Source organism: Gymnoscopelus braueri (assembly GCF_963280865.1).
Source record: "Gymnoscopelus braueri genome assembly, chromosome: 4".
Taxonomy (NCBI): Eukaryota; Metazoa; Chordata; class Actinopteri; order Myctophiformes; family Myctophidae; genus Gymnoscopelus; species Gymnoscopelus braueri.
The window spans coordinates 23,732,543-23,790,999 of record NC_137605.1 but is presented as its reverse complement, the minus strand read 5'-3'; the positions used below and the strand labels follow the sequence as shown (position 1 = coordinate 23,790,999).

General features: G+C 42.2%; 2 protein-coding genes across 2 annotated transcripts; both read left to right on the top strand.

The window, feature by feature from the left end:
* The first annotated feature begins 13,132 nt into the window (after positions 1 to 13,132).
* LOC308084268 (CTP synthase 1) lies at positions 13,133 to 37,086 on the top strand. The gene is made up of 18 exons (XM_080426831.1): positions 13,133 to 13,281; positions 15,956 to 16,136; positions 17,140 to 17,310; positions 17,873 to 17,973; positions 19,677 to 19,793; positions 21,486 to 21,569; positions 22,470 to 22,550; positions 24,236 to 24,387; positions 25,218 to 25,350; positions 26,550 to 26,638; positions 27,680 to 27,774; positions 28,914 to 28,976; positions 29,616 to 29,659; positions 30,555 to 30,651; positions 33,419 to 33,474; positions 34,083 to 34,179; positions 34,773 to 34,917; positions 36,589 to 37,086. The coding sequence occupies exons 2-18, from the start codon at positions 15,971 to 15,973 to the stop codon at positions 36,671 to 36,673; spliced, it is 1,776 nt and encodes a 591-aa protein (XP_080282957.1). The 5' UTR covers positions 13,133 to 13,281; positions 15,956 to 15,970; the 3' UTR covers positions 36,674 to 37,086.
* A 5,111-nt stretch (positions 37,087 to 42,197) lies between these two features.
* rab42b (RAB42, member RAS oncogene family) lies at positions 42,198 to 46,686 on the top strand. Its single transcript, XM_080426657.1, has 2 exons — positions 42,198 to 43,093; positions 45,702 to 46,686. The coding sequence occupies exons 1-2, from the start codon at positions 42,876 to 42,878 to the stop codon at positions 46,147 to 46,149; spliced, it is 666 nt and encodes a 221-aa protein (XP_080282783.1). The 5' UTR covers positions 42,198 to 42,875; the 3' UTR covers positions 46,150 to 46,686.
* The last annotated feature ends 11,771 nt before the right edge of the window (positions 46,687 to 58,457 follow it).

Genomic DNA, 58,457 nt, shown 5'->3' with positions numbered 1-58,457 from the left:
TGCACACAGAAATCACCAAGGTTCTTTGAGGAACCATTCATTTATTCATATCTAGGGTTCGAGCCGCTTCGGAGGCCTTTCACACCTATACGACCTTCACACCTACTCCGACTCATCATGACAACATGCTTTGTCTGGGGGTTTTTTGAGTCTGATGTCATGACGACATGTTTTGTTTGGGTCTGACTCTGATGTCATGCTGTCACAGTCAGCATATTTGGGCGTAGCCGCTGTGGGAACTCTATGTATGGTTGGTTATGTATGTCTGAGTCATAGTGAACTCTATATGGTTATGTCATGAGTCATAGTGACGGTAGTCTGCCCTAGCGAGTCTGATACCATGTCTAGAGGGGCGGGTTCAAAATCGCTGGAGAAGAATTCCACTGGATCCTATTGGTTCACCGATCTGTCCGTCAGCCCCCGCCCCGCCCCGCGCCCCTCCTCCTCCCCCAATGTGCAGCATTGAGAGCCCGGACGTCACAACATTTGGAGCGACGCCCACTGCACTCTGGTTGGTTGGGGAAATGAAACACTTCCTATTCCAGGAACAGGCTGGTCCAGGCTCTTATTTTTTAGGCAAAACTAAAAAATAAAAGTCTGGAGATCGAGGCTAGAGTCATAGTGACAGGGTCCGCCGGCTGGCCTGCCCCGCCCGCCACGCCAAACCTATTAGCCAATTTTAATATTATATTATATTATATAATACTTCATCAACCGGTGTCTCCCAGCCAGGGTTCTATCCTTGGTCCGCTCCTTTTCCCCCCCTCTGTATCAAATCTCTTTGTCGAAAATAGCCGACCTGTCGCGACACGTCACAAAAAGCTTGTAGATCTGCTATTTCCGGGCGAATGTTAACCTATTAAGACCTGGACAAAATTGGGATGCTAGCATTTAAGTGGTTAACCCGTTAAGACCTGGAACAAAAAAGCATTATTTTACACTTTGGCTATTCAAAAATAGCAGATATACAAGCTCATAGCGCGGCACCGAGTGCCACGCTACGAGCTTGTAGATCTGCTATTTTTGAGAAATCGTGAAAATGTGTGCAAATCTTTGAATATATATATTGTTTTAAAGCGAACATTTTTAACTCAAATCTTTGCTTCTGGAACAAAATATTTTGAGATAGGGGTCGGCGGCCAAATACATATCATTTTGGGGGTCCTTGACATGAAAAGGTTTGAGCACCACTGATATAGAATCATACGTTTTCTTTTTTTTTTTCAGAATACTGTTGGGATTTAGGAGACATTTTGTAGAATCGGCCTCAGGTCTGGGTTAAAGGTACCTCAAAAGAACCATCCAGAAAGGTTCTCTAGAACCATAATGAGGACAACCATTCAGTAAATAAAATGGTTCCTTAGTACAGTATAGGTGATGGCCCTTTGTGGAGCCTTTTATACAGAACCAATGTTTTTCTGCGTGTGGATTGTTTCTTTTCAAGTTCAGCCCCACCTCAGTGCTCGCACTGACTTGATGCCTTGGCTGGTGAACAGCAGGCGAGGGGTGATGCTACACCACATGGGGTCCTGATAAAGAATGTGTGAGAGAAAGGCCTCTGCCACAGGGAACGGTGCACTGTATTTGCTAATCGATAGGCTTTTTTTGGGGGCTCTGACATGTTCCGCTCTATGGACACAACAATTGACATAACTGTGCCGGAAACAATGAGAACCCAGACACGTGGCATAACTGTGCTGTTAAGGAGGGCATGTGAGAACACCTCTCCCACTGGCTATGCGGGCAGTTTATGTTAATTTATTCCCCAACAATGGTAACGGTATTCATGTCTAAACGGGGCTATATATAGCTCGCTCGACCATACAGGCCCGCTCTCTCGCTCACTATAAACCTAAGGTTGCTCGAGCTTCGACCATAGTAGTCTCTCTCTCTCTCTCTCTTTCTCTCTCTCAATGTCATGACACTCTCGGCGTTCTGCATTTGCACATAATAGGTTCCACCATATCAAAGCCAGGAATAAACACTGTGAAGCTACTATACCTGTCATTTTGCCAGCACCAAAATGCCAGGAGTAAAAAGATGGGTGCAGGTTCACACATGGCGTAAAAATTTGAATATACCAGGAATTTGGCAGCAATTCCAGTAAAGTGTGAACTAGGGTTCAATCCCTTGTGGAATGTCCCTCTATGGTTCTTTGGAATCCTTTCGGTCTGCTATGGACAGGAAGCCTTGTTACCAAATAAGAGACTAGGGCTGCAAATATCAATTATTCTAAGCGAATAGAATCATCGTATTCTATCGATTAGTTTTCCAATTCCCCCAAAAGATGTATATTTTTGTAAAACTGATTATCGATTATTTTCTATAATCAATTAGCTCGATTAACTGTTGCACCCCTCTCTTAGAGACTGAGATGCACACAAGAGAGGAAGGGGGCCAAACCAAACCACATTGGTTGTGCCTGGGTCATGCTGCATGCATTCCTCCATACATGTGATCCAAAGTGATATGTCCTCGCCGTCAAGTCTCCCATTGTCCTTGATGCTTCTTCTCGTGAGCACTTCTCACAGAAGGAGTGTGGGGGGGCTCAGATACAGAGAGGGCAGACAGATCCTCCATTGATAAGGCCACTAAAATAGAACACTCCCCTTTGTGTACTACTGTAGCTCCTTTGTGGGCATAATGCTCTGGAAAGCGCACATGAGGTGCAGGGACGGGGACAGAAGCAAAACACAGTAAAATCCTCGAGTGTTAATTTAACTCTCTGAGATTGTACATTTTGGAACCAATTGACCCTTAAGCCATTTTTGGTTCCATCCAAAACGATGGAAGCTATTAGAGGAATAACTATAGCGCGTGGAAATCGAGAACATTCCACGCGGTCACAAAATACAATCAAGCGGCGGCTGACATGGAACGGTGCTGATGCTAATATGACTAGCGTATCGCTATCGCGGGAAAACCTTGTAACTTCGCGTGACAGCGTTCCGTTTTCTTTTTACATAAACGTTCCAACTTCCCCCATGGCGATCGCCGATCTATGACACTTATCATGCTTTTACAAATTTTGTATGTACGTCACTGTACACGTTTACTATAGGTTTATGATCACGAGAGCCTATAACACCCATTCAACTTGGTATCTCTACCACATTTCTGTGAGGTGGCCAGTAGGGATTCCTCCTGAAAATTTGACTTTTACCGTGAGATATGAGATTGTCCACGGACGACGGCAACATTCTGAAAATGGCTTTTTACAAAACGGGCCCGCCGTCACTGGGTAATTCTCAGTGGTGGAAAGTAACTAAGTACATTTACTCAAGTACTGTACTTAAGTACAATTTTGAGGTATTTGTACTTTACTTGAGTATTTCCAATTTCCAATACTTTTACTTCTACTCCACTACATCTCAGAGGCAAATATTGTACTTTTACTCCTCTACAATTATTTGAAAACTTTAGTTACTAGTTACTTTTCAGATATAAATTATGATATAATGAAACATACATTAACCACTTTAGCCCTATTTTATACCTAGGCTATTTGAAAATAGCAGATCTACAAGCTCACAACGCGTCGCATCGCGACGCGTTGTGAGCTTGTAGATCGGCTATTTTCAAATATTTAGTACTTTTACTTTTGGTACTTTAAGTACATTTTGATGCCAATACTTTTGTACTTTTACTCAAGTACATTTTTAATTTTGGATTTTTACTTGTAACAGAGTATTTTTATATTGCAGTATTGGTACTTTTACTTAAGTACAGAATTTGAGTACTTTTTCCACCACTGGTCCTATACGATACGTTCATGAGCCATTTAGAATGCGATGGCCTCTGAAGCACTCGGCGGCCATGGTCTCACCTCCTCTACCCCTTTGCTCGCTCGCTCGCTCGCTAGTCAAAGACGCCACAACGAACGGCACGGCATGGCGGAAGCTAAATTGAAACAAGGCCTTCTATGCGCGAAGAGGCTGAAATGATTGAATAACACAATTAAGTGATAAAGGGACGCTTGTTCACCGCGGCGCGGCATCTGACTGGGGAACAGCATGTGGTTGAAAAGGAGTGCTAATATACATGGGTCACACGGCATCAGAGTACTGTGTTCTCTCTCTCTCTCTGTACTACCAGTGGAACAATCGGTTATTGAACTGTACATTCCCCACCACGTCCAGGGTGTTTGTGTGTAGGGTGACCATATTTTCAAAAACCCAAACCGGGGCCCTTAATCACTTGAGACCTGAGGCCGATTCTACAGATGTCTTCTAAATCCCAACAGTATTCTGAAAAATGTTTCTATATCAGTGGTGCTCAAACTTTTTCATGTCAGGGTCCCCCAAAATGATATGTATTTGGCCGCCGACCCCCATCTCAAAATATTTTGTTCCAGGGACCCCCCAGAAGCAAAGATTTGAGTTACAAATGTTCACTTTAAAACAATATCTATTCAAAGATTTGCACACATTTTCACGATTTAAAAAAAATAGCAGATCTACAAGCTTGTAGCGCGGCACTCGGTGCCGCGCTATGAGCTTGTATATCTGCTATTTTTGAATAGCCCAAAGTGTGAAATAATGCTTTTTTAGCTCAAATCTAAAAATGACACAGATGCGTTCCTTCCTGTGGTCTATAATGGGTTAATCACTTGAAACCATGCTAAAAATAGCCGATCTAAAAGCTCCCGATGCAAGATCGGCGTATGTTTGTGTGCCGAATGGGACACCAAATTATTTTGCCATGCTAAGTCGGGGAAAAAAGCAAATTGCTAGAGGTTTGTTTTGACTACAGAAAATGTCAGATTTTAATCCATTACTTAATGGAGGCCACTTCATCTTTATTGAATGGAAACGCCTCGTGAGTTAAAGAGCCCACTTAGGCCATGTGCTTGCAAGAAAGGTGCCGTCTCAAGAGTTATTATTAGTCATTCGTATTTGAAACCGTCACGGTGCTTTTTTTGGTGATTAAAACAAACACATGCTAAATCATGCGCTAATATGAGCGCTAATACCCTGGTTCTCAATGTGGGGATCCCCAGGGGGTCCGAGAGGGGGGTTCCAGGGGGTCCCCCCGGCTAAATAATTGATAGTTAGGAACCAAATTGACCCTTATAACTCTTGAGAGTTAAGTGACACACTTAAGGATTTTACAGTGTAGTTTCCCAGTAGGTGGTCCGTAGCGTAACGCATATCAATCACATCCTTGAAATGAATGAGGTTGAGAGCCAGTGTATTAGTCATCCATATTTGGAACCTTCATTTAGCTTTTTGGCGATTAATGCAAAACACTAAAACACTAAATCATGTGCTAACGTGCAAGCCAATAATTACCAAGCACCGCACAAATGCACGTGGCTCACATTAACAGTCTTGTCAATAATCAAATCAATCAATATGATTGATTATGAATGACACGATTTCAATTTTAGTCGATTATAAACAAATCTATTCAATTTTTCATGTCAATTCGTTGATATTTAAGAAATTTGAGGAAAAAAAAGTTTTCAAAAACCCTGCTTCTTGATTATTCAATTAACCAACACGGGCCAGATTAAGTCGGTTATTGGTTCTAAATATCGGTTTCGATACATATTCGGTTTATTTCCTACCCCCCTACCCCCATCTCCTAAGTCAAAAGGTCACAACCCCTGAAATTCTTGGGCTTGTTTGCACATTACACACCCGATTTAAGAGTGGAGTACATGGGTTTGATGAATGAGGCCCCATGATCTTCCTCTCAATCCCTCTATTGAGCAAGCATGTCCTCCTGAAGCGGGGGGTGGGGGGGGGGGGGGTGCATGCGTTTTAAATTAATCAATCCACCCCCCCCCCACCCCCTCCTCCTAAGCAGACGGGGGGTGGGTGGTTGTCTGCGGCAGTGAAGAAGGAACACACACGCACACGCACACACACACACACACACACACACACACACACACACACACACACACACACACACACACACACACACACAGAGAGAAAAACAACAGTGTCATCTGTTTGCACGAAGGTGGCCAGGACCCAGCCCACTAGCTGTGTCCCTGCCTGGCGAGGAAGAGAGGAGAGAGGGAGGAGAAAAAAAAGGAGGGGGGGAGGACGACGACGACGAGGAGGAAAGGGAGGAAAAGACAGTGCAACAGTGCAACTGTTAATCAAACTAATTGATTAGAACGAATAATCAATCAAAAAAAACTAAATTTTCTTTTTTTCCTTTTAAAGAAATTATAAATTAAATAGCGAAAAAATTGCCAATCTACAAGCTCACAGCGTGTCTTGATTGTATAAAAAAAATCCATTAGAATGCTTTCGCGTCAATTCGTTCACCAAAACACGGTTCTCGATTAATCGAAAAACCAAAAGAACGAATAATCGCTTAGAAAGGAATCGATAGTTGCAGGCCTAGAAAAGATGGTTACAAAAACATGCAGTAATCCTGGTCTCTATACTGCCTCCCCCTGGTCAGCCGGGGCGCCTGATGGAGGGGAAAGGAACTGGTTGGAATAACGTGTTCCTTCCACGCGCTACGTCCTACCAGGGAAACTCCCCCCTGTCAGGTGATTAAGAAGCGGCTTGCTAGCTCTCATGCATTGAAGGAGGCATGAGCTCGGCTCTAGGCTCTCCCTATAGGCTGGCAGAGGGAGTGTAGCGCCCAGGATTACATAGGCAATTGGCACTGGCTGAAAAAATGGGTTACAAAATCGTGGGATAAAAAAGGAAAAAAAAGTGTTATTATTAGTTTAACTCCAAGAGGATAAAAAAACGGGTCCATTTTACATACTCCTGCATTCTACTGAGCAGAAAGATGGGAGAAGTATAGGAGGAGCTGTGAAGCCCAGTTGTGTATATATATACTTCCTCATGCAGCGACAATAGCAGATCTACAAGCTCAACAACAGCTCACAGGTTGTATATAGGTCTGCTGCTATTTTCGGCAGGAAAAAGGTAAGACGGCGGACGGAGGAGGAGAAGGACAGCAGGCCTCAAGCCAGGAGGCTGAGTTATAGAATAACAGCCGAGGAGCATGGGATACGCTGGCCTCTCCGTATGTGTACAAAGGCACCTCACAGATGACAGTGCAGTGGCATACCGGGCGGCGGGCCAGAGATTCAGCCCCCATGGGGATAGTCCTCCTCCCTTTTCACTCTATCCAAGTGACTCTCTCTCCCTCTCTCTCGCTCTCTCGCAAATCTCTGCTGTGACTCTGTGTACGTTTAAAAAGACCTGGCTTTTCTTTCCATTTTATATTTCTCTTGCTCTCCACTTCCTTCCGTCTTAGTATTTTGTCCCCCTTGTAGAGGAAAAAAAAAGGCTTTTCCCCAACAACGACGCAAACGTTTACGTAATGTCAGGCCAGTTCCCAGTCAAACCAGTACACATTGATTTTACACCCATATCATTCTAAAACTACTGCATCATCCTCCCCTCCGGTGCCCTACTACTCAGCTGGTATTCACACGTTACGTTTTTTTCTCTAATCGAATCAGATCTGCTCCAAGTAAGTGGGAGTGAGAGCTAGCACTCAGCACTCGCACAAAACAGACTACGCCCTCCAACTGACATTTGTTTTCCCACTAAATTGTGGCTTAGGCAGGGAGAGGACAGCGTGGTAAAAGAAACACACACACGCACACACGCACATGCACACGCACACGCACACGCACACGCACACGCACACACACACACACACACACACACACACACAGAGCGAGAGAGACAAACACACCCCCACATGCATGCATGCACATGCACAGAAAGAGCACAAACAGAGTATTAACTATAAGACAATGACGACAAACTCAAAATTGTGGTGGTCTCTCCCCATAGGTGTGTGTGGGGCTTTCTCAGAGACTCTATTGTTTGTGTCTCCTATAGTTCACAAGCCCCACCTGACCCTGGCCTGCAGTCACTGTGTGTCATTGTGGGTGTCATGGCGTTTATGAGCATGTGGATGTGTTATTCTGAGCCTGTGTTTATGTGTGGACATTTTCACCTCAAGTGATGTGCATCATTTCTGCACCAACTGAGGGTCACGACCCAAACATGGCCGCTGGTACGGTATGGGTTTCTGTAGTTTTGTTTAAAGCAGGCTCTGGAGTGCCTTGAAAAAACTCAGTTTGCCTGACAAAGGCCTAGTTTTGGGTCGAAACATGTTGCATGTTAGTCCTGAGTACAAAGTACAAACTTTGTACTAAAAAAAATGTACTTTGTACTAAAAAAATCTATCGCCGTTTTTTTTGTGTGCTCAATTTCTAAGCTTTTCGTCAATAAATCCAGCAAACACAAAAAGGCAAAGAAAAAGGTCGTGCAGCCCTGCTTTAAAATATCATAGTTGCAAGTGATGTTAATTCAGAGAGTACTGCGACAGTACAGTGTTGAATTATCATTACCAAAGCATACCTAACCTTTGGCAGGCGCTGCCACTGTTTATCCAGTCCAACAAGCGCATGGGCCGCCATAACAACACTAATTGCCCAAGAGTTCACTTTTCCCCTAAAGTGGTTAAGTATTGCATTGTGCCACAAAAGCCATCTGGGTTCCTCTCTTACATCAATCTATATCTCTTACACATTGCAAAAGTCCAAAGAGGAGAATGTAAGACACACACACACTCACTCACACATTCATAAATAATGTAAAGGAGACCGGTAGTGTTTCCTTGTCTGTCTGTGAAGCTTGCAGCCACTTCAGTCAGTGGTATGAATTGGGAATGAAGCCACAGTGACATAACCACTTATATACTTCATTGTAAGTCAAGATTTCCATTATATGCGGAAAATATCTTATCTACAAGCTCACACACAACCAGTGGTGGAAAAAGTACTCAAATGTTTTACTTAAGTAAAAGTATCAATACTCCAATGTAGAAGTACTCTATTACAAGTAAAAGTCCGGAATTCAAAATTTACTTGAGTAAAAGGACAAACGTTTTGGTATCAAAATGTACTTAAAGTACCAAAAGTAAAAGTACTAAAATGTTTGAACATAGCAGATCTACAAGCTCACAACGCGCCGCGATGCGACGCGTTGTGAGCTTGTAGATCGGCTATTTCCTAGGTATAAAATAGGGCTAAAGTGGTTAATGTATGTTTTGTAATATAATAATTTATATCTGCAAAGTAACTAGTAATTTAAGTTTTCAAATAATTTAAGTGGAGTAAAAGTACAATATTTGCCTCTGAGATGTAGACTACAGTAGTGGAGTAAAAATAAAAGTATAGACAATTGGAAACTCCAGTAAAGTAAAAGTACCTCAAAATTGTACTTAAGTACAGTACTTGAGTAAATGTACTTAGTTACTTTACACCACTGCTCACAACGCATTGTGACATGACGTGTTGTGAACATCTCCAACTGCTATTTTCACAGAATGTTCTATATTTTGCCTAATGTTCTTCTATTTTTCTTGCAAACTCTTTCCTATTATGACATTCCCAGAATAGGGACGTGAGGGTTTTAACGCTGTGGTTAAACGTAGGTCTGGGAGAGATGAATGTGGTCGGTGACCTCCCACCCCGAGCCTGTTTACTTCAAGCTCTCTTGAATGGGGTGGAGTACGGTAATAGTCATTTTTAGCCGTGACTGTCTATGCAGCTACTAGTTGGGGCGGCCATATAGCAAGCTGAGTGGGTATAGAGGCCGTCTGGTAATCAGAAGGTCACCGGCTCGCCTCCCGGCCCGCCCATGTCTATACGTATCCCTGAGCAAGACACTTAAGCCCTCATAGCCATCAGCTGGGCGAAGCTGAAAATGAAACTTCCTCCGCGGGATTAGCAAAGGTCTCCCCTCCCTGGTAAGCCACGCGGCCTATGGTTCTGTCAGCGCAAAATCCTCAAGTGCAAACCGAGAGCTGGTTGCAGCTTATCACAAGTACTTGTGTGGTTTATATACAGTATAAATCCTCCCACTGAGTTCATGAATATATAGTTATTCCTTAACATAAACACAAATCGTGATATTGGACCCAAAACATTACATTATCACGCATTCATCCAACCTCAGCCGATAATTTGTTTATCACATACCCATAGCCTCATTTATCCCCTAAGACAATAAGAAAATGGATTAACACTTTAATTGAATACATAGATTAACATTACTGTCAACAAGGAACTGACCCAGTGAATTAAATAGTGGTCCCGCTGAGATTTCCCAATAGTGTGAGGAGGGAGTTGGCTAAAAACACAAGCTGAGTTACAAAACCATCCACAGCAACCCACGTGCAGAGGCAGAGTTTTGTCAATGTTTGACAAGGTTAGTTCCTTCAGACAAGAGGCTGATAGCGGTAACAGTTCAACGCCTTAATTTAGCTCGCACTGATTGGCCAGCTGCTGTATTATCCCTTGGGCTGATATGCCAGCTGACACATCAGTGCAAGCTTATATCACCCTCTCTGTCCTTTTATCACCCCCTCACCCAGTGCGAGCAAAGAACTGGGTATGTGATAAATATGTATTATCAGTGCTGACATAAATTTGACCATTTCAAACTAAATGCTAATAAATGACTGCAGGTGGGCAGTGAAATATGATGTTGCATATGATTTCATACTCATCTTACCTGCAGCAAAAATGTTCCAACATGTTTAAAGTGGATAAATCAGGTCAGGTCCATTTCCCCTGTGAACAGAGAGAAAGACTTTTAGCATGAGTTATTTTGGGCAAAGTTCCATTCAGTTATTCAGCCCTCCCCAGGCCGGTTAACCTTACTTGCTCTGTGTGGAAGGTCAAAAAACAGCCCAGGCAATCATTAATATGCAATGATAATGAGTGAACACAGCTGACTTTAAAAGCCTCGCTGTAACGACACACTACAGTGTAGTGTGTAGTGACTACACTGTACCTGCACCCCCCCTCTGGGCACTGTCCTGACAGTATGATGTTTGTTGGAGAAAATGGGAGCATAGGTGGCAAATACGTTACCTTCCCCTATGAGTGAACTCGGAGAGGCGTGGAATTACCTTTGAATTTGCCCTCTGCGTTATTTTAAGAGCGCAAGGAAGAGATGGGGCGAAAGGAGAGCCACTCTTCATGCGCGGGGTTAATGTGTGTCTCTTGCTCACTTGTCAGATGTAATTGAAGGGAACAGCTTATGAAAATGAGGTGGCAGGGATGAGGCCTTTAATTAGATCAAGATCGTGGACAGCAAAGAATTAGAATCCCCACTCTCATTACCCACTGCGAAAAAAAACTAGAGCAGCCCAAGACGGTGGATGTGTGGAGGGGAACTTTAATATCTCCGAGACAGTGTAATAATAAATGGCTTTTTTTAAGGGAACATTCCTCGATTTTGCCAGCGAGCGACCTGCCTTGAATAACAAACTGCAAATCTGTAAGGTCACCCGAGCTTATGCTGAAATTAATGTCTTCTGTTGGAGTTTAATGGCACCTCAAAGTCAGTAAGTCACCATATCCCCCATACAAACGGCTTATTAGCTTCTATCGTGTTACTGTTGTTGTCATAATTTGTATGTAATCTCATGAATGTCAATTGCTCAAGCCACCCTTCAGTGCTGGTGTGACACAACGTGGACACCATGCGCCATCTAGTGGTGATGAATGCACAAAGTCTGGGGTTGTTGGAGAAGGCAGTGGGTGGGAAAAGTACTAAAATGTTTTACTTTAAGTAAAAGTATCAATACTGCAATGTAGAAATGCTCTGTTACAAGTAAAAGTCCGGAATTCAAAATGTACGTTAGTTAAAGTACAAAAGTATTGGTAGGTATCAAAATGTACTTAAAAGCATAAAGTACTCATTATGCAGAATGTTCCATTTCACAAGTTTTCAAATGAGTAAAATGGATACAAATCTTTTGAAAATAGCCGATCTACAAGCTCACAATGCAACGCATCGCGGCGAATTGTGAGCTTGTAGATCGTCTATTTTCAAATGACCGAAATGTAGGGTTAATGTATGTTTTGTAATAATACAGTAACTAGTAACTAAAGTTTTCAAATAATTGTAGTGGAGAAAGGTACAATATTTGTCTCTAAGATGTTGTGGAGTAGAAGTAAAAGTACTGAAAACTGGAAATACTCCAGTAAAGTAAAACATACCTCAAAATTGTACTTAAGCACAGTACTTGAGTAAATGTACTTAGCTACTTTCCACCTCTGATGAATGCACAAAGTCTGGTTTGTTGGGAGTTTATATAAAAGGTTGGCAAATAATCGGATAGGGCGAATAATAATTAGGCGATCTAGAAATATAAATTATTTTTTATTGCGTTAATAACCTCTTGGCAACTGTGGAATAATGGCACACAGGTGTTCACTTTAACCATCTCTCTAGACAAAGGAAAGGACAGGTCAAGACAGTATATCACTGATCAAATTAATGAGTCAATTAATGAAGATGTTTCAAAGCCCTTCCCACTTCTTGCACTGACCTTGACATTGTCCGTTCAAGTCCATCACACGTGATGTCATTCATATTAACATATTCAAGCCTCTCTCTGGTAGGAGCCAGTGTTGCCATGTCTGCTCATTATAAGCGACTTTGGGCTTGTTTTTCAGTTAGTTGCGTTTTGCGTTTTTTTGTGGCTTGTTTCTAAAAGTGCAGTTGCTTATTTTGGGCTTGCTTCCTAAATGTTGTTTAAAAACCAGTGGTTCTTAAACATTTTCATGTCAAGGACCCCCAAATTAATATGTATTTGTCCACAGACCCCCCCCGGCCCCCCCCCCCATCTGAAAATACTTTGTGCAAGGGAAGGGACCCCACACAAGATTTGTGTTGTGAAAATGTTTCAAATATATTCCTAATGTTTTCAAAATGTCTTCCAAGGTTTTTAAAGCAGATCTACAAGCTCACACAACGGTGTGAGCTTGTGGATATTATTTTATTTTCAAATAGCCAATGTAACATTGTTTAAAGGGCGAAGAGGGCTCACTTCTTTTGGGATTGTTTTCATAGACATAGTTGCTTATTTCTCTCGAAAAAAATCTGGCAACAGTGATTCGGGCCTCTCTGGTGGAGCACGCTCTGCGACGTCAGAGCGCCGAACGACGTCACTCAAGCTCAGTCGCGAGCGTTGTGCGGCGCAGCATTTGCTCAGCAGATCCACAAACCATCCGGCTGGACTCCGAGCGTCAATCGGTGACGCGAGGCCGTGTGTGAAGATCTGGTAAAAAAGTGAAGGCGATCGAGTAACGTTTTCGGTACCAAAACAAGTGCAGGATCAGTGCATGCTACACGTGTATCCGTAACAGCGTGTTGTTGTGCTCCAAAGTGATCATCAGAGATCCATAACATTTGATCAGAGATCCATAACATTTGAGTTAATTCATCTGATCACCCGATCTGAAGTTTGTACTTTAAATATCCGGTGAGTTGGTGTTTATTACAGCAAGACACACACACGCACATACACATTAGCGCGGGTGTTAGCACAACCGCGCCAGACTCTGGCTTAGAAACTAATACGGTTCAGCCGCTGCTATTATTTGATATTATAGATAATCGCATGTTCGTGCTGGCATGATGATTGCCCTGTTTTAGGAATGTTATTATAGCTGAATAATAAGAAAGCTGCAGCCTGGCAGAAGGAAGCCAACACACAAAGCTAAAGCAACACAGTGGTGGAAACGTGGGGAATGGAATGCTAGGCTGCTTACCAGTGGTGGAAAGTAACTAAGTACATTTACTCAAGTACTGTACTTAAGTACAATTTTGAGGTATTTGTACTTTACTTGAGTATTTCCAATACTTTTACTTCTACTCCACTACATCTCAGAGGCAAATATTGTACTTTTACTCCTCTACAATTATTTGAAAACTTTAGTTACTTTTCAGATATAAACTATGATATAATGAAACATACATTAACCACTTTAGCCCTATTTTATACATAGGCTATTTGAAAATAGCAGATGCGACGCGTTGTGAGCTTGTAGATCGGCTATTTTCAAATATTTAGTACTTTTACTTTTGGTACTTTAAGTACATTTTGATGCCAATACTTTTGTACTTTTACTCAAGTACATTTTTAATTTTGGATTTTTACTTGTAACAGAGTATTTTTATATTGCAGTATTGGTACTTTTACTTAAGTACAGAATTTGAGTACTTTTTCCACCACTGCTGCTTACCTTGTCATGTGTTGCTGCTGCGTGAGGCTGGTGTAACGTTACAGTTGGTGTCAATATTGCACAAGGTGACACGCGGTTTATACTACACGAGCCAAGTGGAACTCTTGCCTTTAAATAGATCTACTTTAGTTTGCACCTTTTTGCACCTTTTTGTTCTTGTATTTACGTTTTATGCTCTTGTTTCCCTGCGGAAACCGTCGTTAGCAAGTAACTCTGCTGCTCCTTTTTTGTTTAATTCCCGCCATCGCATATCCGCCACGAAAGATTGCACGAGATGTCTATTCAATAGACTATTGCCTAATAGGCTGTTATGTAAATGAGCTATTAGTAATAGCTCATTTACATGTCGAAGGACCCCAAATTGATATTACAGGCCATAGACCTCCACATATTTTGTGCCTGGAGGAGGGTGCCACTATTAGAGATTTTTATTGTTATATTAAATTGAGTATTTCACTGGTTTTATACTGATGGGGAGATGATATCCCTAGAATGGCAGTGATAATATATTGCATACATTTCATTTAGTAAGTAGGCTGGCTTAGCCCCTTTCGGAACCCTGTATACGTTTTTGTATTTGGGAAGGACTAGGTTATATTCAGCCTATATGTAATAATCCATGTAGGCTACAGGGGTCAGCAACCTTTTTTGACATGAAGTGCCATGTTTGTATTTTCTTGATTATCAGTGTGCCATATCAACAATATGTTTGATTATGACACCACATACAAATACAATATTTCCAACAGATTTTGATTGTCCATATACTGTACATAATCTTTTTTTTTTTTTTTTTGTTGAAATTATCATGACATTATAATGATCATTAGACTCTGAGCATTAACCCCACACCTATCTACCAGACTCCCTCCCCAGTCAGAGTTCAGAGTGTGTATGAATGGAGAATAATGTGCAGGATCAGGATCTAATTTGCATAAGGATTTTTATATTAAAAAGTAATCCTCTCTCTCACACTTATGCCAGTGTGCCAGAGGTTACCCTCCCCTGTGCCATCATGATGGCACCCGTGCCTAAGGTTGCCTACCCCTGGACTACAGTACCCATACACACACAGCCATAGATCACCCCTATGCAGAGGGGAGACATGGCGGTGGAACTAAAAGTTGTGGCGCTGCGCGTGAACTCGCACAATAATTTATTGCTGCGACTTGGAGTCAGATACTGTTCTCTAGTTTCATATCCATTTGAAAGTTCTGGCAGAAAACGTGTGTTTAGTCAAACACCTCCACTTTTCCACGAGCTTCACACGGAGCACAGCCACATTCTCCTACCCAACGGGACCCGAAATGTTGGACTGAACATACAGTATGAAAACTTTGGGGAGTACATTATGGTGTGTGGGGGGCACACCATATTAATCACACCCGTGTGCCCCATACGTATGTGCTATTAAATAATACATGACATAATACATTGAAATGTATGCAATATCACAGCCATTCTAGGGCTAGGGAGATCAGCTGACAAGAGGAGAGAGTGAAACTTTTATTCTCAAATCATTCTTATACATCCTCTCATTGGGATAACTATTAGTTGGGTGAAATTACACTGCTCCTCATTTTATGGATCCCACTGTGAGAATCACTGAGAGGCCTGTAGCTATATAATCATAATCATTAGGATGAATGCTAGACTTACTCAAGCATTCACTTTATAAAGTTCCCTTGACTAAAACAGTTTTAACACATTTTGGCTGGGACTGCTTTTCGAGGTTTGAACGGGACAATGTAATTTAAGCCTATCATTATCATGCCAACGTATAGCAGGCAGCACAACCTGTCAAGGGATAGCGGTAATCAAACCGGTAGAGTTGCATACCATCTGTCTGGTAGATGCATGCATTAAGAAACCACTGAATTCAATGGCCTCTCTTCTCTGTTCTCTGCACAGCGTTCACATGCCAGTATGAAGTACATCCTGGTGACTGGCGGTGTCATATCGGGCATTGGCAAGGGCATCATCGCCAGCAGCGTGGGGACCATCCTCAAGTCCTGTGGCCTTCATGTTACAGCCATCAAAATCGACCCTTACATTAACATTGACGCTGGTACCTTCTCGCCTTACGAACACGGTGAGTGATGTGGAGAATGAATCCATTGAAGTGTTATTGCTATGAGGCCAATTATTGATGGGTTTGATTTAGGCTTGGCAGATGTCGTGATTGGAAGTAATTATTCATGATTACATTCCAAGTATTTTCACCAAAAGGCGGCGCTTGCCTTTTTTCCAGCATATGGCTGCAAATGAAATTATATAACCAACCATGATGTAATCTTGTACTATTTTGTAATATTGCCATGTGGCATGGTTGATGAAGAGTGTTGCTCTTTTTGTAATGTATGTATTGGACGTCTGACAGTCTATGGCACGCAATGCATTCCCCCTTGTGCACAATAAAGTCATCATCATCATCATGTTCAGACTACAGTTTGTGTATCTAGTTGGCATGGTCTAAATCTTTTACAGACTTATAATGTACCACTCTTAAAAATACATTTATTTTCACATATTTACAGTAGGCCTAACTTTGTCTAGATGATTATTTTCAGTTACTATTGTCATTGGCTGCCAAAGACGCATATCTGCGTTCTAATTAATTTCTCGCCTGGCTGCCAAAGACGCAGATCTGCGTCTTTTTGTTCTTTTCTTGTTTTTTGACCCAAAGACCAAGGAGATATGATTTATCGAAGATTTAAACTCCTATCCACTTCCTTGTTAACTTAAAACTTAAAAATTCTGTATCTCGGCTCCTGAGTACTTTTTTTTTCAATGAAAAATCTCTGGCAGGCAACAGCTAAAAATCTGAAATAATTGGCAGCCAATGTGTTAATAAAGACTGAGGACAGCAAGTTTTGAGACACAGTACTACATTTTATATTATATTTTATATTAAGTAGGTTTGAATCTGCAGCCCATCTGCTCTGTAATATTTTAAAGAGCAACTTAGCCAAGAATAGTTGGTAATTGCCCATAACAAAGATATTTTAGAGGATTGTCTAGATTGTTGGTATGATTTTCACTGAGTCATATTGTCATGTTATAAACCCCAAAGCTCCATTGCATTGTGTGTGCAGGGGAAGTATTTGTATTAGACGATGGAGGGGAGGTGGATCTGGACCTGGGTAACTACGAGCGCTTCCTGGACATCCGGCTGACGAGAGACAACAACCTGACCACCGGAAAGATCTACCAGTCTGTTATCACCAAGGAGAGGAGGGGAGACTACCTGGGCAAGACCGTCCAGGGTGAGAAATTCAATTCAATTTCTTCTTCTTTTTTTGGGGTGGGTGGGGGGCACTGCTGTATAATGAATCAATGGGTCAGGAGTAAATATCCCCCTTTTTTATGTTTCCTTTATATTTAAAAAAAATAATAAATAAAATACAAAAATTTGTTCTAGCCCATTTAGACCTGGAACGCATCTGTGTCACTTTAGGTTTCTTTGGCTATTCAAAAATAGCAGATCTACAAGCTCATAGCGTGGCACCGAGTGCCGCGCTACGAGCTTGTAGATCTGCTATTTTTGAAAAATCGTTAAAAAAAAAGATTATATATTTTTTTCAAAAATCTGTTAGGATTTAGAAAACATTTTAAGAATCAGACTCGGGCCTTAATGGGCTAGTACACTGAAGCCCCTCCAAATGATCCAGAGTGCACCAGCTTGCCTGCTCTTCAACCTGCCGACATGTTCACCTCTTCCCCCTTTTGTGTTCCCTTTACTGTAACAATTGTACTGTGTAAGGGAATTCCAGCAAGGCATGTCATACCAACTTGTTGACTAAATTTTTGTCATACCTTGTCTTCCAGTGGTGCCTCACATCACAGATGCAATCCAGGAGTGGGTGATGAAACAGGCCAGGGTCTCAGTAGATGAAGACGGGGTGGAGCCACAAGTCTGCGTCATAGAGGTAATAAAAAATAGAACTAGTTATTCAACTACAGTCGTCGTTGTTGCTATGCATCTATGTCTCTCTTGCCCCCACTTTCTTTCTCTCTGTCTCTCTCTCTCTTTAAACCCAACCAGTCAAGGCAGATCGCCGCCCACCTAGAGCCAGGCTCCGTTCAAGGTTTCCTTCCGATTTTAGATGCAACCCGGAACTTATTTTAATTATTAAAACATCATTGTAACCATTCTATATGGTAGGGAATGTTGATACAGTCCCAGTCCCTTCTCTTCCATTGAGAAATGTAGACCCTGGTGTTGGGTAGGACCGCTAGTAGGCCTACTGCATGAAACCTCGTAGTGTGCAATATCGTCCCTAACCAAGTGGGGATGCCTTATTGGCAGAGTGGTAGAAATTTGATCTCATGTGGGTGGTTCTGCATTTCTAGGATAAAGACACGCTGGGGCGCTCTTCTTCCTAGTTTTGAGTGTCACATTTCAGTGCTCTTGGCTCCCAGGTTTTTCCGTCGTAGCGCTCTGGGCGCCTCGAGCAGAAAATAGTTAGGGAAAGCAGCGCCTCTCATCAATGTCACTTTTCCCATGCAGGGGGTTGGACAGACATGCCCCAAACATTGAGCAGAGGTGTCTTGCTCAGTACATGTGTGGCGCTCTGGACACGAGCCAAACAAAGCTCTCTCCGCTGTGCAATAAAGGCTTTCTGTAGACACAGCGCCCTTAAAAGGGGAGTTTTTTTTCCTTGCCGCTGTTGCCAAGCGCTTGCTAATGGGGGAATTGTTGGGTAAGAGTGTGGTCTTAACCTGCTCTATGTGTAAAGTCTCATGGAGCATCTTGTAATTGAGTGTTTTGTTAACCTATTAAGGCCTGAGTCCGATTCTTAAAATGTTTTCTAAATCCTAACAGTTTTTTGGAAAAAAATAAAAAACGATTTTTTTTCACGATTAAAAAACAAAATAGCAGATCTACAAGCTCGTAGCGCGGCACTCGGTGCCGTGCTATGAGCTTGTATATCTGCTATAGCCAAAGAAATCTAAAATGACACGGATGCCTTCCCGGTCTTAATGGGTTAACCTATGTTGTACTATTTTGATGTCTGTATGGTTTTCTCCGACATATTTACACTTAATCGTGTGTATGCGTTACATCATATTTTAGTGTTCGTTAATGTGTAAAGTAAATAAAGTAAGTAACTTGTGATTTGGCACTACATAAAAAAAAAAATTGGCTTGACTTGAGGGATGTTATATACAGTAAGTGACTCTAATAGAAGGGTTATTATAGCCGTCACAGATTTGGGGGAAAGCTGATTCAGAGACCACACAAGGGGAAGTACAGGGAAGAATACTCTTGTGGAATTTGATCCTACTGGAAAAGGTCATTTCTGAGATGGCCCACTTTACTGTACATCTGTGCAGCCTAGTAGTATTTCCAGTACAAGCACAACCTGAGAGGATATTACGTATTATAAGCTGTGTTAGTGAACGCAGCCTGTGTTATCCTGCCTTAAAACCATGCATTGTTGTGGGTTAATTTGATCTGAAGACGGTGACAGCAGGCAGTAGCCCACACCTTCAGACATGTTTCAGAACTTTCTGTATGTTCTGACGGTACAGGTCAGCGTACAGGTCAGCGTTATGTAAGAGGTTTGAGCAGCAGTGGTGTATTTGCAAGCTCCGACTTGTCTGAGCTGGTGTTTTTATATATCAACAGCTGGGCGGCACGGTGGGGGACATAGAGAGCATGCCCTTCATAGAGGCCTTCAGACAGTTCCAGTTCAAAGTGAAGAGAGAGAACTTCTGCAACCTCCACGTCAGTCTCGTACCACAGGTATGTATGTGTGAAGTGAACAACCAATATCCACTTAGACCCTGTCTACTCCTTGTCCGGAGTCCCCCAGGCGTCTATGCTTTGTCCCCTCCTTTTTCCCCCTCTACGTCAAGTCTCTTTGCCAAAAAATCTACAAGCTCAAAACCCATTGTGCTGTGTGAGCTTGTTGTAGACAAGTGTTGATTTTGACAGCACATTTTGATTTAGTTGTAGTCATAGTCTTTTAAATTAAATTCCATGTAGTTTTTGTCATATTTTAGTCACCTGAAATGTTTTAGTTTTTGTCTAGTTTTAGTTGACTAAATATCATAAGATTATAGTCGACATCTACAATCTACAGTTGATTTATTCGACTAAAATGTGTTTTGGCGGTGCCTTGATGGCGTCATAATGGCTGATTCTACTTGGTTGCATGCTGAAAATAGCCGATATACAAGCTCACAACGCGTCGCAGAGCTTGTAGATCTGCTATTTTTAGAGCGCAACACCCACGCTCAACCAAACATAAAATGAATTACAGTCTTTTAGTTCTACTGGATCTCTTCTCCACTCGTCCCTCACTGACATTTTAGTCTAGTTTTTATTTGTTGATGAAACTATCACTATATTTCGTCTTAGTTTTAGTCATCATAGCTTAGTTTTTATTTAGTTTTCATCAGTGAAAAAAGGTAGTCGACGAACATTTTTCGTCATAGTTTTAGTCGACGAAATCAACACTGGTTGTAGATCTACTTTTTGGGGCGTATGTTCACCTATGTTGCGTGAATATCATCGGAGTCGGACAACTTCTTATTATGCAATTAAAATCATTTATTTTCTATAAGTTTAACAATACTAATAAAAAGGGGGAAATGAACAATGTGTTGGCATTTCAAATCAGATTAATGAAGGCAGGTGTTTCTGTCTGCCTAATAAGCACAGATAGCCTGGTCTTCTGGCACAGATGGGCTCAATCCCACTAATTAGGGATGACACTGGGATGACAATGGTCACTATCCTATTGTCCATGAAGTGTCCTAGAGTGATAAACATTACATTTCATTTTCCACACTATATCTTCAACAACCTATCTTTGCCAAATGTTCTCCTTTTAAGTCAACCGCACTAGGCTGGGTTAGTGAAAGGATGTGTATTTATGACACGGGTGTGACACAGTATAATAACCATATAGCATGGATATGAAGTCTGCATTTGTACGTTTTATATCACTCTGCAGCTAAGAGAAAATCATTACCCTGCCCCACCGAGGTGTAATATAATGACAATAATAAACCATGGCCTGTTGTGAGTTATTGCTTAAATAATTGTTTCTCGTTTCTAATTCCCATTCCTTCAATAGGCCTTAGGCTACTTGTTGTCAGGGTCCTTGTTACAGGAATATGTTCTTTATTGACATACCTATCAAATAAAAGGGATAAGAAAAATATTGATGCCGTTTTTATGTGTTTTTGGCTGATATAAAATGAATAAAATGCAGTGTGGTGTTTTTTTTTATACACAATAAACTACACTAGTAAAAGGTAAAATATGTTTTTAATTGACATGCCTGGATAAATAGACATGAAATAAAATAGCCCAAAAAATATTGGTGTCGTTTTTAACTACCTTTTGGAATGGGTGATATAAAACCCTAGAGTATTGTTGTTGCTCATAAACAATAAAAAAACATTTTTCTCTTGTGCGTGTCCTCAGCCCAGCACCACAGGAGAACAGAAAACCAAACCCACACAGAACAGTGTGCGAGAGCTCAGAGGACTGGGCCTCTCTCCAGACCTGGTGAGTCCAGATCCTTTACACAATCCCTCCTAGATTCAGGGGTCTTCTACGTTTTTCAGGCCAAGAACCCCTTAGATGAGAGAGAGAGATGAAGCAGGGACCCCCTACCCCCCCCCCACTACATATTGTATAAAGTTGTGTTGCAGATTAACTTTTTCATTGTGTTTTCATAGATAGTCTCATAGGCTTGTTTGACAGCACTATCATCAGTGTTGGATTATAATGTGTATTTTCAGAAATTTAAAGGGATATTTCACCTTCAAAAACATTTTGGGTCATTTTATCGTCTACTCAGGCTTATGTGAGCCCCCTAGACAGTTTTTAAGTTGCTTGATTCAGTATTTAGATATTTGATATTCATTTTATCAGACACGCCCCCTTCCTATACAAATCCATTGTAACTTCAAACTCAATTTTTAACATGTTAGATTCATCAAAAACACCCGTCCTTGTTTCTGGCGACTCATCCTGCCCTCCTAATACGTGAGGGGGCCGTGTTTATTAGATTACTTTTTTCATTTATTTTATTTAATTATTTTATTGTATTACATTTTTTTATCATTTTCCCAAAAAAATATTCAAAATAAATGAAAAAAGTAATTGAAAAAACACAGTCTCCTCACGTATTAGAAGGACAATATCATAAAATGACCCAAAATAAATTTGAAAGTGAAATATCCCTTTAACCACTTAAACCGTCAATACTTAGTAAACCTGACCTTTCACTCTGTACTTAGTATGCTCTTTTTACCCTCTACACCAAACTACTTTAGCCCAAAATAGCCGATCTACAAGCTCACAACGCTATTTTTGTTGAAGACCCCCTGTTGAAGACCCCTGCCCTAGATCATGGATTTGTTCATTACCTGATCCTGACCATTCATTCATCTATTTTGTCAGATCATGTGCCGCTGTTCCACACCACTGGAAACGGCTGTCAAAGAGAAGATTTCCATGTTTTGCCATGTGGAGCCATCACAGGTAGAGTGTTAACACTTTACCTGCCAATCACGAGTATAACCGTTGATGAAAAATACACCCGTTTACTGCCACGTTTTTTCCATCCACGAGTAAAACCGTTTTTTTAGTCTTTTTTTTTTTCAATTTATCCACACAGAACCAGAGATATCACGATCCAAAGATTTCTAGCTCCATTCACTCCTTGGTTAACTTATTACTTTAAAATCCTGTATCTCGGCTCCTGTGTAAAAAAAATTTAAACACTGGCACTGGGGGAAGTAAAATAAAAAAAACCCTCTGGCAGGGAATGTGTTAAGAATTATCCTGAAATAAAAAGTTCATTTTGAGCTTAGTTAATCCTTAAAAGAGTGGTTCACCCAAAAAATTACTTATTTTCTATCAATTACACACCCCATGAAGCATTTGAATTCATGGAGATTTCTTTGTTTTTGTTGCATTCCTACGCCAATAATTTGAACGGCGGTCTCTCCGGCACCTACCTCTTTTGAGTCTCCTATACCAGAGACATTAGCATCTTTCCGCCGTTTCCGCCGTTCCATCAAATTATTTTCTTAGGAATGCGACAAAAACAAAAGAATCTTAATGAAATCAATGCTTCATGGGGTGTGTAATTGATAGGAAAATAAGCAATTGTTTGGGTGAACTTCTCCTTTTTAAAGTTAGTTTTCCACTGCACAAATGTCTTTAGCATCGGTGAATTAAGCTTGACTAAAGAGATGAGAGTTGTTTTTCTTTCCCCCCCTTGATGAACAGTATGACAACAGCTACATTATTGCATTATTGGCTACATCGTCTGCTGCTGAATTGCTACTAGAATACCTAGACATAAAAGGAAGCAAATCATTAGTGGAAAAAACATGTCTTGTTCAAGGACGTTTCAACAACAATGGTGGCTGTTCTTGGACAAGCACTGTTTTTTAAGCTACAGAGCATGTCTATAATCCCAAGGCCACACTGCTGATTAAACCACGATGACTTTGTCAGCTAAAGACAAAAGAGGCAGTTATTAACCTGCCTCTCAATCTCCAGGCCAGCATGCTGCCCTAATAAGAGTCAGACTAAAGGATCTTGCCCACTGAAGTCTGTACTCTGTATTTATGTATGCGTTTATTTAATCCGTAAATCATTATGCACAACCACCTTGCACACTGACTCTGATGCATATATTGTTTGTTTTAATTGCGGAAGATTTCACAGAACTAAACACTAAATAGTCATCAAGCAGTGAGGGTGATTGTGTGATCCTCTCACTTGTTGAACACAAAAATAAAAAAGGAAAAATAATTGGATCCATTCTGAGATCGCTATGAACAAGGAGAGTTTCACCTGCTGATCATGTTTACTTTTGGCCCAGTTTGATGGTTTTCTATTCCTGCTGGCACATTAAAAAGAAGACCCCTGTGTTCCTAAACTGCGGCTGACAGTAGACAGACACACACACGGAAAAGTGCGTGCCTTTCTTCAATCCACAGGCTGTTAGTCTACAGCCTCAAAACACTGCAACATACAGACAAGAAGATGTGAAAAAAGTAGAAAATCAAACCTGGTCTTTGAAAAATAATGACAGACAAAAAAATTCAAAGGCAGTGTGTAAACGTGATTGACACAACATGAGGTCGAATATATATCGATTTTTTTTACTGACGAAAAATTAGTGATTTATGTCTGTCCTTTGTCTCTCCCAGGTGATCTGCGTTCATGACGTGTCCTCCATCTACAAAGTGCCTCTGCTGCTGGAGGACCAGGGTGTGGTGGGATACTTCTGTAAGCGTCTGGACCTGCCTGTGGAGATGAGAGCCCGCAAGATGCTCACCAAATGGAAGGAGATGTCCGACAGGTGAGACAGGCATTCTACAGTCCAACCACAGACTTTTTTTGGCGAATTGACGTTTATTGTTGATTGCCGTGAGAAGAACATGAAGGTCTTAACAAACGGATCTCAAAGTTGAATGGTCTACAACGCTAACGGTGCTTTTGTTGGACAAGCAAGCAGTGGCTGTTGCTGGGTTCAAACAACTTTTCGGCTACAGAGCGGTCTCGGGTCAATGAATCATAATGGATCTCAAATTTCAATTCAGTGCAACTAAATGGCCGGTTACCCACATCCACAGTGAGGCAAATTAAGAAAACAACAAAATAAGTCTGTTTAATAAATAGCTTATTGGGAATGGTATTTGACATTTCTTTGTCGTAGAGCCGATGTATTGGTCTGGTCAATATATCGGCCATTCTTTTACCTTTTTGATGACACGTTTTTTTTTTAAATAGCAGATCTAAAAGCACATAGTGACACATCGTGAGCTTGTTGATCGGTTGTTTGTGAATAGGGCATAAGTGGTTGAATAAATTAAAGTTCAGTTGGTGTACTGTATTTACTTTTCATAATATTGAAGTTTAATATACAGTATTGTATTTAATTAAATTAAATGTAATCTATGAAAACGTTGTTTATTGTGTATTTGTTTGCTCACAAGCTAGATGTTCTCAAATAGAAACTTGAATCAAATCAAAGCTTTTCAAATCGATTTGAAAATAGATATTTGTAAATTGGTGGTGAAGGACTCTCCAAAATTGAGACTTATAAATCTAGCATCGGTCGGGTTCTAGTTTGTTGTGTACGTAAGTAGCTGTGAGGTCCAGACTCAGTCATCCTTCTCCCTTCCTCAGATCCGACCGCCTCCTGGAGCAGGTGTCCATAGCCTTGGTGGGAAAATACACCAAGTTCTCAGACTCCTACGCCTCGGTCATCAAGGCCCTTGAACACTCTGCCCTCGCCATAAACCACAAACTACAGATCAAGGTAATCTTCATGGTGACCTTCAACGCTCTCGCAGCTCTCTCAGGTTTGATGCTAATATACTGATTGTGAGAGAGAGAGGCTATTATTTAATGTCTTTCTTGTCTGCCCATTTGTCCCAGTGCTGCTCACAAAGCACCATATTCTAGCTATGACTGATGCATTCCACATAAAAGTTTATTGTAATTTTTCTGTTTTAATTATTATTATTATTTTGTCGTGTTTCTCTGGCGATGCTGAACACTCACTGCCCTCATATAGTGATGTGTGAGTGCATGCACTCTATATAGCATGTTGCTGTCTCGTGTCAAACGATTTCAGGTCTCCCTTGTGAAAGAGAACTTGTACCTCAGTGGGACTTCCTAGAGATAAATAAAGGTTAAATAAAAGTAATTTTTTTAAAAGAAGAATCCAATATCGGAGACGAAAAAACAGCAGTTCATAATTGATTTAGGATATAGAGGATATAATGTGTAAACTTGTTTTGTCATCCAAGTACTTTTCAACGGAATATAAATTCCTAACATTCTGTGATATTATTTTGTAAGAGTAGGTGACTTCACTTATTTCAAAAGTTGGCCATCTCATTTTTGGAATGAAATAATTAGCTCTAGTGTTAACACGCTCCCTTCCCAATTTCATTAAGCACTACTTGGACAAATACAAATGTAAAGAAAAGATCGAGATAATAACAAAGACAAGATATTAAGCCTCATCGTCGCCAAGACAGATCCTATGAAAACATGGTCACAACAGAGAAGAAGGGCCTTGTATTGTTATTAACCCTTTAAAACCGGGAGAAGCATCTGTGTCATTTTTAGATTTGAGCTAAAAAGCATTGTTTTACACTTTGGCTATTCAAAAATAGCAGATATACAAGCTCATAGCGCGGCACCGAGTGCCGCGCTATGAGCTTGTAGATCTGCTATTTTTGAAAAATCAAGAAAATGTGTGCAAATCTTTGGACATATATTTTTTTTAATCGAACATTTTTAACTAAAATCTTTGCTTCTGGGGGGGTCCCTGGAACAAAATATTTTGAGATGGGGGGTCCGCGGCCAAATGCATACATGAAAAAGTTTGAGAGCCACTGTCTTAGCAACATAAGTTTTTTTTCTTTTTAAACTGATAGGATTTAGAAGACATTTGTAGAATCGGAACCTCAGGCCTTAATGGGTTAACTCTGTTTGTACTCCTCACAGTACATAGATTCAGCAGACCTGGAGGCCACCACACTGCAGGACGAGCCCGTCAAGTACCACGAGGCCTGGCAGAAACTCTGCAGCGCTGAGTAAATACACAGCTCAGCAAAACACAAAGCAATTCTGCATTTGTACCCGAGAGTGTGCCATTTAGGCATCACTGACACTTTGTTGCAAAGCTTAAAGGGATAGTTCACCCAAATGGAGAGTTGAATTCATGGATATTTTTTTGTTTTTTGTCACATTCCTAAGCCAATTATTTGATGACCAGCGGGACCGGTAGGTAGCGGTTCCGGACGGTAGGAGACACAAAGGAGACTCTTTGTCTCTCTTACCGGAACCGCTGCCGGTCATGAAATTATTGGCTTAGGAATGCGACGAAAACAAAAAAATATCCATGAATTCAACTCTCCATGGGGTGACTAATCGATAGAAAAAAATTCATTTTGGGGGTGAACTATCCCTTTTAACACATTGGGTGCCAGCATTTTTTCATAACAACTTACGTTGGGTGCCAGCATTCTCCCCATTGACTGCGCTTTGCTGTTTAAAGCTCTAGACTCCACGAGGAGCAAATCCATGTAAAAAAAAACATCCATTCATGTAGCGCGATGACCCTGGCTACAGCCTGGAACGATAACATTTCACTCGCGAGTTACAATGGGGGGGGATCGCGCATCGCGCATGACCGGTTTTCCCCACCGGAAACAGATTCGGAGATATAGGTGTTTTAAAGAAGGAAATAGACAGGAAGTGGATGGGAGCCATGTTTTTGTTTTTCCGGTGATCTATCTGGCCTATCCTTCTCAAGATCACAATGGGTACTCCCAGAGCTGCTCTAGCCCCGCCCGTGTGGAGAAAAACGAAAAAAACAAAAAGACATATTTCACGGTCTGGACCGTGTTCGGCACCGGACCGCTACTCTGCGCAAACACGGTTCAGACCGTGTTTGGCACCCGATGTGTTAAGGTTCATACAAGGACAGTTTTTTCAGAAGGTGTCTAATTGCACTTTTGACCAAAACACACGTCAGGTCAGGCACTTGTTGTCACTGTTACTTTTTCCACAATTGAGATGTTCTCCCTCAGTGGATGACCTCGTGAATCTCCTCTATCCCTCTCTCTCCACAGTGGCGTGTTGGTACCAGGAGGTTTTGGTGTCAGAGGAACCGAAGGCAAGATCCAGGCCATCAGCTGGGCGAGGAAACAGAAGAAGCCATTCCTGGGTACCTACTCATTTCTATTAACTTATATTACCCTACATATCTCTGCTGTCCGGCAGAAACCTGCTAACTCCAAAATGTTCATGCTTCAGGAAATGAAAAAAAAGTGGAGTTAGGAGGTTTTGTTCATCATTGATAAGAACCGCTGAATGGACCTCCCAAGCTCACAATGAGGTTGGAGGTCAAAAGGGGGTGGAGCCTGGAGTCAGCAAAACCAGCTAACTCCGGTGGAGTTAAAGGGATACTTCACTTTCACATAAAATAAACATTAAAAATATATATATAAAAAAAATGAAAGAAGTTATGGCAAAATAAAGGCCCCCTCACACATTAGTAGGACACTCTAATGCGTGAGGGGGCCATGAATTTTCCATAACTTTTTTCATTTATTTTTAATATATTTTTTAAATGTTTCCCCGGCCCTAAAGTGAAGTATCCCTTTAAATGGTTTAGCAGAAAGTTTGAGGATCCAATGGAGTTAGCTGGTTTTGTCAGAAGCGCTTTTTAATGCTTTTCATTGGTTCAATATTTCTTTTTTTACCAACACACAGACGTAAAGGGTGTTCAATAGCCCTGATTCATGGAAAAAAGCGTCAAAATTGAGTTTTTTTTTAATTCAAATTTTTATCCCACATTTTTGTAACCCCATTTTTTTACACCCAGTGCCAATTGTCTATGTAATCCTGGGCACTACCTTCCCTCTGCCAACCTAGGGAGGCCAGGGCCGAGCTCATGCCTCCTTCAATGCATGAGAGCCAACTGACCTTCTTATCACCCGACAGTCAAAATGGAGTTAGCTGGTTTCTGCCGGACAGCGACGATATTCTGTAAATAAGGAACCTCTGTCCTTCACTCAGTCACTCACTCAGTGGGTTGAGCAATGAGTTCTTTCTCCTGATTGGATAGCAATGACTGCTACCAGAATATAGAGCTTTTGTGTGTAACTTTATTTTAACACACACACAAAAAAAAAGAAAAAATATCACTTACACCACCTTTAAGCAATACATACACAAAGGGTTTTCACAAGTATGCTGCACACGGGGGACCTTGTTCAATGATTGTTCAATCCCCTTGCAGCATGTTTCAACCTTGTACTGTATCGTGTAATATAACCATGTTGAACTTGTTCTTCTGTGCAGGGGTATGTTTGGGCATGCAGCTGGCAGTCTGCGAGTTTGCCCGAAATGTTCTTGGCTGGCAAGGTGAGTTAATCGCTTTACGCACCCTTATAGCTTATTTGAGCCGCTATAACAAGCTTTTCTTGTGTCTTTAACCCATTAAGACCTGGGACGCATCTGTGTCACTTTTTGATTTGAGCTAAAAAAAGCATTATTTTACACTTTTCGCTATTAAAAAATAGCAGATATACAAGCTCATAGCACGGTACTGTGCCGCGCTACAAGCTTGTAGATCTGCTATTTATGAAAAATCGTGAACATGCGTGCACATCTTTGAATATATATTCTTTTAAAGCGAACATTTTTAACTCAAATCTTTGCTTCTGGGGGGGGTCCCTGGAACAAAATATTTTGAGATGGGGGGGTCCGCGGTTAAATACGCATCATTTTGAGGGTCCTTGACATGAAGAAGTTTGAGAACCACTGATATAGAAACATGCGTTTTTCGGAATACTGTTGGGATTTAGAAGACGCTTCTAGAATCGTCGTCAGGTCTTAATGGGTTAATTTAGTTGTGTACCTTGTTTTATTGATGATGCACAGAAGCAAAGTGATGCATAGACTCTAATGTAATATAAAGAACATGAAATTACAAATTGCTCCAAATTGTTGTGCGCAGGAAATAAAAAAAAACATTGTTTATTAAAATGTTTTCCGTTTCAGATGCCAACTCAACAGAATTTGATCCAGATTCCAAACACCCAGTGGTAGGTAAACCGTTCATATTACAGCATGTACATCTATACATAACTGTGACAACTGTGATAACTATTTGGATTAATTGAATAATCGATTAAGCACTTAAGCATTATTATATACTTTTCCTCACAAAGGTGTTGTGTAAAAATAGTGAAAATAGCATACCTACAAGCCAGTGTTGATTTTGACAGCACATTTTGTTTCCGTTTTAGTCATAGTCTTTTGAATACAATTTTGTTTAGTTTAAGTCATATTTTAGTCATCTGAAATGTTTTTTACCTTTAGTCTTGTTTTAGTTGACTAAATATCATAAGATTTTAGTTGACTAAATCCACAGTTGATTTAGTCGACTAAAATGTATTTTTGGCGGACCGTGATGCCATCGAAAAGCCAGATTTTCACTTGGTTGCGTGCCGAAAATAGCAGATATACAAGCTCACAAAGTGTCGCGCTCCGACGCGTTGTGAGCTTGTAGATCAGCTATTTTCGGTCTGTGACACCTGCGCGCAACCATGATGACTTGTCTTAGTTCTACTGGATCTCTTCTCCACTAGTCCCTCCCAAACATTTTAGTCTAGTTTTTATTTGTTGACAAAATTGTCAGTATATTTAGTTGTAGTTTTCAGTATGTAGTCACCATAGCTTCATTTTTATTTAGTTTTTGTTTCGTTTTCGTAAGTGAAAAAAGGTAGTCGACATTTTTTGTCATAGTTTTTAGTCGACGAAATCAACACTGCTACAAGCTCACAAAATAATGTTTTTGACATTTTGGGGAGTCTTTTCTCCTGTAATGACATACCCAAAGTATAGATCGATTATTTGAACTTATCAGTTTTCGGTTATTTTTCTATAATCAATTAAATCGATTACTTCTGTTAACTGTTGCAACCCTAATCTCAACAGGTGATTGATATGCCTGAGCACAACCCGGGCCAGATGGGCGGGACTATGAGGTTGGGGAAGAGGCGGACCATCTTCAAGTCCACCAACAGTGTGCTAAGTGAGTGATGTTCTGAAAATACACTTTTTGAATCATCACAGTTCTCCAAATCCCCAATTCAGTAGGCTGTGTGCATAACTGAAGTCCCAGATCTCCTGAAGGTGGCATAGTCGTTTCCAGTTCCAGCAGATTTAAGTCGGAAACAGCTGACACCTTCATATGTGTTTCCGGTTTAACACATTAACACATCGACCGCCAGAGGTTAATCTCATAATGTACTCACCAGTGCCAAGGTGTTTTTGTTGTTTTTTTGTTTTTTTCATGTCGCCATAGATCTTGTTAAAATCCTTAAGATTGAGCCGTACACGGTCTGTTTACATCCGCGACATCCCACTGTATCTCCCAGTGAAAACCACGTGTCAAACGGGGTATCCATGTTGTAGTTAGAGCGGATTACGTTAAACAGTGAAATGCGAGGAGAAAAAACTACAGGAAGAGAATTGAGTTTCAGTTTCGTCTGTAGAACGAGGGCGGACGTGATCGTCAAAACCGGATCCCAAATAATTCCGTTTCCGGTCATCAAACCGGAAACGGAAGTGGATAAGACCGTGAAAGCGCGAAAAGACCGTGGACCGTAGGGCTACGGTCTCGGTGCTTAACAGTTGGATTTAACGGACCGTAGGACTACGTTCTTGGCGGTTAATGTGTTAAGACCAGGAACGCATCTGTGTCATTTTAGATTTCTTTGGCTATTCAAAAATAGCAGATATACAAGCTCATAGTGCGGCACTCAGTGCCGCGCTATAAGCTTGTAGATCTGTTATTTTTGAAAATGTTTTTAAAAAATTCTATTTTTGAAAATCTTTGAATATATATATATTTAAAGCGAGCATTTGCAACTCAAATCTTTGCTTCTGGGGGTCCCTGGAACCAAATATTCTGAGATGGGGGTCCGCGGCCAAATGCATATCATTTTGGGGGTCCTTGACATGAAAAAGTTTGAACACCACTAATATAGCAACATACGTTTAAACACTTTTTCAAAAAACTGTTCGGATTTAGAAGACATTTTGTAGAATCGGCCTCGAGTCTATGGGTTATCAAGAAAGGGTTAAGATTACAATGTTATAATACATTCTGATGATCACATCATAGCTTACTCCACACCCCAGTTATAGACAAAGACATTATAAAACCTCTATGACGGATGCATTGTGGACTGGGCATGCCTCAAACTCGAAGCATCAGTGTGATTTGAGTGGGAGAAGAAGTCTGATGCTCTGACCTTCTGAAAACACTCTCTACACACTCCATTAAAGATCTGCCCACTCTGCTCACATGCTCGGCTGCCTTACCGACAATTGGACAGTGTGTCGGTGTCACACATACACCAACTGATGATAAGTAAACGCGCACATGGATAATTCTCACTGTCGGTGGAAACCGTGTATGTCCAAAGCAATTTTCTTTGCCATTTCCTGAATAGCAATACTTTTCAGGAAATGGCAAAAAATAACCTGTGTTCCAAAGGATCCCATTTAGTTATTGCTTAGTCACAAGCTCTTGTTAATATTTCTTATTGGTTAAATATTACCCCAGACCACTTGGTCATGTCATTATAGGCACATTTATTTATTTATGTTTATTCCCAGAATACTTCTACAGAGCTTTTCATTTTTTTAGCATATAAAGATTATGGAGATACTGTACAAGGTTCCTGCCCCGACAGTAATGATTTCCAAGCAATGGTATGCACCCCCATGCCATTTATGGTACCATAAAAACATCGGTTATGATTTTGTGTATTATTTATACGTATGCCGAGGCATGTGGCCCATAGGGCAGAAGCCTATCTCTAGTTTCTGTAGCGCGAGGCGGCTTTATGTACAAGTACATCCCCTGGACATGACGCTAGTATCTCCAACCCCTGACCTCCCAGTCTCAGGGCGGATACTCTAACCACAAGGCCACTGAGCTGGTATATATACTGTACGTGTAACATGTATAATATATAATGTTAAAGCATGATTAAATATATGATCAATTCTGGGCTATTCATTATTCATACCGTGGTGGGCTAGTGCCTAAAATCCTTACATTCCACCATCAGCTGAAAGTGCAGTGTGCCTTCCACACTTCCTCTGTGTGCTCAAACACGTTCTGCATGCACACACACACACACACTACCCCAACACAATATAATGTAACTTAATCCATTAAGACCGGGAACGCATCTGTGTGTCATTTTAAGATTTCTTTGGGCTATTCAAAAATAGCAGATATACAAGCTCATAGCGCGGCACCGAGTGCTATGAGCTTGTAGATCCGCTATTTTGGGGGGGAAAAGTCGTGAAAGCGATTTTTTTTTTACTGAAATCTTTGCTTCTTGGGGATTCTACAAATGTCCTCTAAATCAGTTAAAAAAGAACAGTTAAAAAACAGTTAAAAAAAAAATCTATCAGTGGTTCTCAAACATTTTTCATGTCAAGGACCCCCAAAATGATATAAATATTTTGTTCCAGGGACCCCCAGAAGCAAAGATTTGAGTTAAAAATGTATATATACGATTTTTCAAAAATAGCAGATCTGCAAGCTCGTAGCGCGGCACTTGGTGCCGTGCTATGAGCTTGTAGATCTGCTGTTTTTGAATAGCCAAATAAATCTTAAAATGACACGGACGTGTTCTCGGTCTTAATGGGTTAAAGAGCAATACATCTCAACTGACTGTTAACACCGTCCAGGGTCCACTTAGCTAAGCTTGCCTAGTGTGACTTGTACTATTACATCTGCTGTATGGTATTAAATCGCTAATATCTCATGATTGCAGGAAAGCTGTACGGAGATGCAGAATACGTCGACGAGAGACACAGACACAGGTTTGAGGTAAGATCCAGGACAGTGGTTTCCAGTCTTTTCTTCTTGGAAGTCATATTTTTAAGAATTCCAAACTAATGTCTTATGGATAAATATCCAGCTCAGGAAATATGTTTAAAGTCATTACAGTGGCCCATTACTGCGTAGCCTCTCGATCATTCTTCCTTGAAAGCTTTTGTGTTGACTAATTATTTTAATCATGTTTTTATGACTATATGCTATAACATTTGATCACTGTGACAGGCTCCATAGTAGGACACACAACAGCCAAGGTTCTTAGAACAAAGTTCTCCAGTTTTCTCAAGCTGCTGTTAAGTATAATAATAAAGTGGATATCGTACGTGTAAATAAAGAGATACAAGTCTGAGCAGATAAAATAACTGCCTGTCATGAGATAATCTCTTTCTCAATGTGTGTGTGTGTGCAGTATCGCCGATTTAGGCGCATGTGACACAGCAACAAAACTTGATCAAGCCAGAAGTTCATGAGATTTTCAGCTGGCTTTCTAGAATAAACCCCAGAGGAATTTTGGGCCACATCTTAAACTCACCTTAAGGGTGCCTGCCCACTCTATGCGAAAAATTGAATGAAAGAAATGTATATGCTTCCTTTTTTAGGTGAACCCTGAGCTGAAGCACCACTTTGAGGAGAGAGGTCTTCACTTTGTGGGCCAGGATGAAGAGGGGGAGAGGATGGAGGTCATTGAGCTGGATGGTGAGTCTATCTGGGCCAAACTATTCAAACATCCACACACACAGTACTAGCTAACACCATAACATGTGTCAACCATTGTTCTCAAGTTTGTTTGTTTTCCTTCCTTTTTTATGTATTATTATTATTATTAATAGTAGTAGTAGTATATGTACTATTTTGTTAATGTCTTATTTTGTTAAACGTTTTCATGTTTCAAGGACCCCATTTGGCCGCCGACCCCCGTCTCAAAATATTTTGTTCTATGGACCCCCCAAGAAGCAAAGATTTGAGTTAAAAATGTTCGCTTTAAAAGAATATAAATATATTAATTTGCACACATTTTCTCGATTTTTCAAAAAAAGCAGATCTACAAGCTCGTAGCGCGGCACTCGGTGCCGCGCTATGAGCTTGTATATCTGCTGTTTTTGAATAGCCAAACTGTAAAATAATGCTTTTTTTAGCTCCAAATCAAAAAATTACACGGATGCGTTCCAGGTCTCAATGGGTTAAACAATTAGCTTAACAATGCATTTGCTGATTTATACATTTCATGAATAATTTGTTCAGTAGCTTCTCCTAAAACTGTGTCTGTGCCGGCATGTTCTTTCTTTCAGACCATGGTTATTTCGTGGGGGTGCAGTACCATCCAGAATTTACCTCTAGGCCCATCAAGCCCTCTCCACCATACTTTGGTCTTCTGCTGGCCGCGGCGGGAAAACTCCAGAACTACCTTCTTAAAGGCTGTCGCCTCTCCCCACGGTAAGCATGTAAAAAACCCCAATGAATGTGATTTAGAGATGTAAATTACGTGTGTTTGAGGTGCAATGTACTCAAAGCAATATTGGTCGCTTTGTTTTGTCTGTTCAAGGAGAGCATATATCACACAATTGAGGCTAACTGTTGTGGTTGAACTAGGGGCTGCTATCAATTATTATCTTAGCAATTATTCTGTCGATGACTATTTTGATCAGTCAAACAAGAAATGATGACGCAGTCATATTAATATCGGGTTGCTCTCTCCAGCGTCCCCGCACGGAACCAAATGGACCCGTGGTCCTGTACCCTTTCACTCGCGGAGTAAGAAATCGCTGTTGGAGGCGGCGCTGTGTGTATGAGGAGTCAAGCCAATAGTTTGTTTGGTGGCGACGACGACCACAAATTTTTTTTAATGGTTTGTTTGGTGGCGACGACGACCACACTTTTTTTTCTTTTAACACATCGACCGCCAGAGGTTAATCTCATAATGTACTCACCAGTGCCAAGGTGTTTTTGTTGTTTTTTTGTTTTTTTCATGTCGCCATAGATCTTGTTAAAATCCTTAAGATTGAGCTCTACACGGTCTGTTTACATCCGCGAGATCTCCCTGTATCTCCCAGTGAAGATCGCGTGTCAAACGGGGCATCCATGTTTGAGTTAGAGCGGATTACGTTAAACAGTGAAATGCGAGGAGAAAAAACTACAGGAAGAGAATTGAGTTTCAGTTTCGTCTGTAGAATGGGAGCGGGCGTGATCGTCAAAACCGGATCCCAAATAATTCTATTTCCTGTCATCAAACCGGAAACGGAAGTGGATCCAAAAAATTCCGAAAGTGCACCCGGACCGCGCATGCGCGAAAAGACCGCAGCCCGTAGGGCTACGGTCTCGGCGCTTAACAGTTGGATTTAACGGACCGTAGGACTACGTTCTTGGCGGTTAATGTGTTAATAGTTTGTTTGGTGGCGACGACCACACTTTTTTTTTGTTCTGGGCTATGATCCCATAGTATGGGAGGACGCCCGTCTCCCCATTTGCTTAAAGGACAGCCAGTCTCCCCATTGGCTTAAAGGACAGCCAGTCTCCCCATTGGCTTAACTGATTCACTGCCAATCACGTAGATCTACGCGAACCTATTTAAAGCCGCCACGTGCCAATCCCGTAGATCTACGTTTTTTTTTTTAATATATATTTCTTTTTTCCAATTTGACCCAAAGACCAAGGAGATATGATTTTTCGAAGATCTAGACTCCTATCCACTTCCTTGTTAACTTAAAACTTAAAAATTCTGTATCTCGGCTCCTGAGTACTTTTTTTTTCAATGAAAAACTCAGGCACTGGCTAAAAAAATATGAAAATATGAAAAAGTGTTGAGAAAGTGTTTACTAGTTGATCAGTCTCTTCCTAGACCAGGCTGCAAGCAACCTGGTAATAATCCTGAAGTAAATTTATTTTATGAATAGATGTGGAATGATTGTTATAATCAGTTAAATGTATTAGTTTGATTAACCCCTTAAGCCATCACCTCATCATACCACGGTGTCGCAAAAAAACCAAACAGAAATAGCCAATCTACAAGCTCACCCTGTGTTGTACATCCATCCCTAAAACAACTTGTGTTACATTGTGGTGGATGTATTCATTCATGCATATTATTGTCTTTTATTTCCATTACAGGGACACTTATAGTGACCGCAGTGGCAGCAGTTCTCCCGAGTCTGAGCTCGCAGAGCTGAAGTTCCCTTCTGTGTCCCAGGACTAAAGGCTTCATTCATGCTTCCTCATATACGGACCCTTTTGACAAAAACAAAATGACATCTTATCTTTTCAGCTGAAAAAAAGATTTGCATCATTTTTCGTTGTGTGAAAGAAAGGGTCTCATGACGAAAGTATTGAGTAAATGATTAGCCTTCAAATCCGTGTTGGACACACTACTACTGGTTTGGTCTGTGCCTGTTACCTCCTGACCAGTGGACTCTGTTGTCAACAGAACAATCAGTCATCTTAGCTGACAATCCTATCACTGGACAAAGGTTACGAAGACACCATAGTCTGCCGTAATCGCAGTGAGGCAAATGTTGTGGCGAAAGCAAAATGGAGTGAAAATGTGTTTTTAGGTACTGATCACAACGACTTGTAAAAAGAAAAATCACATGAAATTCCCCTGAAATATGATTCTCCTGCTGTATATTTGACCTTGAGCGTCAGCTTGGATGTAGCTAATTTGTTGGCTAAAACGCTGGTGCTGTTTTAGACTTGCAGAATACACGAGGTCGGATAATGGCATGGTTTCCATGGGTTTAGGCTTAACGTGGCCAGTCTATGACGACGTCAGTACAAACAGACAGACCCTCTTCTAGATGGCTCGCCTCCCATGCAGCCACACCCGCAAAAAAAATACCAATGCGACTATGTATTTGTATGAGAATGTTACATGAGTTGGGCTTGTTAAATATCCTAAATATTAAGCTTAATTTATACTGGATTGCATGGCGTTTTTCTGCAGTGGTTCTCTATTCTGGTTCTCAGGTACCCAGACTTTAACTGAGTGCCTTGGTTGAACCACTGCTATAGCAGAGAAAACCCTGTTGGTAATTTTTGGATGAAACATTGGTGCACTGAAGAATCGAGTCTCAGCGGTAAAAGGGTTATGATCTCATGATTTTTCTTGTGCATCGTCTTTTATCATTAAGACTGTGATGCATGGGCACGATTATGAGCCAATGGAGAAGGGCCAGTGTTGTCTGCAGCAGGAACTAGGACAAACAATATGAAATAACAGGGCTCACAAGTAGATAATGCGGAGGTAGAAGTCATATAATATTTATGCATTTTCTTTTCTTATTGACGCTGATGATGATGATGGCCACTGGAGAATTTGTTCAGACCATATACATTACCTCACCATTTTCCTATGTATGGTGAACACACCGTTTCAGTTATGTTTATTTATCAATTTGAGATGCTCTGTTCTTTTGTGTAACATTTTATGATGTTTTATGTCTAAATCAATGTAGTGTTCTTGTTAGGCTTATTGTCATCTTCACAAAGATCACACCGGTGTTCTGCAATCAAAGACTTTAACCGCTTTTAACCCCTGGCATCCCTATTTTTTTGGCATGTCATTATAGGCTAAAATTCTCAAAAATAGCCTAGGCTATATGCTTAACCCTTTAAGACCGGGAACGCATCTCTTGTGTCATTTTAAGATTTCTTTGGCTGTTCAAAAATAGCAGAGAAACAAGCTCATAGCGCGGCACCGAGTGCCGCGCTATGAACTTGTAGATCTGCAATTTTTTTAAAAATAGTGAACATTTTTGCAAATCTTTGAATATTTATTTTTTAAAGTGAACATTTTTAACTCTGTTACAACTTCTGGGGATCCCCGGAACAACATATTTTGAGATGGGGGGTCCACGGCCTAATACATTAAAAAAAAAACTGATTTGAGTTACAAATGTTCGCTTTAAAAAATATATATATTCAAAGATTTGTATATATTTTTTAAATAGTAGATCTACAAGCTCATAGCGCGGCACTCGGTGCCGCGCTGTGAGCTTGTAGATCTGCTATTTTTTTTTAATAGCCCAAAGAAATCTAAAAATGACAAGAGATGCGTTCCAGGTCTTAATGGGTTAAAAATGTATTCTCCATTGTACACCAGTGAACATCGCCGCGCAAACGGAAGTACAGATCATGCTTAAATGGGTTAAAATACTACAGCCTCTTTATGGATGTGTTTTCAAACTGCACTGCATGGTGTGTACAGCATACGGAAATCTTTATTTTAATTATGAGAATAAATAAATTGATTGAGAGAACAAAACAATTAATTGGTCTGCAGGTTTATTCCAATACACAGGTTTTCACATGAAAATGGACGTTCCAGCCCATAGGCTACGTTGTTTGATTGTTGCACGGTAAATGGCCAGCCTTTTAGCCTGGATCAGTTGGCAAGCTCATTCTGGATCAAACCATACAATTTGAGACATCTGGCCCTTTAGTCATCCTTCTCTATATACATAATTCATGAAATGATGCATATATAGAAGAAGGATGATTAAAGGGCCTGATGTCTCGCTGTACTTGTATCTCTGAAGCCTACATTACAAATAACATGTTGGACTGGTTTTGTATCAGGGGGAAAGCTGCATGTATGGTAGAGGAAGCTAGATAGAGGCTTCATTCATGCAATTGATGTGTCAGTCCATCACCTTTTGGCCCTGAAACATCCTATTTGGGGTCCACACTGACATGCCTATATCAGTGACCCCCCCCCACCACCTCCCCCCTGCAGTGTTATTTTAAAGGATCTACACCATGAATTTTAAAAAATAATAATATTTAATATATTTTTTATGTCCCTCAAACGTTTTTCAAAAGGTTTGAGCCTAAATCAAGCCTCAGATATACTCATTCCAACTAACTTCTCTCTGGCTTATAAAGCACTTTCACCTGCAATACCACATTGTCCTGTTTGGCACGGGGTGCTATTGAGCCAGTTTGTATGCATGTTATCTCCTGGTTCTGTGTGGAACCAGGGGTTGGAACTGAAAAACGGGAGGGATTGTACCCTGACGTGACGTCACGTCAGGGTACAAATCAGTTTGGCCTGTTTTGAGACCAATTTACAGAAAACCCCAGATTTGCTGTGAAAGCCTGAGTGTTCAAACTGGGGTATTTTTGGGGATAGAAGAGAGGTAGGGGAGACCAGAAACACACAAAAAATAAGAAAAAGTTAAAATTCATGGTGTAGACCCTTTAATCAATTAACTAACTCATTTCCTGCCAGAATTATTTCAGATTTTTTGCAGTAGACTGCCAGAGATTTTTCAATGAAAAAACAAAAGTACTCAGGAGCCGAGCTACAGAATTTTTAAGTTTTAAGTTAACAAGGAAGTGGATGGGAGTCTAAATCTTCGAAAAATCATATCTCCTTGGTCTTTTTTTTTTAGAACGCAGATCTGCGTTTTTGGCAGCCAGGCGAGGGATTAAATAGAACGCAGATCTGCGTTTTTGGCAGCCAAAGACCTGGAACGCATCTGTGTCACTTTTTCATTTGAGCTAAAAAGCATTATTTTACACTTTGGCTATTCAAAAATAGCAGATATACAAGCTCATAGAGGCACCGAGTGCCGCGCTATGAGCTTGTAGATCTGCTATTTTTGAAAAATCGTGAAAATGTGTGCAAATCTTTGAATATATATTCTTTTAAAGCAAACATTTTTAACTCAAATCTTCGCTTCTGGGGGTCCCTGGAACAACATATTTTGAGATAGGGATCCGCGGCCAAATTCATATCATTTTGGGGGGTCCTTGACATGAGAAAGTTTGAAAACCACTGATATAGAAACATATGTTTTTTCAGAAAACCGTTTAGGATTTAGAAGGCATTTTGCAGAATCGGAACCTCGGGCCTCAATGGGTTAACTCCGTGTCCATTTGTACACTTTCAGAGTTAATAGACCCTTTGGTTCCTAACTATCCATCAGTCATATATGCTGGAGACGCCTGGAACCCCCTCAACGATGACGGTAAGTCAGGATCGGAGTGATCTTTTGACTCGTTAATGTAAAGTGAAATACAAAACTCCAGAGTATGAAAAACAATCCATGCAAATAATATGCAATGCTGAATACAATACATTAGCTGTTAGCGTGTAACAGTAGAACAGAAGCTCAAGTGTCCTATGAACAAATGCAGCCAAAAGCTGTCTCTCTGATAGAGCAGCACTGTCAGCAAAACGGGGGTCCTGCACCGAAAATAATAGCAGATCTACAAGCTCTTCAGTCTGTGATACCGCACGCAACAAAGTATATCGACTCAGTCAATATTTCATTTCAAGATTTCTTCCCCACACTATGCCTATTAGTTCAACATTTTTCTTACATTTTCTCATGAAATATTACTTGAGCAGTGGACTAGTTTATCCTACATGAAACACGGGTCAATAGGTAAACTAAATCAATGGGTATTGCAGAAATTGTACGGCTTCTTCTTGTCGGCTCCTATTTTAGGTGTGCAGCTAACCAAAACACATTGGGTGGTTCTGCTTTTTTATCAGTGAGTGAGACACCGGTGAGTCATTGAACGCTGGTAAACGACTCCGAGATATGCTGCACTATTCTCGTCCATGCACTGGCAAAAAAATGAAATGACTTTTCAGTAATATTATGATCTTAAACAAACAACATCCAAGGCCATTTTCCGAACATAAACAGACCATGACATTGAAGTACATTTGAAGTCCTAACTAAAAATAACCAGATCCGCATACAGAACATGGAATTTATATCCTGTGCCTTGTATACACGGCGCCTACTGTTTCCCAGGGGACTTAGAGCTTGTATTGTTCTTGTTGTGAACTTCCCTTTTTTGAATAGCTACAGTTCAGTCAGCCATGGAGGCCCGCAGGGCCATAAAACCTATTGCTGTTGTTCAGTGGCGTAAAGTAACTAAGTACATTTTTACTCAAGTACTGTACTTAAGTACACTTTTGATGATTTTTTTACTTTACTGGAGTATTTCCCATTTTATGTACTTTTTCTTCTACTCCACTACATCTCAGAGGCAAATATGGTACTTTTACTCCACTACAATTATTTGAAAACTTTAGTTACTAGCTATTTTACTTTAGCCCTATTTTATACCTAGGCTATTTGAAAATAGCCGATCTACAAGCTCACAACGTTGTGAGCTTGTAGATCTGCTATTTTCAAACATTATAGTACTTTTACTTTTGGTACTTTAAGTACATTTGTATACCAATACTTTTGTACTTTTACTCAAGTAAATTTTGATTTCCGGACTTTTACTTGTAACAGAGCTCTTCTACATTGCAGCATTGATACTTTTACTTAAGTAAAACATTTGAGTACTTTTTCCACCACTTGCTGTTGTTGCTGGAGTTGAATGACTCACTGGTATATCATGTATGGAAAACTGAACACTGACACTGATATGCTCCACATTGTCAGCTCAGCTACGTAAGTGCTCACACTCTCCGGTACACTGTATATTATGCTCGGTTAACAATGAACGCTGGTGCGGCACAGCAGTGACAACAGGAAATGGCAGGGCTCTGCCTAAATACGGTGATGAATACATTCACTTCCCCATTATTTCTCCCACATACAGCATAGCCCTCCCTTTCCAACTGACAACCCTCCCTCCCTCCCTGCTCCTTCTCTCTCATGCCCCTCCTTTTGTCAAGTATAAACACGCACCAGAGGCAAACCTTTGGAAGTCCCCACCCCTGTGTTGCGTACACATTCCCTCACCGATACAATCGTGCACACGCGTTATAGCCTTACAGTAGCCTTACAGTAGCAGTGAAGACCAGCATTGCTTGGATGAAGACAGCAAAAAAAGACAGTGTCATATTGATCTCTCTGCACTTGGCAATAACTTTCCCCTGTTGAGGATCTCACACTAACTCCAAGAGACAGATATTTGGAGGCTGCAGGTGTTCAGCTGTGTGTGTGTGTGAGAGGGTGTTGGCAGACTTGCAGGGCACGGCACTGCTCTGTATAGCGTGTGAGATTTATGAGGAGTGGCGGACAACTGGCTCTTTCTCAACCCTGGGAGTGTCTGGGATATAGGGAACCATCTTGGCCTCCGACTGGCTGTGTGCTTTCTCTGGCTGTGTGCTCTCTCCCTCCCTGGGAAAGGACTGTCACACACTCGCTGACTCTCTCCTTTCTGTCCAACTGTTCACTGAAACCTCATTCTTCACTCCTTAGACCCTTTTGTCCTCAATTTCCCTTTTTTTCTTCACAGTAGCTATACCTTATCCCCTTCCCCTCTTCTCCCGGGGGGTTTCCTCTCCTGGGTTTTTTCCGTTTGATCCTTCAACTGCTTTTTCTTCTAACTTCGACTCTCTCTCATCTCCACGACTCCCCCTCCCTCCACCCTCCCTTTTCCTCGTCCCTCTGTCCCTGCCTGCCTGCTACTGGCCTCCAGCCATGGACCTGTCCCTGTGGCAGTACCAGTTCAGGATCATCATGCTGGGGGACTCCACTGTGGGGAAGTCGTCCCTGCTGAAGCGCTACACGGAGGACCAGTTCTTGGAGTGCATCAACCAGACGGTGGGCGTGGACTTCTACGTCCACTTCCTGGAGGTGGAGCCGGGGGTCCGGGTCAAGCTGCAGTTCTGGGACACGGCCGGCCAGGAGAGGTTCAGGTGAGGATAAGGCAGGGGTGATGCAACTTTGATGATGGAGAGAGGCACTATATTTCCACACTCACTCAGTATTTTAACTTTTTTCGGCATTCTATGTCACACAAAAATAGCAAAAATAGCAGATCTACAAGCTCAAAACGCGTCGCAGTGCGGCGCGTTTTGAGCTTGTAGATCTGCTATTTTTGCTATTTTTGAATTGGAATCCAGATCCTTTTTTTTGGTGCTATTTTTGAATTTCTGTTTATTCATTTTAATTTCAAATGCATTTAGATGCACTTGTTAACTTAATGAACTTAAATACAAATACATTGGACATAAAAAAAGACGATATAATTTTAATACTAGTCATTAAGCTACTAATACATGTTTGCATGTTTGGAATTGTAACAGCTAAAATCAATAATATATTAGTATTCCCATATTAACCTGCCCCATTAAATGAAGGTGGGGGCCGCATGTGGCCCCCGGGCCTCCAGTTTCCCATGTATGCGATAAGGTGACGGCGATGTCTGGTTATTAGAGACCAGGTAATAGCCGATTTGTCTATCAACAGCCAGATCTAGGGGCGGCAGTGATTCAGGAGGTAGAGCGGTCGCCTGGGAATCGGAAGGCCCCCGCGTTCAATCCCCAGCTCCTTATAGCTTTATGTGATAGTGTTCTTGAGCAAGACACTGAACCCCTAAGTGCTCATCGCTCGGTGGCTGCCCACTGCTCTTAGCCACTTGAACCGTAGCATCTCTATTCTGGGGCAAACATTTGTCGAAAATAGCAGATCTACAAGCTCGTATAGACCGGCGATTGGGAAACAGGGACCACCACCCTGACTAAGAATCAACCTGGGGACCACTGTCGTGTTGGGTGGGGATATGTGGGCTAAGATTAGTTAAAGGTGGGTTGAGAACCAACCACTGATATATTCCTCTTACTTTATCCAACCTTCCATATTAAACTCATTCGTTAACTGATACTATACTGATTTGTAACATTTATGAGTGAGCAAACACATGCCATTAAATGGCCACATTTCCCTTCACTTTCACTTTCCCTTCTTGAGATTCTAACTCCCTTCTCTGTGGAATTTCTTGACCTCAGACTTCCCAGTAACTGACTTCATTGACTCGTCATCTTAGGTCACCAGGTCATATTAGTGCACTGCTTCTCAAGTAGTGGTCCATGGCCCACTAATGGTCCATGGCATGATTACAGGTGGTTCATGTCTGTCTTTTCTTGGCTATAGTGGTGGTCAGGGACAGAGTCTCGTGTAATTTTCTGGCTCCAACGTTGCCCTGTACATAAATACTGTTATATAATAATACTGATATTCTTCAGGTATGCCAGTGTGGCAATACCACTCTCACAGAAATACATAATTACAAAAGGTAAATTACATTTAGCTTTTACTGTCTGAAAACTCATCCAGAACTTCACAAGGGCCTGTGATTCATACTACTGTGGACAATGAGCTGATCCTTCTTCTGTAGTAAAGCTTGAAGTGCTTTTGGAATTGAACACAAGCCTCCTCAAATGACCACTGATAATGTGTTTAATTCCACTGTCCTCGTATATCACACAAATACCAAATTACTAAGTTTCTCCAAAATAAAACAAAATAAAATGATGAACAAAGAAAGATTACTGAATGGATGACCAGGGACCACATAAAATACCTTCACAGACCACCAGTTGAAAACCTCTGGTGTAGAGGGAAAAAAAGAGAGGGCCTAGTATATAGTAGTATATAGATAGTATATAGGTTTTAAGTAAGCTAGAATGCTTTGTACATGGCATGGTATGGAGACAGTTGCCTCCTGTACTGAGGTCATTAAGTCATCCTACCGAATGGAAATGAACGTCCAGTATTTTCAAGAACAAGGACGAGCAGATGTTTTCATTTGGCTGCTTTGTTATCCATTAGGGTTCGATGCATCACAATCTGGGAACCCACTAAATGTATTGTAACATTTGCTAGTGTGATCTTCTCTCGCTGACTCATAAACACAGGCACACAACTTGTGGATGGTTAGACAAATGTAACATTTTCAAACGTTCTGTGTTTCTACAATACATACATTAAAATGTGGAATGAAACAAAAAACGGAGGGCCACTCCAGGTGAAGAATCAAACCAGTTAACCCATTAAGACCGGGAACGCATATGTGTGTCATTTTTAGTTTTCTTTGGTTATTCAAAAATAGCAGATATACAAGCTCATGAGCTTGTAGATCTGCTATTTTTGAAAAATCGTGAATATTCGTGGCAAAATCTTGGATTGTATATTTTTTAAAGCGAACGTTTGTAAAAAATATTTAGTTCCAGGAACCCCCAGAAGCAAAGATTTTAGTTACAAATGTCAGCCAATTTAAAAAAAAATATTTGCACAACTTTTCATGATTTTTCAAACATAGCAGATCTACAAGCTCATAAACTCCCACTGGCAGGTTCATTAGTGTAACCATACTGTACGTTATACATGTGAGAAATTCTAATGCTCCAAATCTCTCTTTTCTTGTGGTCTCTCTCTCTCTCTCTCTCTCTCTCTCTCTCTCTCTCTCTCTCTCTCTCTCTCTCTCTCTCTCTCTCTCTCTCTCTCTCTCTCCTTCTCTTATAGGTCAGTGACCCGTTCTTACTACCGCAACTCAGTGGGGGGTCTGCTGGTGTTTGACCTGTCCAGCCGAGCCTCCTTCGATCACATCAAGGAGTGGCACGCGGAGGTGAGCGAGCGCGTCCAGCCGCACGCCGTGCTGTTCGTTCTGGTGGGGCACAAGAGCGACCAGGACGCCCAGGGGCTGAGGGAGGTGAGCAGGGCGGAGGCGGAGAAGTTAGCCGGCCAGCTGGGCATGCCCTACGTGGAGGCCTCGTCCAAGACCGGCCACGGCGTGAAAGAGGCCTTCGAGCTCATCACCCGGCGGGTCTACCAGGGTCTGCTGAGCGGCGAGGTGGAACTGAGGGAGGGGTGGGATGGGATCAAGTGTTCTGGACCCCGAACACTGCAGCTACAGAGAACCAGCAGCGTGGCCAACGCAGAACCGTCAAAGAAAAAGAAGTGCTGTGAATGAACATGCAGGTTGAGATGCTTTGGGAACTGACACGAGACGTGATGCACACAACATGAAGACCCCAGGACACAAAAGCGCCTCTTAACACCGATGGCGATTTCAGTGGCGAGTGGCGATTTCAGCATCTGGGGTGGAAAGAAATACCCACTACAGATCAAATAATATAACGTGATCAATGTAGCCTACTGCCAGCCTGAAAACGGAGTGCTCACGATCCAGACATGATCAAACACTTTAAGAACCAGGACAAATAACAGTGACGAAGTTAACAATGTGATGACAAGATGAACACAATTCAACATGATGACCAGCAGAGCAACATTTGGCCAATCCACACACTTTTGCTCATCATGTGAATATGGTCATTGAGCAAGATTGCAGGACAAATCAAATCTAATATATAGCACAAACAATTTAAGACTACCTTTAGAAGTGTTTACACATTGTTTTCTGTAAATGACGTTGCTTTAATACTTTTAGCTGTTTAACAGCAGATGTCGTTTCTTTGTACGTGAGAATAAATGATCTAAAATGGTTGCTGATGATTGCTTCACTTGTGTTGGCTTCTTGGAAGGTGTTTTACATAACTTATTATGCAAGGGATAATGCATGGGGAGGTAGTCATTATTGAAATTTAAAGCCCGACAGGGTGATAATGCACCGAGGCGGAGCCGAGGTGCATTATCACCCTGAAGGGCTTTAAATTTCAATAATGACTACCTCCCCATGCATTATCCCGCTTATTACACGGCTACTTAAATACATAAATAAATAAATGGACTCAAAAGTAACAACAAAACGAAGTATTTCCTTGCTTACGGCAATGAAAGTATTCCATAAGTATTGGGCTGGGCGGACAAGTTCGCCTCGGGGAAAAAAAAAAAAAAAAAAAAAAAGACTCGCCCCAAAACACACTCGCCCCCCATTCTATATACCGCCGATTTGCCTGTAATACCGCCGGATTTGCCCCGGGGCGACTGTGTTTTGGGGCGAGCGTTTTGGTATTCCCCCGTCGATGCGCCACGATAAACAAGGAAGTGCAGTGGATCAAATAGAATCACTTTTCGGTTATTGCATCGTCTATTTCTCACTTCAAATGTTTTCAAAAACATTCTTGAGAGCAACGTTTAGTTGTAAATGACATTGGTTGTTTGTTTACATGGCTGTCATGTTGGATAAAGTATAAAACCAAGCAGCGCAGGTTGGCACAGGCAGGTGTTCTGAGTCTCTGATTACACAGCGGTCCGTTATAGAGCTCATCGGTCATTATCAAGAAATAATGACCGATGACTGACCAATCAGAATCGAGCATTCAACCAAGCCGTGTAATAAAAGCCTATAATAGTAGTAGTTGACACGTCTGATCTTGCTCAGCTCAGAATATGAAGATGATTAAGAAAGCCTCCCCATCATTATAGAGTGTGCTAATGGCAGGCTAGTGATCATCTAGTTGCAGCAACTTTGTAAAGAGTTTGAATAAATCTCGAGGTATTTTCCTACGTAATTCCTTGACTTATAAATATTTGATCATAAAATGGGCCTATAGATTAAGCATCCGTTAAGTTGAGCATCATGTTTTACTGGGGAACAAACTGACATATTAACAGTCCTAACACTTCCCTACACATTTCAAAATGCAAAATCAAATAAGATTAGTTCAGTTAGACACTTACTTCAGCTCAGGATTAACCATTTACCATTGATTGCAATGATATTGCATTCATTTCGTCGGTGTGACTCTGCTCCTGTGATATTACAGATTACCTGCCCAAGCATGACACAGAATCTGAGATCACAAACCCCCAGGAGCAGAGCACAAAATATCTTGAGAACATTTTATTTATAAAAATGTAAATACAAGTGTGAATATTATATTTGATCTTGGCGTTCAGGCCCTGCTTATACATAACTCCCTGATCAGCACATTACCATTTAGGAGCAGGGAGATATATGCAAGGGATAATGCATGGGGAGGTAGTCATTATTGAAATTTAAAGCCCGACAGGGTGATAATGCACCGAGGCGGAGGGCTTTAAATTTCAATAATGACTACCTCCCCATGCATTATCCCGCTTATTACACGGCTACTTAAATACATAAATAAATAAATGGACTCAAAAGTAACAACAAAACGAAGTATTTCCTTGCTTACGGCAATGAAAGTATTCCATAAGTATTGGGCTGGGCGGACAAGTTCGCCTCGGGGAAAAAAAAAAAAAAAAAAAAAAAGACTCGCCCCAAAACACACTCGCCCCCCATTCTATATACCGCCGATTTGCCTGTAATACCGCCGGATTTGCCCCGGGGCGACTGTGTTTTGGGGCGAGCGTTTTGGTATTCCCCCGTCGATGCGCCACGATAAACAAGGAAGTGCAGTGGATCAAATAGAATCACTTTTCGGTTATTGCATCGTCTATTTCTCACTTCAAATGTTTTCAAAAACATTCTTGAGAGCAACGTTTAGTTGTAAATGACATTGGTTGTTTGTTTACATGGCTGTCATGTTGGATAAAGTATAAAACCAAGCAGCGCAGGTTTATGGAATCGGATCACTGCCAATACTCCTAACTTCAAATAAAGGTTTCAGAACCTTGAAAACCTTTTTTGCAAGACTGAAAACTCGTTTCGAATCTCTGAAAAAAGTGTTGAATCTCTGAAAAAAGTGTTGAATCTCTGAAAAAAGTGTTGATAGGCCGAAAAAAAAATTCAAAACTCTGAACAAATATTTTACAGTGTTTCGCCAACACATTTTCAGAGTTTCAAATTTGTCACAAACACACTTTCAGAATATGCATTTTGGCACTGTTCTCCCTGGGTATTATTTTGTTTTACATGTGTGAAACCTTGTAAACTCCTGACTTAAAATAAAGGGTTCAAAAGGCTTGAAAATAATTTCAAGACTGAGAACTGGTTTTGAATCTTTGAAAAAAGTGTTGATAGGCTGAAAGTGTTTCTCAAATCCTTGCAAACACATTTTACAGTGTTTCGTCAACACCTTTTCAGAGTTTCAAATTGGTCACAAACACACTTTCAGAATATGCATTTTGGCACTGTTCTCCTTGGGTATTATTTTGTTTTCCATGTTAGAAACCTTTTAAATGGGAATCGTTTTTGAAACTAGCAACTTTATTGTTGAAAGACTGAAAAAAAAATCAATGGTTAAACTTTATTTTGAAACTGTGATTTAGCGTCACACACAGCAGCACATTCTCCTCAAATCTCTGAACACACACACACACACACGCGCGCGCGCACGCACACACACAGCAGCAGCGGCGGCAGAGGCATGCCATAAGTGTTGAAACTCTGAAACTGCTACTCGAAACCTCGCAGGGAGGCGGGGGGGAGCGGAGGTGGGACCAGAGGCGGGGCCGTTTGAAGTCCATTCCATTCGCTCCAAATGACACACTTCAGTTTTATTCATGGTTTACACAGGAAATAATGAACTGATTACAATAATGTAAATTCTCTCAAATCAGTAACAGGTAGGTGATACATATGCCCATCAAATATGGTTTTATTGAAAGGCAATCCAGGTACCAACATTCGGGGAATATCTGACGGCTTGGAGCGCCTCAGTGCGGCTGCAGAGTTCATCTTGGAATTTGTCATTACAATTTTACTGTAATCCACATTCCTAAACCCCCCCACTCCTACACCCCCCCCCCCCCAAAGGGACCCCCCCGAACCCCCCCCCCCCCCCCCTGGCCCAAGGGGTCACTCATAATAATTCTATATCAGCATATTTTGTGCATTCAAACAGAACAGTTGAGATTTCATTTGGCCAGATCTCTGGCAATTGTACTTGAATTCTTATAATTTTAATGTTTATATGGTCTTTCAAGTTTATATTTTCATTTGGTATCAGTCATGAATTTATTAGAATGTATTAGAATTCATTTTCTCTATTGATATCAAGCCGGATTTTTCCACGTGCGCAAGTGCATGCTGTAACATAATAATACACAACGTGTACTGTACATATATATAGCCCACTGTAGGCTAACATTTTTGGGGGTTTTAGCTATGGACCCTCAAGCTCCAAGCTCCACCTTAGCGCCGCTAATGGAGCGGTTTCAGAAAAGAAAAATGAAAAAAATGAAACCGAAAAAAAGGTGTGTCTGTCTGTCTATCTATAAATCTATCTAAATATCTATCTATCTATCTATCAAACTATCTATCTCCAGCATGTTGTTCAACAAATAGCAGATCTACAAGCTCACAACAACTGTTATTGTGAGCTTATCTGCTATTTTCAAATAGCGTATGTATAAAATACGTCTGAATTGGTTAGTGATTCATAATATAATCATTTATATCTGCGAAGTGTAGGATTATTATAATTATTATTATTATATCACAATTAAAGTAAGCGCATCGGTTAGTGTGATTCGGTCGGTCTGTCTGTCTGTCTGTCTGTCTGTCTGTCTGTCTGTCTGTCTGTCTGTCTGTCTGTCTGTCTGTGTATATGTATCTATCTATGTATCTTGTCGATCGATCTGTCTGTCTGTCTGTCTGTCTGTCTGTCTGTCTGTCTGCCTGCCTGTCCGTCTATCTCCAGCAATATGTACCACTTGCCTACCCCCCCCCCAATAAATAATATCAGTCCAGTAATGACAGCCCCAGATGTAAGCTCCCAACGCGGTGATTAGCAACACGTTGTTCAACAAATAGCAGATCTACAAGCTCGGTTACTGTGAGCTTGTAGATCTGCTATTTTCAAATAGCGTATGTATAAAATAGGTCTGAAGTGGTTAGTGTATGGTTCATAATATAATAATTTATATCAGACAGACAGACAGACAGACAGACAGACAGACAGACAGACTGGTTCAGTCCATTAATGTTGTATTCAGAATAATAAAAAAACAAATATATATTATTATTATTATTATTATCATCATTATTATTACCCTTATTATTATTACCCTTATTATTATTATTATTATTACCCATATTATTATTATTACTACAACTTGTTATATCCACATAATAAGGCACGCTACTAGAAGGGTGAGCTTTATAGGTCCATCTTTACTGGGTAACAAACATGTACGCTGGCAACGCACGTTACAAGCCGGTACAACAACAGAGCAGTCACACTTTACGGTCTAGTGTCGTAAACACAACGGTACACTCATACACAACATTTCCCCCCCCCCCATAGAAAACCATGAAACACAACCCCACCCCCCCAATGTCTTATGCATTCAGAAATTGGTAACATAGTCCTTGAGGTAATCTGGTCGAGCCCGGTCTCGAACTGGCCGTGCCACGGGCACCACCGGGTGGTCATTAGGTGCCGGAGGGCGCACCACCACCGGGTGGTCATCAGGTGCCACAGGGCGCACCGGGGGCAAGTCCATATCACCTGCTGTAAACTCAAAGTCAGTATTAGCCCACATACCTGCGGCAGCAGGCGGTGTAACAGGCATGGCAGCCTCCGGCCCCACGACAGCAGGTGGTGGCACTCGCCGAATGCGCCTGGCATGCCAGCGTGACCCATCGGACAGGCGGAAAGTGGCAGGCCCCAGCTGGTCGGTTATCTGCATAGGCGTGGACCAGAAAGACTGCAGCTTGTGGCCCCTGTGAGGGCGGCGGACGCGGACCCAGTCCAGGGCCGCGAACGATGGAGTCTTCACCCTCCGTGTCCTGTCGAAACGCTGCTTCATCTGACGCTGCCGGTGGCGGACTCTGTTGCGCCCTCGAGCTGAAGGTGGCACCATCACGGAAGCCCTCAGTCGATCCAAAGGCAGCTGCAGCTCCCGTCCCAACATGAGGAATGCTGGGGAGCAACCGGTAGTGGAATGCTGTGAGGCTCTGTAGTGCAGAAGCGTGCGGCGAAGAGCTGTAGAGAAGGAGAAGCCATCTGCAAGGTGAGCTCTGATGCCATTCTTCAGTGTCTGGTTAAATCTTTCCACCCCCCCGTTGGCCTCAGGGTGGTAGAATGATGTACGGACGTGCTTTATGCCCTTGTCCTCCAGGAAGGCAGCAAACTCCGCAGAGATAAACTGGGGGCCATTATCCGTCGTGATGGCCGTAGGGTGCCCCCAGCGGGAGAAGAGCAAGTCCAGGAACTCAGTCACCACGCGGGTGGTAACAGTCCCCGTGGAGAGCACCTCAGGCCACTTGGAATGAAGGTCGTACACCACCACCATGAAACGCTGGTGGTGTGGGACTGCATGAAGCTCCCCGCAGATGTAGAGCTGGAGGTGCTCCCAGGGCTTGTCAGGCCAATGCAGCGGTTGCAGCGGCGGCGGGGCGGGTGGGCCGGTTTTTCCACTGAGAAGGCAAGCTGTACAGTCCCCCACTAAGGCCTTGATGTCTCTGTCAATGCCAGGCCACCACACCAGGTCACGACAGCGCTGCTTCACCCTCACAATGCCCAGATGACCCTCGTGGGCCATGGTCAAGATACATGGTCTTAGGCAGTCAGGCACCACGGTGCAGAGGCCGCGGGCTATGCAGACGTCATTCCAGCAGGACAGCTCGTCCTTGACCCGGTGAAAGGGAACCAGCTGGTCTGGGACCTTAGCGGGCCACCCCGAGCGGATAAAAGTGCGGAGCTGGGAGAGCACCGGGTCCTGTTCCGAGGCTGTCTGGAGCTCTTGGAGTGAGACTGTAGGCTGGAGTGGAGAGTGGAGCATCTGGATGAGGCCCTGCTCAGCGGAGTCAGGACCAGGATCTGGAGAAGGGCCGGGGGTTGCCCGTGACAGTAGGTCTGCTACTACGTTGTCACGACCTGGAGTGAATTGCAGGCTGAAGTTATACTGCTGGAGCCGCTCCGACCAGCGATGGATCCTGAGTGGCCTATGCCCTGTGCCAGACGTTGCGAGCAGAGCCGTGAGGGCCTGGTGATCCGTCCGCAGTGTGAAGGAACGGCCATACAAGTACATATGCCAACGCTCGCTCGCTCAGATGCAAGCCAAGGCCTCCCGTTCCCCCACTGAGTACTTTTGTTCTGCTGAGTTAGAGCCCGAGAGGCAAAAGCGATGGGCCGCTCAACGCCAGCATGGATCTGGGACAGCACAGCCCCCAGCGCTGGAGGCGTCACAGGTGAGGAGTGTGGGGCTTGCGAGGTCGAAGTGTGCGAGCACGGGTGGCGAGGTGAGCTGGACTTTGAGCTGCTGGACGGCGTCTGAACAGGCGGGGGTCCAAACCCATGGTGCGTCCTTCTTCAACAGCTCGCGCAGCGGGGCTGTGGTGGCCGAATACTGAGGGAGAAAACGTAAGTAGTAGGCTGTCATTCCGAGGAACGAGGCCACTTGGGCTGGACAGGCAGGCTCAGGGAGGCGTAGCACAGCCTCCACATTAGACTGGAGTGGACGGAGCCCCTTGGCATTCAGGCGGAACCCCACAAACTCTATCTCAGGCACGGCGAAGACACATTTGTCCCCGTTCAGAGTGAGGTGCTGGCTGGCAAGGACATGGAGGACTCGGCGAAGGCGCTCGTCGTGGGCAGCAGGCGTTGAGCCATGAACCACAATGTCAATCAAATAGATCGCTACCCCAGGGATGCCTGCTAGTATGGTGGCCATGATTTTCTGGAAACAGCTGGGGGCCGAGCTGGGTCCGAAAGGCATCCTCGTGTATCGAAACACCCCCATGTGTGTGACAAAGGCGGTGAGACTCCTGTCAGGGTGTAGAGGAACCTGCAGATAGCCCTGCCGAAGATCCAGCTTTGTGAATATGGTAGAACCATGGAACTGTGTGGTCAGTTCCTCCGCTGTAGGCAACGGGTACTTGTCGGGGATGACTGCCTTGTTAACTGCCTTGAGATCAATGCACAGGCGCAGCTTCCCTGTCTTCTTCCGCACAGCCACCAGATTCGAGATCCATGGTGCCGCGTTGACTGGCTCAATTATGCCTGCCTCCAAGAGGTTGTTGAGCTCTCCAGCCACCTCGTCGCGCAGGGCAAGAGGAACGCGTCGCAGGGGCTGGATGACAGGGTGTACATCAGGGTTGAGGAGGGGCTGGTGGTTAAAGGCAGTGAGGCAACCCAGCCCAGCGAACAGTCCAGGCCATTGTTGGGGCCACAGTGAATCAACATGGTGGATAGTGAGCCCACTGTAATCCATGAGCACAAAACCTAGGTCAGTGAACAAGTCCAGGCCCATGAGGTTAGCACCGTGGCTTGCCACTTGGAATGTGAAAGAGGAAACAGTCTTAGTGCCATAGCGCACCGCGGAGCTGAAGGTGCCCACAATGTTAATTTAGGAATTACCATAACCCTTGAGGGGCACTTTGGACGGCGCAGCAAGCGTGTGGTGTGGGAAAAATTGTGTGACTGTAGTCGCATTCAAGAGGGACGCGTTAGCCCCAGTGTCGAGCAGTAACGGCAGGCACACGCCATCAAGCTCCACAGTACACACCTTGAACGGCCGGCGAGCAGCACTCACAGAGTGTATAGTAGTCGTGGGTGCAGGGTCAGTAGCTGAGAAAGGCTGCCGTGGGGTGGTGGCCGGGGCAGAACGGCAAACCTTGGAAAAATGGTTTTGTTTACCACAACGTTGGCAACGCTGGCCCCTGGCGGGACAGTTTTGGGCTCTGGAAGCATGTGATGATGAGCCGCAGTTACTGCAGCGCTGACCTGGGGGGCGCTGTCGTCCAGCATAGTTTATGTGGGAAGCGTCCTGGAGAGGATCAGGGCTAGCTGAACGCGATGGGGACTCGACCTGCTGTGCTGTGAGTGCAGGCAGTGGAGATGAGGCGCAAGCCAATTGCCTGGCAAACCCCTCTGCTGTCTCAAGTTGAAAAGCTATTTCCACAGCCTTATGGAGAGTCAGATCATCTGGGGACATTATCAATTTCTCACGAACCTTTGGGTTGTTTGTGTGCTCGGCTAGCTGGTCTCTAATCATTTCGTCCTGTAATGCTTCAAACTTGCACAGGCTGGCCAAACCCCTCAGATCGGCCACATATTGGTGAACTGACTCACCCGCACGTTGTCGGCGCTGGCGAAACAAAATCCTACGGAGGATAGCGCTTTGTGGGGCTGCAAAATGTCCAGACAGTAATGTGACACAGTCTGCATATTTTTCGGCGGTCCCAAGAGTGGTGAATATCCGCTGTCCTTCTGTGCCCAGGCAGTGGATTAAGATGGCCCTTTTCCGTGCATCGCTTACGTCCGTGAGTCCCAGAGCCGTGATGTAGGTCTCGAACGACCCCAGCCGGCGAGTCCATGGTACAGGAGGCTCGCCCGGGAACGATAAGAAAGCGGGAGGCGGTGAGAAAGTCATCTCCATCCTCGTCGTCAATGTTATATCCACATAATAAGGCACGCTACTAGAAGGGTGAGCTTTATAGGTCCGTCTTTACTGGGTAACAAACATGTACGCTGGCAACGCACGTTACAAGCCGGTACAACAACAGAGCAGTCACACTTTACGGTCTAGTGTCGTAAACACAACGGTACACTCATACACAACACAACTACTATTACGCTATTGTTATTATTATTATTATTATTATTATTATTATTATTATTATTATTATTATTACTATTATTATTATTATTATTATTATTACATTAATGTTGATGTTCTGTCACAGCTCACTGTTGCGCGCACGTTGATTGACGGGTCAGGGTCAGTAATCATCACGTATAGGCCTACTCAGAGACGCTCACATGCTGCAGGTTTCTCAGATGTTTTCTCGTTAATTAACCCACTTGTCACATCTCACATGAATAGTATACGCATCAGACAGACAGACAGACAGACAGACAGACCCAGACCCAATCACACTAACCGATGCGCTTACTTTAATTGTAATATAATAATAATAATTATAATAATCCTACACTTCGCAGATATAAATGATTATATTATGAATCACTAACCAATTCAGACATATTTTATACATACGCTATTTGAAAATAGCAGATAAGCTCACAATAACAGTTGTTGTGAGCTTGTAGATCTGCTATTTGTTGAACAACATGCTGGAGATAGATAGTTTGATAGATAGATAGATAGATATTTAGATAGATTTATAGATAGACAGACAGACACACCTTTTTTTCGGTTTCATTTTTTTCATTTTTCTTTTCTGAAACCGCTCCATTAGCGGCGCTAAGGTGGAGCTTGGAGCTTGAGGGTCCATAGCTAAAACCCCCAAAAATGTTAGCCTACAGTGGGCTATATATATGTACAGTACACGTTGTGTATTATTATGTTACAGCATGCACTTGCGCACGTGGAAAAATCCGGCTTGATATCAATAGAGAAAATGAATTCTAATACATTCTAATAAATTCATGACTGATACCAAATGAAAATATAAACTTGAAAGACCATATAAACATTAAAATTATAAGAATTCAAGTACAATTGCCAGAGATCTGGCCAAATGAAATCTCAACTGTTCTGTTTGAATGCACAAAATATGCTGATATAGAATTATTATGAGTGACCCCTTGGGCCAGGGGGGGGGGGGGGTTCGGGGGGGTCCCTTTGGGGGGGGGGGGTGTAGGAGTGGGGGGGTTTAGGAATGTGGATTACAGTAAAATTGTAATGACAAATTCCAAGATGAACTCTGCAGCCGCACTGAGGCGCTCCAAGCCGTCAGATATTCCCCGAATGTTGGTACCTGGATTGCCTTTCAATAAAACCATATTTGATGGGCATATGTATCACCTACCTGTTACTGATTTGAGAGAATTTACATTATTGTAATCAGTTCATTATTTCCTGTGTAAACCATGAATAAAACTGAAGTGTGTCATTTGGAGCGAATGGAATGGACTTCAAACGGCCCCGCCTCTGGTCCCGCCTCCGCTCCCCCCCGCCTCCCTGCGAGGTTTCGAGTAGCAGTTTCAGAGTTTCAACACTTATGGCATGCCTCTGCCGCCGCTGCTGCTGTGTGTGTGCGTGTGCGCGCGCGCGTGTGTGTGTGTGTGTTCAGAGATTTGAGGAGAATGTGCTGCTGTGTGTGACGCTAAATCACAGTTTCAAAATAAAGTTTAACCATTGATTTTTTTTTCAGTCTTTCAACAATAAAGTTGCTAGTTTCAAAAACGATTCCCATTTAAAAGGTTTCTAACATGGAAAACAAAATAATACCCAAGGAGAACAGTGCCAAAATGCATATTCTGAAAGTGTGTTTGTGACCAATTTGAAACTCTGAAAAGGTGTTGACGAAACACTGTAAAATGTGTTTGCAAGGATTTGAGAAACACTTTCAGCCTATCAACACTTTTTTCAAAGATTCAAAACCAGTTCTCAGTCTTGAAATTATTTTCAAGCCTTTTGAACCCTTTATTTTAAGTCAGGAGTTTACAAGGTTTCACACATGTAAAACAAAATAATACCCAGGGAGAACAGTGCCAAAATGCATATTCTGAAAGTGTGTTTGTGACAAATTTGAAACTCTGAAAATGTGTTGGCGAAACACTGTAAAATATTTGTTCAGAGTTTTGAATTTTTTTTTCGGCCTATCAACACTTTTTTCAGAGATTCAACACTTTTTTCAGAGATTCAACACTTTTTTCAGAGATTCGAAACGAGTTTTCAGTCTTGCAAAAAAGGTTTTCAAGGTTCTGAAACCTTTATTTGAAGTTAGGAGTATTGGCAGTGATCCGATTCCATACAGGTTGGCACAGGCAGGTGTTCTGAGTCTCTGATTACACAGCGGTCCGTTATAGAGCTCATCGGTCATTATCAAGAAATAATGACCGATGACTGACCAATCAGAATCGAGCATTCAACCAAGCCGTGTAATAAACATCTATAACAACCCCCCCCCACCCCCAGGGGAAACAGAACCCTTAGGGAAAGCAGAGCCTACTGGTGGTGCTGGGAGCAAACAAAGCACATATACATCAGATCAGTGGCAAACTGACAATACAACAGGCGGAAGAGCAATGAATCAGGTGAGCTGAAGTAGACCGCTGCCTGATACGTCACATACATACAGTACATTTCCCTCACAGAGCTGCACATGCGCGTGTAACCTCTCGAGTGTATATTACATGAACATAACATTGAACCATCAATTGCATGAGTTAAGATACCACATATCATAGTACAATCCACAGAAACGCCGTACAATCCACAGAATCATCCTATTAACGTAAGAAACTAAATGCCACATAAGGGAGGAGGCCGGGGAGGTTGGAGGGAATTTGAACGCTGACAGCCGTACAACAAGCTGTGACAGTTAAAAGCGCGTATAGAATGAACAGTGAACAGAGGACTGCTTAAAAGGACCGCACTGTGGGAATGAGGGCGTGTGTGAGATATAGCTTGTAGCGAATGAGAATGAAGTGAGGTTGAACGTGGAGAGACAGACTGACTTGTGGGAGTACG

Excerpts from the sequence above, each read along its gene's own strand:
- LOC308084268 (XM_080426831.1), top strand. The coding sequence starts at position 15,971 with ATGAAGTACATCCTGGTGACTGGCGGTGTCATATCGGGCATTGGCAAG. Across the intron at positions 27,775-28,913 it reads ACAGAAGAAGCCATTCCTGG|GGGTATGTTTGGGCATGCAG; the intron begins GTACCTACTCAT and ends TCTTCTGTGCAG. Across the intron at positions 30,652-33,418 it reads GTCCACCAACAGTGTGCTAA|GAAAGCTGTACGGAGATGCA; the intron begins GTGAGTGATGTT and ends TCATGATTGCAG.
- rab42b (XM_080426657.1), top strand. The coding sequence starts at position 42,876 with ATGGACCTGTCCCTGTGGCAGTACCAGTTCAGGATCATCATGCTGGGG. Across the intron at positions 43,094-45,701 it reads GCCGGCCAGGAGAGGTTCAG|GTCAGTGACCCGTTCTTACT; the intron begins GTGAGGATAAGG and ends CTTCTCTTATAG.